Source organism: Cetorhinus maximus, chromosome 21 (genome assembly GCF_964194155.1).
Source record: "Cetorhinus maximus chromosome 21, sCetMax3.hap1.1, whole genome shotgun sequence".
Classification (NCBI taxonomy): domain Eukaryota; kingdom Metazoa; phylum Chordata; class Chondrichthyes; order Lamniformes; family Cetorhinidae; genus Cetorhinus; species Cetorhinus maximus.
In genome coordinates, this window is record NC_135899.1 from 19,856,460 (window position 1) to 19,928,548 (window position 72,089).

The 72,089-nt window shown below is 44.5% G+C and overlaps 1 pseudogene; it reads right to left on the reverse strand.

Annotated features, from left to right (window-relative positions):
- Positions 1-23,143: 23,143 nt before the first annotated feature.
- On the reverse strand, positions 23,144-45,647 carry LOC144695351 (zinc-binding protein A33-like; annotated as a pseudogene).
- Positions 45,648-72,089: the final 26,442 nt, after the last annotated feature.

Genomic DNA, 72,089 nt, shown 5'->3' on the forward strand with positions numbered 1-72,089 from the left:
TTTTACAAAGGATGGGAAGGCATTGGAGAGAGTGCAGAAGAGTTTTACGAGAATTATTTCAAGGATGAGAGACTTTAGTTATGAAGGTAGATTGGAGTTGTTGGGACTCTTTTCTCTTTTGGAGAAAAGGTGGCTGAGGGGAGATCTCATTTAAGTATTCTAAATCAAGAGGGGCCTGGACAGAGCAGATAGGGAGAAACTATTCCCAGTGGTGGAAAGATTGAGAATGAGGGGTCACAGATTTAAAGTAACTGGGAAAAGAAGAAAAGCTATATGAGAAAAAAAAATCACACAGTGAGTGGTTAGGGTCTGGAATGCACTGCCTGAGAGTGTGGTGGAGGCAGCTTCAATCAAGGCATTCAAGAGGGATTATTGATTATTTGAAGAAAAAAACAAATGTGCATGGTTACAGGGAGAAGGTAGGAGAATGGCACTAGGTGAAACGTTCATTCACAGAGCTGGTGCAGACACAGTAAGCCAAATGGCCTCCTTTTGTGCTGTAACAATTCTGTGATTTATCTCTTCTCCCTGATCTCCCTGGTATGGAACCCCCCTTAGACACTGACCTTCCAACGAGCATGTGGCCTTCTTATTCTTCCCACTAAAATGTACGCTTCACACTCATCTATTATCTGGCACTTACATGCGCATCTTGCAAGTTCATTAATGTCTTCCTGTGTTTTGTTGAGGTGCTGCACTGTATTAACTGCATCCCTTGCATCCCTTACAATTTCAAAATTTGCAGAATGCATTACTTTTAATTCCCAACCCAAAATGTAATGGTAACAACACCAATCCCATCTTTTGCCAGAGTAACTACCTTTAACTCCTACAATGTTTCCTGTTAGCCAGCTTGCTAATAATTCTATCACTCTCAAACACGTCAAGGAATACTTATTAACGGAAAGATATGAGATTGAGGCAGCATTTAACCTTCATATCTCGTGTCTTTCACCCCCATGAACTTCCTTTGGTTCCCTCTTACTACACCCAATCATGGGGTGAAGCTAAAGGAGGCTGAGGGACAACATGTCAACAGGCTCAGAAAAACTGAAAATAATCTATTCAGAAATGAAATGTGCACATGGTTTCAGCTTCTTCAAATCCGAGGATTTGTAAGTGGAAATCTAACAATAAGTATCCAACTGTTTTCTATTGAACCATGCTAAGCCCAGTGTTCTGACAAGTTGTATAATTGAGGCAGTAGAGAGGGCTCTACACTGTATAGTGGGTGGGGGGAGGGGTCATGTGAGAGGGCATGTGGTAAATTAAAGGGAAACGACAGGGTAATAGAGCAGGGTAGCAATTTGAGTAATGGTAACCAGGGTGGCAGGAAGGGACAAGGGTGTACCAGCAGATAAGGCCAGAGATTACAAAAATGGTAGAAAAGACAAATTAAAGGCTCTGCATCTGAATGTGCGCAAGATTCAGAACAAAATTGAGGAATTGTGAGCACAAACAGAAGTAAATCTGTATGACCTGATTGCCAGTAGTTGGTTGCAGGGTGCCCAAGGCCTGGACCTGATTATGAAAGGGGATTTGACCCTTCAGAAAAACAGGAAGCTGGGGACAGGTGGTGAGGTAGCTCTGTTAAATATGGATGATATTCCTACAATGGAGAGAGACACGACCTTAGCTCAATAAATATGATGCAAAATCAATTTGTGTAGAGATAAGAAATAGGAGAACAAAGAGGTCACTTGTGGGAGTGGTTTAAAAGGCCACTAACAGTTGTTACGCTATAGGACAGAGTACATGGTAAAAAAATAAATGGCGTGTGTAAGAAAAGGACTGCAATAATCGTGTAATCTACATGTAGGAAAGATGTCTTGCTGCAACTGTAGAGAGCCTTGGCAAGACTGCATCTGGAATATTGTGCACAGTTTTGGTCTCCTTATCGAAGGAAGGATATACTTGCCATAGATGGAGGCAACAGAGGTTCACCAGACTAATATAAAAACAAAAAACTTCACATGCTAGAAATCTGAAATCAAAACAGAAAATGCTGGAAATACACAGCAGGTCTGGCAACAACGAGAGGGTAACAGTTAACGTTTGAGTCCATGAGAATTCTACAGAGCTGGATAGGTAAAAAATGTGATGGGTTTTATGCTGTTGGAAAGATTTGGTGGAAGATGGTGTGCAGCAGGTGGAGCAAAGTAGGAGATGAGGAGAGATTAAATGACAAAGAGAGTAGTAATGATAGTATTAGAGACCAAAGCCGATGTTGGGAGCAGCAGAATGATCAGCCCTGTCTGAAGCAAGATGATGCATTAATAGCAGAACAACAGTCAGCACTTCCTGAAAGCAAAACATAACAAAAAGATACAGACTGGCATTTGGGGCTGGGTGGGTGGCGTCGCAAAACAAAATCCAAATGGAATACAGAGTTCGTGGTCTGAAGTTGTTGAACTCAATGTTCAGTCCAGAAGGCTGTGAAGTGCCTAAATCGGAAGATGAGGTGCTTTTCCTCCAGTTTGCTTGACCTTCACTGGAACATTGTGCAGACCGAGGACAGAGGATGACAGCAAGATGGCAAATTGATACGGCAAGCAACAGAAAGGTTGGGGATTATTTGTGGACTGAGAAAGGGTGTTCCTCACACCAGTCATCCATTCTGTTTTTGGTCTCCCCAATGTAAGCAGCGAATGCAATAGACTAAAGTGAATCAAATGCAAGAGAAATGCTGCTTCACCTGGAAGAGGTGATTGCGGATAGTGGTGGTGAAGGGGCAGATGTTACACCTCCTGCAATTTCATGTGAAGGTGCTGTGGGAAGGGGATGAGGTGTTGGGAGTGACAGAGTGGCCCAGGCTGTCAAATTGCAGATTGCTCTCCTGGCCTTTGGATTCCTCTCTACCCCACCCTTGATTTCCCCACTTGGTGGAAGCTCCTCCACAAACAGATGTTGACACTCAGCTAGAGACACAAAAAAAAACTACTGAACAATGAGAGAGGGGGGAGGGGGCAGAGAGTTAAAAAAGTGCTGACCAATGAGGGAGGGGGAAAAACCAATCCCAAGGTAAATACAGTAACATTTTCAAATGGCACACTATCAGACCTAAAAGCTGCAGAATCCTCTCCAGTTTGAACACGATTTGCTCTGTTGCCCTTTTGGGGATATAATAAACTCTGGGCCACCGCCCAGACTCTGGAGCAAAAAGGCAGCAAACAGAACAAGAGTAGAAACGAAAGTCGGAGCTTCAGCCCAGACAAAGCGCAATTTTATTTCAACAATATCTCCAACTCCTGCACAAAAAAAAATGTTCTGGTGAACATTTCAATCATGAAGCGGCAGAGCCGCGGTTACATTGCAGAAGGGCTGGAAAATCGGATTTGCAAAAAACATTGGCGAATGGGGCAAAAAATAACGTTTCTCAAGTTAAGCAAAGGCTTGATGTCTGATAATGGCGCAGTGTGTAAGGACAGGGAAACGTCAACAGAAACCGTAACACACACACACACACACAACCAAATAGGTCGAGTTAACTTTTCAGATCGAGGTGGGATTTCATCAGAAGTGTTGAAAGATAGAAATGGAGGAGCTATTAAGTCAGTGGAAAGGGCAGGAAGAACAAAAGGGAAGGTCTATGCAGGACAGGGGAGATTAAATACTACAAGATTTCATGATGCAACAGCCAAAGAGAGTGGTAAATGGGTCTAGTTAGGAGGAGCAAAACTGTCCAGACGAGGCTATGTAACAACCACCTGAATGCAGAGAAGGTATAAAGAGACAAGACTAATCCAGCAAAGCAAAAACTAGAACAAGATGGAGGCAGAGGTTATGATCTAAGATTGTTGAACCCAATAATATAAAACCAAATATTGCAGATGCTGAATCTAAGATTGTTGAACTCAATGTTGATCCCAGAAGGCTGTAACGTACAAGTTGAACGATGAGGTGCAGTTACTCGAGTTAATTGAGCAGGCTTACAACGTTCCACAAAACAGTTCACCATGAAGTTATTATCGATATTCCACCATGTGTTAAATAAGTGACCATTGCAAGAAGGAAAACACCAATACCAGCCTTTCCAATGTCTAACACAATCATATTTGTACAACATTTCAAATACCATAAAAGACTGTAATAAAACTAACCAACCCATTTCACAGGTATGTAAAAACATAGCTGTACATGGAAAAAGGGAAACAAGAATAGATGGTATGGTGCAAGCAAGCAGCATGGAAGTCTCACCACCTCTGGACAACATGCTACACAGTGTCATGAAATGCATTGATCTTTTGTCTCCCTGGGGGCTAAATTTGCAGTCTGTGTAGATTATAATATTTAAAAGGTGCAGGGTGTTCCAATGCCTGTTACAATGATTCCTGCCGAGTAACAAGGGTGGGACCCTATTGGGAGTGTTTTGATAGTTCCCCAGCTAAATTCAAGGGTCAGTGCACAGCTCTTCTTGAAGCAGTCAGTTTCAAGAAGTCAGCTTGCAAGTGTCACAGACACAGGGACAGGAACAGGTCTCAGTCAATTTAAAGAAAGCTGTGGGGAGCAGACCTTAAGTGGGCTGTAGGCAGTGGTACTCTGCTTGGCATGGCCATAGATCTGAAAGAATGCTTGTGAGCTAGTGTTTGACTGTACTGGGGAATCCAGGGAGAATGAATCTCAGAAGGTGAGATTGAAACCCTGTAAGGTGGGCTATTCTTAAAGTGCCCAAGTGGGAGTGACTTTTGGAGAGAATTCCAAGGAGAGTTCTTCAAAGGCGGAGCTGGGAATCCCTCATGGGGCAGAGTTTTAATGAGATTGTTTGACTGGTGTTTACTGATGTCTAGGTGGGTTCTTGAGAAATCCATGGGCTGTGTCTTGGTTGCCTCTGCCATTTACTCTGTAGTGTGGTGTGTTCGACCACAGTTCATCTGTTAATTCACATGTATCTCATACTTACCCTGAATGTTAGAGTGTAAGACAGATTTGAAAATGTTTTATCATTCTGAACATGTGTAGTAATGTTTGTTTTTATTTGTTCAAAATCCAAGGAATCTCGTGGCTTTATTCCAAAAGAAAGTGTCTTGAATCTCAACCTTTATCTACAAAACGTTATTAGTCCCTAACCGGATCTCCCCCCACATCCCGGGTCTGGCCAAGGATTGTCACAACAGCAATGCCCAAATCTTATTCTGAGAAATGGCTGTGAACAGAGTGTGGAAAGAGTCAGAATTATAAATGAAAAGAAGGGACATTAATGAAGATAGAGCAATGTTTGTTTTGAAACCAGGCCCACTCTTATATGTTGCAATGTATCCAACACAAACACACACACAGCCCTCCCTTCTAGCTGTTTTCTGGTTCGGACTCACTCTTTAATCTCCTCTCTGCTCTAAATCACAATAAGGTAATAGCAATTAGAGTCTCCACTTACACATTCAAATATATTTTACTTCCTCGTCCTCCTGAAGTTACATTGCTCTGAATCATTCAGTTTGCTTCCCTTTCCACAGATGCTGACCAAGTGTTTCCAAGAGCTTTCAGTTTTTTTTCAGATTCCCAGCATTTTGCTACATTGTTTGAGTGTATACGTGCGCGCACTTTAACATGGTGATCGTGTCATACAGGAGTAATGCAATTCCTTCTGGAGTCTGCAGTCAAATGAGAATGATGAGGGTTTTCTATTGATTTTATCTTGTCCATGATCAGTTGCAGGCCATCTGGAGCATGCAGGTTGACTCAGACTCGCCAGGGCAGGAGTTTTCCAAGATATTGTGTCAGCAGCTTCCCTTGTTTTTCCCGATAAATTGCTGGATTCCTGACATTCGACACAGGAGTGGGTACATTGGTCATATAGTACATTTCCAATTGCACTACAGCCATCTCCAATCGATGTGCTGCATGGCTATCATCTTACATGTTTAGAAGGATGCCCAACCATGACGATTGCTTTAGAGAAGGTGCAAAAAAGATTCACGACCATGGTTCCAGGGCTGAGGAACTTGAGGTGGATAGATTAGAGAAGCTGGGGCTGTTATACTAAGTGATGTGTGTCCCACACTTCTGTGCAATCGAACCATTCCTTAGCTGAAACGTTGATTCTTCATTTGGTTACACAACATTACAAATATCGCTAAACCCCATGTCTCAAACCTGCTGCAGTCTTTGACAGAACCTCTAGCTCGTACATCTGGGATTAACGTATGGTGTATGTTAAAGTCACTCACCCAACAGCTGGAATAGACCCAGGAACCAACCAGCTTCTTCCCAAAAAATATACTTTATTTATAAAAATTTGCAAAAAATTTGCAAAAAACAAAACAGTTCAAGTTTGACATCATATTTGAGATTGTTATCGTAAATTGGTCGTCAGTGTAGTCATTAGCACACTCAAGATTGTTCAGTAAGTGCTGCCCAATCACGGAATCACATCGGACAGTTTTGCAAGTGTGGGCTGGTTGTGTACTCTCCCTATTATGAGCAACCAAAGGAACAGGCTGTTTGATTCCATCAGCTAATCGCTGAGACATATATGGCAGTAAAACTGCTTTTTAAGTGAAACATTTTGCTGCCGGTGGGCAGTAGGCATTTTATTTTCAACTGTGTGGTATTTTGAAACATTCAGCTCTAGCGTAGCTAGAATTACATTCTGCAATATTCTACAGGTTGAGGATCTGTTATCCGAAATCCTCGCGGCCAATCGCATTTCGGATTTCAGATAATTTTGATTTTCGGGATACCACATATGGGACTGGGCCTACTTACATTACAATAGTCCAAGCCTAAATTGAATAAAATGGCCAGAAAAGTAAGATGTATCACTGAACAATAAATGCAGGGTACCTGTAATAGTACCCACCCATGGGAATTCTGCTTGTAGGAGAGGGTTCAGAGTGTCGATGTTCTCTCCTGGGAGGCATTCTTGAATAGTTCCCCCAGCTTCATTTGCGTCATCAACATTGGTTTTTCTTTCATAAGTTCGTCTTTTGATTGACGTTATTTCTTGCCCACTTATAATTGCACGTTCTTCGAGTGCATCTATCAACCTGTCACACATCTTAAGAATATCATCCATGGGCACTTTCTCTACTGGGTTCACTCATCAACACTGTATTTATCAAGTTGATCTTGATGTAACACCATTCCTGCAATCTCCCTGTCAGTCGAAGAATGCACATTGGGAGCATTGTTAACGGTGTTAAACACTTCCTCAATATCCTCAGCCTCCAGTGTATTCACACATTCCATTCATATGCATCTTGAATACTCAAGGAGCTAGTTTATCAGAATTTTTTTCCTTGTTCACGTGAAAATCTTCAAAGTTCTTTGTCAATATTATCGTTTCGATGAACACCGTTGCAGGCCAAAGGTTGTCCCACCGTTGGTCGGTGTCTTTATCAACAAGGCACCACACATTAGCAGATACATAGATGGTGTCAGGGGGAGCTGGTGGTATAGTGGTATTGTCAATGGAGTAATACTCTAGTGACCCAAGGCAATGCTCTGGGGACCCAGGTTGAAATCCCACCAAGACAGACGGTGAAATTTAAATTCAATCAAAATGTGGAATTTCAAGTCTGATAATAGCCATGGAACCATTGCTGATTGTTGTAAAAACCCATCTCGTTCACTAATGTCCTTTGGGGGAGCAAATCTGCTGTCCTTACCAGGCCTCCATGTGACTCTGAACAAGGACAATAAATGCTGGTCTAATCAGTGATGCCTACATCACATGAATGAATTTTTTAAAAACTGTAAACTCCTTTTGGAAGCCTTCCACCCCCAGGCCTCTGTCATAGCGCCAAATATACTATCCAAGAAGGAGTCTTTATATTTACATTTCATGATCCGAAAATTACCTTGGTCTATTGACTGAGTTAATGACGTTACTTTGGAGGAAAAGTAAACAGCGAAAACATTGTTCTTCACCAAGAGTTCAGCAGGAGAATGTGCTTAACCATTGTCCAGGAGAAACATGATTTCACAGCTACCCAACGTGCCTCTGGTACAAAGTGGTTGTGAAATCAATCAGAAAACATGTCCCTGGTTACCCTCATTGGCAGAATAGTGAACAGGTAATGTCCGAATCCTTTTGAAGCATCTGGGACGTTTGCTCTTCCCAATTACAGACAATTTACATTTGCGTGTGCCGGCTGCATTGGCACAACCAAGGACAGTCAGTCTGTCCTTAGCACCCTTAACACCTGTTGGTGCACTCTCCTCAGCTGCTTTTAGCATTTTCCTCGGGATGTATCACCAGACCAGTGTTGCATGTTGATCACTGAAACAATTGGTGAGGGTGCGGTTAAATGGGGCCAGAGATAGCAGTCACAGATGAGGCTTTGATGGAAGGAGCAGTGGATGGGTGCAGAGCCCGGGAGGGGGCAACATTCAGACACAGGCATTCAGCGTTTTGAGAGGCACTGGCGGAAATTTCCCCACAGTCAGTCTGCCTCTGAGGGACAGTCAGTAGCCCTGAACAAAACTACTCCGCGGGAACACGGGCCTAGCTTTTGACATCCTTTCCCTTTGCCCAGGAAGCTTCATTTTTGTCACATCATTGTCCCACTGTACATTCTGAAACTGAGACGCATGTCTTCCAATTAGCACACTCCGATTTTAAAGAAAGCCTGGCTGTGTAGATAATTCCACCTCCTCCACCATCATCACCCCACCCCCACCCAAGTAATTCAAACCCAAAACATTGAACACTGATCTTGTTGAATTAATGGGTAAAAATGGTCAAGTAATGACATGTAATATTTGATATTTGTTGAGCAAGGTGACAGGTGATCCTCAAAAAGTAAACATTGCAGAATCATTGGCGGCATTTTAAATTGCAGAGAAAATATAAGGAGCATTTGGTGAGCACCCTGGCCAGGAGCCTCTTAGACCTGAGTACCATTTCTACCCAGTCTCCTCTCTCTGAGGACCCATGTGAAGCTGGTTTGCCAGTCAAAACCCAGCTCCCAGCTTCACATCGCAGTGCTGCTTATAATCCAGTATCATTTTGGTAATTGTCCTGGGTTACTAGCTCAAAATGACCTGACGTGGTTCCTCTTAATGTGGACCTGTGCAGAGATTTAGGTGAGAAAGGCATTCAGTGTCAGTGTGAAAGTCTGTTGAGTCGGATGGGGTTCAGCGTCTGTGTGAACTGGTTCCAGAGGAGATAGGATACTTGGAGTAACTGGTGAGCTAATTTTAGATAAGCGGTATTTGTTGTGAGTAGAAATGTCACATTGTCTCTCCCATTTCTAACAAAATTTTAAATCCGATAATTCTGAAATATAAATGGAATTAAAATTGTGAATTCTTTTCTGCAGGACAGGCCCCAAGGAAATGCACATTTGAGTTTCCTATTCATGCTTTTGTTTATTTATATTTTCTTAGAACCTACATACGAATTAGAAGCAGGAGTAGGCCACTCAGACCCTCGAGCCTGTTCTGCCATTCAATAAGATCATGGCTGATCTGAATGTAACCTCAACCCCATATTCCTGCCTACCCCCGATAACCTTTCACCTCCTTGTTAATCAAGAATCTATCTACCTCTGCCTTAAAACTATTCAAAGACACTGCTTCCACCGCCTTTTGAGGCAGTGAGTTCCAAAGACTCACCACCCTCTGAGAGAAAAAAAATTCTCCTCACCTCTGTCTTAAATGAGAGACACCTTATTTTGAAACATTGACTCCTAGCTCTAGATTCTCCCACAAGACGAAACATCCTCTCCACATGCACTCTGTCAAGACCCCTCAGGATCTTAAAGGTTTCAATTAATTCACCTCTTACTCTTCTAAATTCCAGTGGATACAAGCCTAACCTGTCCAGCCTTTCCTCATAAGACAGCATTCTCATGCCTGACATTAGTCTAGTAAATCTTCTCTGAAATGCTTCTAACGCTTTTACGACATTCTTTAAATAAAGAGACCAGTACAGAGCAGAATACACCAGATATGGTCTCACAGTGTTCTGTACAACTGAGGCATAACCTCCCTACTTTTGTAATCAATTCCCCTCACAATATATGATAGCATTCTATTAGCTTTCCTAATTACCTGCTGTAACTGCATACTAACCTTTTGTGATTCATGCACAAGTGACGATCCCAGGCAGTGGAGGCACTCAGGTCAAAGACTCCCTGTACATGGACGATGTCACCGTCTTCTGCTCGGATCTGCTGTCGGTGCGCAGACTGATAAACATCTGCGACCAGTTTGAACTGGCCTGGGGAGCCAAGGTACATCATGGGAATAGTGAGGCCATGTTCTTTGGGAACTGGGCTGACTGATCCTTTGTCCCCTTCACCGTCAGGTCAGACGGCCTGAAGGTGCTAGGGATATGGTTCGGAGGGAACGGGGCATGTGTTAGAAACTGGAAGGAGCGAGTGTCTATGGTGGAAAGAAAACTGGGCATGTGGCAACAACTCTCCCTCTCCATTGCGGGTAAGAACCTGGTCATCAGGTGTGAGACACTCTTACTGTTGCTGTACGTGGCGCAGGCCTGGCCCATTCCAGACTCCTGAGCGATGGCGATCACCCGAGCCATCTTTCGCTTTATCTGGAGTTCGATAATGGATCGTGTCCACAGGGATGTGATGTACAAGCCTCTAGATAATGGGGAAAAAACGTGCCCAACATCACCCTCATCGTGATGGCCACCTTTGTGTGTGGATGCATCAAGCGGTGCGTAGACCCTCAGTACGCAAACACCAAGTGTCACTCCTTGCTGAGGTTCTACCTGTCCCCCGTGTTGCGAAGGATGGGTCTGGCTACGCTGCCGTGGAATGCTCTAAGTAGTTGGACCGTGCCGTACCACCTGTCCCTTGTGGAAAAATTTATGCAGAGAAACTCCTTTGACCACAAGTCCATCAGGCAGTGGTCGGCACGTAATGTTTTAGAGGCCCTGCAGGAAAAGGAGATGTTGGATCCTGTCCGATGGTTCCCCGAGCAGACTGTCAAAGTCATGTGGCAGAATGGTTCATCGCCAGAACTTTCCAACAGGCACCAAGGTGCCTCCCCGTCAGATCCTTCCTACAGGCCAAGAATCTCACCCTCTCTGCACCTTGGCCTCGAGGTGGATGTGTGGTGGTGGGGCGGGGGGGTGGGGGTGGCGGGCAAGAGGCTTTTGTTCACCTCCTTGTGGATTGTGCCTTTGCAAAGAAGGACTGGAGAGAGATGCCGTAGTTTTTGCCGAGGTCATCCCGAGCAGTGCTGTGACACAGGACTCTGTGCTCTCAGGGCTGTTCCCAGGGACACACACCGAGACAAACACCAACTGCAGCTGGAGGATCATCAACTCGGTGAAAGACACTCTTTGGTCTGCACGAAGCTTGTTGGTCTTCCAGTGCATAGTTGTCCCCGACCGTGTTTTGCAGACTGGCACATTCCAAGGTCCCAGGGCTATGTGCAGAGAGACGCACTAAAGCTTGGGGCAGCCGCTGCAAAGGCCCAATGGGGAAAGGTCGCTGACTAAGACCTTTCTGCCATAGTGCACCGAGACACTGGGAATTGTATAGATCCCTTGGGCTGTACGGCTCACATTAAACATATGCAGTGAATACTAAATGTATCATAATTGTATTGAAGCACCTCAGAGTGCAACAGGATGTGTGTTGATAACTCCAATATCATTGCACTGTCTGACTGTCTGTAATGACCATATTGAAATGACTGTAATATTCATTGATTGTAGTGAAGCACCTCGTGATCCATGTTGAATTTGATACACTTTTTGTGATGGCGATTTAGAAATGTTTTGTAATGTTCTTCCAGATATTTAATGAATAAAGTATATTTGTCCAAAAAAGAGATGGTTCTCCCAGGACGAGGTCAGCCCATTGCACATCGAGTGTGCTGACACCTGCGATGTCCCCAAATGCGGGATTCTCGACTGTAAAATTTGTGGGAGCGGGAGGACTGCATTTGCGCTCTCCTCTGATTAACTAATTAATGTCAGATTTACTGTAACATATTTGTTCACCAACAGAGACCGCTGTTGCATGTTCTACAAAGTACTCGAAAAATTAACACATAAAGGACACATGTATGTGGAGAAGCAAACAGTGTTAACGTTTCGAAGTCCAAGATCGTCAACATCCGCAGTGTTTTGCTTTTATTTTAACGTTGGCATTTGAGGTCGCTCTGCACTCACTGCATTTATCATGATTTCCTCTCTGCTTGTGTACTAACGTCCAACGGCCAGCAGAGGGTGGCATAAGCAAGAGAAACGGTTTTGAGGAAGAGACGCTTTTTAAATTCATTCACCCAGAAACAAACGAGTCCCCCATTGCAGCAGCGAGCTGCTTCTAAAATGTCTTTAGGCTTTTAAATCCCAATGCCAAATCGGCTCCTGAAATGATATTTTTCATTTTTCTTTTATTATTTATTCAATTCCCTTTTGAACAGCATCTGGTTCACAGAATGTGAGGGGGCAAGATAATGTTATTGTCGGTCTACACAGGCTGAACACGTCAGGATCAACAACAGAAGGGCTAAAGGATCCCCAAAAGATATTGGGTGACTGGTGCAGAATCAGATTAAACTTCCGTCTTCATCAATTAGAGTTCATGTCATTTCGACAACACCCTCCATGCCCAAATATCCGTCCTTGGCCTGCTGCAATGTTCCAGTGAAGCTCAAGGCAAACTGGAGGAACAGCACCTCATCTTCCGATTAGGCACTTTTCAACCTTCCGGGCTTAACATTGAGTTCAACAACTTCAGCGCATGACCTCTGTCCTCCATCCTCAGCCCCTTTCCGATCCCCCTTTTTTCTAATAATTTGTCATTTTTAAAATATATTTTTTTAAGTATATTTTCCTTTTCCCAACAATTTCTATTAATGTTAAATTTATTCCCATCCATTGTTTTATCTCCAGCTTTTAGCCTATTTCGATCCCTTCCCCTCACCCCACCCCCACTCGGGCCATTTGTCACTTCCTCGTCTTGCTTTCTACCCTTAATGTCACCATTAGCACATTCCTTAGATAATATCATTACCATAAAAATCCTTTGTCCCTTTGTCTATGACATGTTTGGCAATCTCTTCTTTGCCTCCACCTGTCACTGGCCCTCTATCCAGCTTCACCTGTCCCACCCCCATCAACCAGCTTATATTTCACCTCATTTCTATTTTTCTTTAGTTCTGATGAAGAGTCATATGGACTCGACACTACAACTGTAATCAACTTCGTCGATGCTGTCTGACCTGCTAAGTTTTTCCGGCTATTTTTGTTTTATTTACAGAATCCATAGACCACTTCATCAGCAGGTGCAGAGAAAAGGGTACGTTCTGTGATTTTTCAAATGCAGAGCTAGCAGGCAGAATTGTTGAGTTGGTGATCACATCCACTCCCATGGAAGGATTCCAGGAAGATCTGTTAGACAAGCTGAAAAGGTGTAGCATTCAAGAGCGGCTGAAGAGGATGGATGTAAGTACGAAGCGATCCTCACAGTTTGATGAAACTTACAGGTCCAAAGTACAACCCAGTTGTTGAAGCACTCACTAGGAAACCCAAACCTAGCAGGAAATGTGGAGGGTGTAGCCTTCTGCATGCCCCAAGGAAATGCTCAACTTTTCATCGATTCTGTAAGGCATGTGGCAGAAAGGGCCGTTGGCAGAGGCTGTACACTTGAGCAAAGGCTGATGCAGCTACAAAGAGCCGTGCGCTGATCCAAACAACCTGCATGCAACAGATACTTTTCAGCAATGAGGATGGCCAGCTGGTATCCCGCCAGAAACATATACACGAAGCGATTGACAAACAAGAAAATGACGATGTGCACAATGAGATGGAGAGGGAAGAGCACCTATTTCACACCGTCAATCTTGTGGAAAGCATTGATGCCATCTCTCCATCTGAAGTGTTTGTCAAGATTCGAATTAGCTGCCCTAAGAAAGTTGGTAAGGATTCATTATTGGTCAAGATTGACACAGGGGCAAGTGCCAACAAGCTACCCCTACTAATTCTAAAAGACACATATCTGTAGACATGGCAAAACCCACTGCTGTGAAACACTCAGCATACAACAACTCACGAATTCCATGTGCAGGATCATACTCCTGGACTGTAAGTACAGTCAATCCTCTTGGTGACACAGATGTTCTACATCATGGAGACTAAAGGCCCTGAGTCCCTAGGTGTATGAGCATGCCATGACCACACACTAGCAACAATCCATGGAATCAATCAGACCTCACAAGGCAGATCAAACTCAGAAACTACGCCTGTCACCTCAGTTCATGAACTAAAATCGAAATATCCAGGATGTTTAGACATAATTGTCAATTAAAAGTGAGCTGCAACTTTATGCTTGCAGGAGAATGCAAGTCTGTCAATTGATCCAGAACAAGTCTGCAAGTCTGTGAATTGATCCAGAACATTTTGTGCAAAACAAATGCTAGCAGCTACAAGAAGAAATGGTGAAAGGTGACACTACAGAAACTGTGGAAAACGGATGGCCTGATTCAATTCAGTATCTCCACGAGCACATAAGATCATTTTGGCCATATTGGGACAAGTCAGGCACCTCCCGGTAAGTCATTTCTAAAGGCAGGCAGCCGATCAAACTGGAATCTTTATGACCTGATATTAGCTTGATCTAATGGCCCAGATGAATGAATGATTTGCACAGTGAAATCCCTAATTCTCAAATGTAGACAGACCAAGCAAGATCTGCCCATTGCAATGTTACATCCAAGAGTGACACCTTTAAGTTGAATTATTCTGTAACTGGCACAGATCTTGTTTGGCCGTCCAGTGCATACCAATTTATGGACTCTTACCCATTCTACTGTCTAAAAGACTAGAGAGCAACTTTTAAAACTGTAAGAGAAGACGGCCAATGTCTTGATAAAAATGTGGGTACAGAGCTGCCAAGTTTACAGTTGGGACAAGTTCACATCCAGGGGCCCACAGAAGGGTACGTGGCAACCAGCCGACGCGTCAAAGATTGGTTCAGAACCAGGGTCCTATGAAGTCATGACACAAAAAGGCACAATGGTGAGACGTAACTGAGGAGAAATCATATCTATTCCAGCTCCTCTACCACCGTACATTCCTATTGCATTTAGGAAAAGATCCCTAATGAAACCAGAAACAAAATGCAAGTCTCACAATCGGGCAGGTCACTGTGAGCAATTAAATACACCTCCAGATAAAGTTACCATCATAGGATCTGGGCGTACCAGCAGATTGCCTTTACCCTTCAGGGACTCATAGATTCATCCGTTCGATATGCTCATGTTATACCATTAGGTAACTAAACATGAACAAGTATTGTAAGTAGTTACACTTCTTTGGAAGGGGTTAAAGTACCTTTAAAAAGGGGGAATGCTGTAATATGTCTTTAAGAGATAGCTGCCTATCATCACTAGAAGGGAAGTGTGTCATGCAATCTAGCTTTAGTTTCACTTTTGATAGTGAGCAGAGCACACAACAGACAGTTCTGCTGCTGATGCCTTCAATGTTTCTATCCATGTATATCTGTCCCAATGTTCCTCGCCTCAATAAATGAACCCACAGCATATTTACACAATCACTTATGTGCAATTGATGCGTTTATATCATTGTAAAATCACCGACATGGAGTACAAGATAATGTATGTATACAGGCGAGCAAAGCTTCCCATCAGCACAGGCTGTGTCTGCCCGGTGTCCCTATGTGGTTCACAAAGTGAATGAGGGGGAGAGAGCGCTGTGTCAGATGATGTACAGGTGAGTGATACTCAGTTTCTGGTTTTCCTCAATGTTTGTGCATTTTCCCCTCAATTATTTTCTGTTCTGTCATTTAATTTACTTTTCCCCAGACAACGTACCAGGGAATGTTTGATATGAAACGAGAATTGTAAATCTATTTGTAATCTGTTTGTGAGCGTGCTGAAGTATCTCAGAATGTCAAAGGCTGCATTAAACAAAATAGATCTGTGTTGCACTTTATGTGATGTCAAATTGGAACTGTCGTGTAATTTACCTTAACTTTATGAATAAAGTTTATATTTTGAAAACAATAGTATTACAGTTTCTAGTACCTGTCGAACAGGAATTGACGTTTATCTCGGTGTGCGTCCCTGGGAACAACCTGTAGAGCACAGGGTCCTGTGTCACAGAACTGCTCAGGAAGAAACTCAACAGAAACCACTGCATCTCATTCCAGACTTACTTCGTATAGACACTTTGCAGCATTTAATCTGTCCTGTTTTCTATTTTATCAGAGACCTTCCCTTCTGTTCATCTCCCCCACCCACCCCACCAACCAATGCATCAACTATCTCACTAGTCACTTCTTTTAAGACCCTAGGATGAAGTCCACAGGGTCCGGGGATTTGTCAGACCGCAGCTCCAACTGTTTGCTCAATACCACTTCCCTGGTGATTGTAATTTTCCTGAGTTCCTCACTCCCCTCCATTTCCTGAGATACAGTGATTTCTGGGAGGTTACTTATATCCTCAATAGTGAAGGTTAATGCAATATATCGGTTCCATTCATCTGCCATCTCATTATTTTCTATTATTAATTCCCCAGACTCACTTTCTGTAGGATTAACGTTCATTTTGGTTAATAAAAACAAAAATTGCTGGAAAAACTCAGCAAGTCTGCCAGCTTCTGTGGAGGGAAGGATAGAGTTAACGTTTCGAGTCCATGGTGACATTTCTTCAGAACTGAAGAGAAGTAGAAATGTGGTGAAATATATACTGTTTAAGGGGGTGAGACAGATGAAGCTGGATAGTAGGTCAGTGATAGGTGGAGGCAAAGGAGGTATTGCAATAGATGTCATAAACAAAATTTCAAATGGGGTGTTTATGGTCATAATACTGGCTAAAGGAAGTGCTAATGGTCGCATTAATGAAAGAAATCAGGATAAGCAAGTTACATTTGGCCCTAATGGGGGTGGGGTGGGGGGGTGGGGGGGTGGGGTGATGGTGTGGGCGAAAAGATCAAAATAGGCTAAAAGGTGGGGATAAAACAATGAATGGAAATACATTTTTAAAATAATAATAGTAATGGGTAGGAAAAATGAATGTATATAAATTAAAATTTAAAATTAGATATTTGGGAAAAAGGGGATTAAAATGGGTAAGGATGGAGGAGCGAGTTCATGATCTGAAGTGGTTGAACTCGTTGTTAAGTCCGGAAGGCTGTAAAGTGCCTAGTCGGAAGATGAGGCGCTGTTCCTCAATTTTGCGTTGAGCTTCACTGGAACATTGCAGCAGGCCCATGATGGACATGTGGGCATGAGAGTGGGATGGTGTGTTGCAATGGCTAGCGACAGAAAGTTCTGGGTCTTGTCTGCAGACAGACTGAAGGTGTTCCACAAAGCTGTCACCCAGTCGGCGTTTGGTATCTCCATTGTAGATGTGACATCATTGGGAGCAGCGAATGCAGTAGACCAAATTGAGGAAAATGCAAGTGAAGCACTGCTTCACTTGAAAGGAGTATTTGGGCCCTTGGACGGTGAGGAGTGGGGGGGACAAAAGGGACAGGCTTTGCACCTTCTGTGATTGTATGGGAAGGTGCCATGGGAGGAGGGTTAAGGTGTTGGGAGTCATGGAGGACTGGACCAAGGTGTCCCGGAGGGAACAGTCCCTACGGAATGTCATCAGGGTGGGTGGAGGGAGGATGTCTTTGGTGGTGGCATCATGCTGGAGTTGGTGGAAATGGCAGAAATTTTAAATCCTCTCTGCACTCTCCCCAGTTCCTCTCTCATTTTTAATAATAAATTGACCAGAGCCACGTGCAGTACTGTAAGTATGATCTAACCAAAGTTTGAAATAAATTTAGCTTAACTTCCCTAATTATCAATTTGATCCCTTCAAAAAGAAGCCCTCCTGGTTGGTTTGTTTCTCTTCAGCCTTTCCCTCCCCAGTATTGACTGACTGACTAATTGTTTCTCTCACAGACACACGGGCACAGACGTATGCACATATGCACATATAAAGACACGTCATCCATTTATAAATTGTGTTTCTGATTCTGAAGTTCAAAATATTAATGCAAATTATCAACTGCAGTGGGGCCAATACTGATCCTTGTCAAATACTATTTCCCACTTTCTGCCACTCTGAATAACTGCCCTCTGCTTACTACCTGCTAGCAATCCATTCTTCCCTTCTCCCCTGACCTCCATATTTTCTGACTTTATTCAGTAGCCTATTGTAAGAGGCATTGTCAAAGGCCTTTTATAAATCCAGGTAAATTGCATCTACTACATTACCATTGTCTACTGTCTCTGTTACCTCCTCCTAAAATTTCATTACTTTGGTCAAGAAAGATTTTCCCTTTTGAAATCCATGCTCATGATTCTTTTTTTTTGTTCGAAGCTCTTCCTGTCTCTAGTAGGGATTGCATTATTTCTTCTAGCACCAACATTAAGCTGACTGATCGACTATTCCCTTCTGTCCTGCCTTTTTAAGAACAGGAATTACATTCGCTATCCGCCAGTCCTCTAGCAATACACCTTTTCCTCAAAAAAATATTTTGAATCTGCAGTAATACCTCTGCTATCTATTCCCTAGATTTACTTTAAATGTCTGGGCGTGAAACTTCTGGGCCAGGGTTTTATCCTCTTTGAGTTTGATTCGATCCCTTTTTGCTTATTTTAATTGCACTTACTTGAAGACTTAGATTATTAATCAATATCATGTCTACCTGTTCTAGCTCCCTGTTAAATACTGAAATTAAATAATCATTTAATTTACTTAGAAAAATATACTTTATTCATAAAATATCTGAATGCACATTACAAACAATTCTAAATCGCCATCACAAAATGTGCAATCAGATTCAACTTTAACACATGGATCATGAGGTGTTTCAATACAATCCATGAATATTACAATCATTTCAACCTGGTCATGACAGTCAGACAGTGCAATGGTATTGGAGTTATCAACCTACATCATGTTGCAATCTGAGGTGCTTCAATACAATCATGATACATTTAGTATTCACTACATACATTCATTGTGAGCCATACAGCCTGAGGGGTCGAGTAATCATTTAATATTTATGCCCTGCCTCTATCCTTATCTGTGGCATTATCCTATCTATCCCTTAATGGTCCTATTTCCATCCCAGCCTTCCTATTTTTATTTATGTGCCTGAAAAATATTTTGTTTTTTACCTTCCTTTTCAGAGTTTAACGTTTCAGAGTAATATCAAACAGTTGAATTTACATATCAAAGGGAAAATTAAAGGAGAATGAAAGGCTATGTGAGGAGAGGGCCATGTAAGATCTAACAGGAGTGGAAAAACATAGAAAAATAGAAGCAGGAGTAGCTCATTCGCCCTTCGAGCCTCCTCCACCATTCAATATGATCATGGCTGATCCTCAATCTCAACGTCATAGTCCAGATCTCTCCCCAGCCCCTTTGACGACTTTAGTGTCCAGATGTCTATCTAATTCCTTCTTCAACATATTCAGTGAATTGGCCTTCACAGCCCTGGGTGGTAGAGAATTCACCACCCTCTGTGCAAAGAGGTTTCTCCTCATTTCAGTCCTAGATGGCATACCCTGTATCCTAAGATTGAGAACCATTGTTCTAGACCTCGCAGCCAGAGGAAACATCATCCCTGTATCCAGCCTGTACAGCCCAGTCAGAATTTTACATGTTTCGATGAGATCCCCTCTCATTCTTCTAAACTCGTGTGAATACAGGCCTAATCGACCCAATGTCTTTTCATACGACAATCCCAGGAATCAGCCTGGTGAACCTTCCTTGCACTGCCTGTATGGCAAGTTTTCTTTCTCCGCTCAGGAGATCAAAACTGCACACAATACTCCAGTTGTGGTCTCACCAAGGCCCTGTATAGCTGCAGGAATACATACTTACCCCTGTACTGAAGTCCTCTTGCAACTGCTTGTTGCACGTGCATGCTTGCTTTCAGTGATTGGTATGCAAGGACACCCAGGTCCTTTTGTACATCAACATTTCCCAATCTGACACCATTTAAAAAATATTCTGTCATTCTGTTTTTCCTAGGGAAGTGGTTAACTTCACACTTATCCACACTATACGACATCTGACATATATTTTCCCAATCACTCAATTCGTCTAAATTGCCTTGAAGCCTCTAAACATCCTACTCACCGCTCACATTCCTGCCTTCAAGAAGCCCCCAGCCATTTGTGCATAAATCTGCTACGTAAAGTAACTGAAGTTGGGGAGGCCATTTGGAATTCCAGTGTCTAGTGGGTACTGTGTTAACTTGCTGGTTTTTTTAAATTCTAAAATCTGTTTTGTTCTGTTGCCTTAAAGGGGGATGTGTAGCTGGGAATCAGGTTCATATTAGGAATGTTAGGAGTTGGTATAGGAGTAAGTAATTTGTAGTCTGATTTATGTGTTTAAAATCTTTTATTTTGTTAATAAATACTCTAATTTCATTTTTAAGATCTCTAAAGTCTTAGTGGACACATTATTTCTGAATTTAGTGCACACATCTTCTCGTAATAAATACAAATTGTAAAACCATTGTGATAGAGTGACCAAGTTTCCCGTGTGGATGTGGTCCGCCCGGCACACATCATCTGCCTTGTCATAACACCGACCTCTTGGGAACAACACTGTAAAACTACTCCAGTCTGAAAAATAACCATTCACCATACCTGTTTCTGCTGCTGAGGCAAATTCATATTCATACTGTCACTGCCCATTTTATCCCACGGGCTTCAAATTTTCGTGTTAGCATATTATGTGACTTTTTTCAAATGCCTTTTTGGAAGTCTAGAAATAGCACATTAGCCATGTTACCCTATCAATCCTGCCTGTTACCACATTAGAAAACTCAGTCAAGTTGGTCGGACACATTTCTTTTGAAAAATCCGGGCTGGCTTTCCTTAAGTACTCCACACAATTGTCTACGTGTTTTTTAACTGTGTCCAAGGTTATCACTTCTAAAAGCTTTCCCAGCACAGGGGTTAAACTGTCTTACCTGGAGAGGCTGGATTTATTCTTAGACCGTTTCTTAACAAGGATGAAACATTTACATGTCTCCAGTCCTCTGGCTCCTCTCCTGTACCTAAGGGGATTGGAAGATTATGACCAGTGTCTCTGCAGGGAACTTTAATGGAAAATTTAATAGAGAAGTTCAAAATCATGAAAGGTTTTGAGAAAATAGGGAGAAACTGTTTCCAGTAGCAGAGGGTTCAGCAACCAAAGGATACAGGTGTAAGGTATTGTTTAAAAAAAATCCAGAGTGAGATGAATACGGATTTTCCCGCAGCCCGTTATTATCTGGAATTTGCTGCCTGCCAGTGTGGTGGAAACAATATTCAAAACTAACTTTCAAAAAGGGATTGGCTGTGGGGGAAAAGGAACTGGACTGGGACCAGTTGAATAGCTCTATCAAGGTGCATCTCCAGACAGAGGGGGCTGATTGACCACAGTGTGTGCATTGTGATTTTATGATTTTGCATTGCTTCCCACCTGAAGCAGGCTGGCATTCCCACTGCCCATCTCAGGTCCCTATCCACAGTAGTGATGGCTGAAGTACCAGAGTAAACTTCCGAACAATTTACAGGCAACAGTCACTCCATTTAATCCAGCCAGAAGCTCTTCAAATCATCCAGGTAAATTTGGAATGGGGGCTGTAAGAATCCAGACTCTGGAGCAATTTGTAAATAAAACAAACAACATGTTTAGTTTCTGCTTCTCAGATTTAATGATGAACTGTGTCCTTTTTTTTTTAGAAAACTGCTTCTATTCCACTCGTTTTCAGGTTCTTTTGGTTGAAGAACAAATTTACAAATGTAATCATGGACTTCCAATGTAAATTATAATTCTATATAAAAATGATAATATGAACAGGTTACATGTACAGAGAGACTTAATAATGTTTTTAATAAAATATGTAACTACATACTAGTTATTTAAGGACTATTTCACTGACGGGGAAAGTGATGAGACAGAGCAGACAAACCACAGATAAATGATAACTGTGACTCCACTTCTTTTTGCAAAGTATACTTTATTCCTAAAATATCTGAAAGAACATTTCAAAATGACCATCACAGAAATTGCAATGATATTCAAATGATCATGTTGCACTCAAAGGTGCGTCAGTACAAGAGAAAGCCCATGACAAACATTATAATGCAGCAACTGAACTACTTTTCACGTGGTTAACACTGCCTGTTAATGGCATACATACCCGATCAGTTCACACATCACGTTCAATACAGACAGACTATCACATCAGTATTCACAACAGTGTCACATCATTTACATGCTCAAACAGTCTCAAAGCACGTTCACATTTTAGTGTAAAACAAACCGGAAACAACCCTCCAATTTTATTACAGAGTACCCACTTGAATTTGACAGTCTGGGCAATATTTACAGGCGTGTACCAACCCAGTCCAGTTTCTCAGTGTTATTGAAACATGGTGAGAGTTTGAAGAAAGTCAAGATGACAGTTTTATCGCGGTTACAAGAAACAAACCAATAAGAGATTAATATAAACAGAAAATGATGGAAATACTCAGCAGGCCAGACAGCATGATAACGGCACTTGCTCACTGTCTGAGCCCAAATTGAAGACGGACGAGTATCACAGCAGCAGCTGGACTTCCATCTCCCCTCCTACCGAAAGGAAATGACAGACTCACCGCTGAAAACCATGACAGCCGAAATGTCCATCACCGTGAAGAAGGGAGAGAATTCGGGAGGTTTGTGGTTGGAAATCTTGACAGCTGCTCATGCAGGAATAACACTCACTCCTGGGAATTTATACAAAGCGGGGAGCTTGTTATTTCCCCCACTTCACTTCCTCACCCTCTTGTGCTTTTCTCTCTCTCTCCCACCCTCTGGAGAAATTATTTCCTGGACCACCCCTGGAAAGACTCCCCGGACCACAGTTTGAGAATCACTGAACTGATTCATCTCAAACAAGCTGATGTCCCACCACCTTCCGCCTGTGGAGCAACATTACAGGCAGGAAGGTCACCGGGTTCCTGCAGTTCACAGCTCATTCTACCCAGTAAGTTCTTCTCTACAATTGAGCTTCTATTTGTTTCTTCTCTCCCCCTCCTTCTTTCCCCCAGCCCTACAGAGGTCCTCGCTGATCTTTCAGTTCCCAGTTCCCATACAGGGTTTATACCCGGAATGTTAACCTGGCTTCTCTCTCCACCTGTGACTGAGACCCACACCCATCAGTTTACAGCTAGCAGGAGGCAGGGAGCCGGTGTGAAATTATGGGATGGATCTGTTAGTGACCTTGAATCCCGCAGATTCTCAGCGGGGCCGAGTTTTTCCCGTCGTCATTCGGTCCCGGGTGGAAGATGGGAAAGATTCTCCCAGTGAAAGTGTGGGTGAAAGTGTGGAGATGGGACATGTTGTCCGCATTGTAAAATGACACCTGTCCACCCTCATAGTCCAGGAAAACCCCGATCTTCCGGGGATTCACACTCAGGGTGAGGGGGGTCAGTGAGGGGGAGGTGGCGGCAAAATAACCTCATCCGGGAAACAGCCCCACAACCCACAATCCGGACTCGGGGATCAGGGAGTTTCCCCCTTTCCTGTTCACAGACTCTCGGGCCACTCCGAGCCCCCACCGAGTCTTCTCCCCCACCCCCACCTCCCAGTAATGTCTCCCTGATGTGAATCCCTCTGATCCCAGGACACATTCCCAGGGATCAAACCTCTCCGGGGTGTCAGGGAGCGGCTGCCGTTTGTCTCCGAGTCTCACACTGGTCCGGTCCTCAGACAGGATGAGCCGGGGATTCGCTGTGTTCAGATCCAGAGTCAGAGAGGCTGGAGCTGGGGGAAAGTTAAAATAACACAGTCAGTGATTTAGAGAGAGGGGCTGGGGAGGGGGAGAGAGTGTGAGGAAGGGGGAGAGAGAGAGAGAGAGAGGGAGAGAGAGAGAGGGAGAGGGAGAGAGGGAGAGGGAGGGAGAGAGAGAGAGAGAGAGGGAGGGAGAGGGAGCTGGAAAGAGATGGAGGCGGGGGGGAGGTGAAGTTGAGGAGAGAAAATGGCAGCAGAGGAGGGAGCAGGAACGTGGAGAGGGAGAGTGTGGGTGGACTGATGGAGAGGAAGAGGTGGCAGAGAGTGAGAGCAGGAGGGTTTGAGAACATGGGAGCAGGAGAGAGAGAGACCAGCATGACAGAGATTGGGAGAGTGGGTAAGAAAGAGAGGGTGGAGTAAAGAGAGCAGGGGATGGTAGGAAGTGTGTGGGGATGTGAGAGTGAGATGAAGGGGTAGAGAGTGCAGGGGGGCAGGGAGAGTGCGAGGGTGAAAGTGAGATGGAGGGGTCTAGAGTGCAGGGTGGCTGGGAGAGAGGGTAGATGTGAGAGAGAGATGGAGGGGTAGAGAGTGCAGGGGGCAGGGAGAGTGAGATGGTGTGAGAGAGAGAACGAGATGGAGGGGTAGAGAGTGCAGGGGGGCAGGGAGAGTGTGATGGTGTGAGAGGCAGAACAAGATGGAGAGGTAGAGAGTGCAGGGGGCAGGGAGAGTTTAAAGGTGTGAGAGAGAGTGAGCAAGAACTGGAGGGTGAACGCAAATCGGGCAGAGTGAAAAAGAGAGAAGGGGAGGGCTTACAAGGGTGGGAGAGAGAATGTGAAGGTCTCAGAGAGAGTGGGAGACTGCTGAGAATGTGAACGAAAGCAGAACGGGGAGGGGCGAAAGTGCAGAAGAGGAAAGGGAGAGCGTGGGAGGAGGGGAGGGCTTGGGAGAGGTATAGCGGAATGATGAGGAAAGGGGGAAGGAGAGAGAGTGTCTGGATCGGTGGAAGAGAGGGCGAAATGGGCCTGACAGGGACAATGGGTGGGGAATGGAGGTAGAGGGCAGGAGGGACTGATATTAGATCGAGCAGGAGCATTGTTGAGAGGGTGAGTGCATGGCAGGAAGAGGGAGAGTGTGTGTGGAAGGGGAGAGAGAAAGATTGTGGGAAGGGCAGAGGTAATAATGAGAGCAGAAGTTACAGAGGCAAAGAGAAAGGGAGAGTGGGAGGTGAGTGAGAGAGTGTGGGGACAAGGGGAGTGAGAAAGTGTGGGTGGAGAGAAGGATGGGTGAGAAGAGGGAGAGCATAAGGACGGGAGAGCATGAGTGACAGGGTGTGGAAAGAGATAGTGACGCAGGGAGAGAGAGAGTATGAGAGAGGGAAGAGAGATTGTGAGAAGGAGAGCGGGAAGGGGAAAGATAAAGCTTGGGAGAAAGCGGGGAGGAAACAGCAGGCTGGAGAGAAAGAGAGCTGGAGAGAGTAGGTGGGGAGTGATACTTCTGCGAAACAGGTATGAAAGTGTCACCACACAGATTGTATACAATCTGATCCTGTAAGGTACCAAAGAAAATTAAATTACAAGAACGCTATGATTAGGAGCAGGGGTAGGCCATTCGGTCCCTCAAGCCTGCTCGACCATTCGACGAGATAATGGCTGATCTGATTGGATATATTCAATGACCCAGCCTCCACTGCTCACCGGGGAAGAGAATTCCAAACACTAACCACCCTCTGACAGAAAATAAATTCTCCTCATCTCAGTCTTAAATGGGAGACTCCTAATTTTAAAACTGCCCCCTAGTTCCAGATGTCTCTCCAAGGTAAATGTCCTCTTGGCACCCACCTTGTCAAATCCCCTCAGCGTCTTACACGTTTCAGTAAGATCACCTCTTATCCTTCTAAACTCCAATGAGTAAAGGCCAAACCTGTTCAACCTTTTATCATAAGATAATCCATTCATCCCAAGAATCAGTCGAGCAAATCTTCTCTGAACTGCGTCTTATGTAAGTATCTCATTTCTTAAGTAAGGAGAGCAAAATGGTACACAGACTTCAGATGCAGTCTCACTAAGATCCTGTACAGCTGTAGCAACAATTGCATAGTTTAATACTCGATTCCACTTGCAATAAACATGAACATTCCAGTTACCTTCCTAATCACTTGCTGTACCTGCAATTAATTTTTGTGATTCATGTACCAGATTGTCCAGATCCCTCTCTACTGTAGAGTTCTGCTGTCTCCCTTGGTACATTGCGAGGCCAGACCCCAAAATGTGTTACAGTCCCAGGCAAGACCCTCAAATTTGGTTATCATCTGCTTAGTGACCATTAACTTTTTTATGTTAGTCGACCAAATTTGAAATCCCAGTTGCTTACTAACAGGATAAATCCATAAGATTCCATGTTTTGAAACAAACAGAAGAATTTTACTAAACAAGAGTCAACAATGCAAACAGATAATATTATCTCTTATATTCTATCATAAAGAATTAACATGAGGTAAACATTAATTAACAGGAAAACTGCGGTCGAACACACCACAAACCACATGTTTAATGACAGACACGTGCAAGGCAAATCACATGAACCTGCTCATAATCTGCCCAAATGTCAATTATCACCATTAAAAACCCCCCAGAATAATGGAGGATCAAAGGACAAATATCAACAAGGAACTGCAACACAATATTTTTAGTTAAAAAAAAAGTACAAGAGAAATTAATGGGACTTAAAGGAGATAAATCCCCTGGACCTGATGATCTACATCCCAGAATGTTGAATGAGGTGGCTGTAGAGAAAGTCGGTGCATTGGTGGTCAACTTTCAAAATATGAGACACTCTGGAATTGTTCCTGCAGATTGGAAGGTGGCAAATGTAACCCCACTATTTAAGAAATGAGGAAGAGAGAAAACAGGGAATTACAGACCTGTTAGCCTAACATCAGTCATAGGGGCAATGCTAGAGCCTAAAATAAAGGATGTGATAACAGGACACTTAGAAATAATGGGAAGCTTGGGCAGAATCAACATGGACTTGATGAAAGGGAAATCACGTTTAACAAACCCCTGTTGGAGTTTTTGGAGGATGTAACTACGAGAATAGGGAAGGGGTAACTGGAGGATGTCATTTATTCAGGTTTTCAGAAAGCTTTAGATACGGTCCCACACCAGAGGTTTGCAAACAAAATCAGAGCAAATGCAATTTGGTGGAATTTACTGGCATGGATTGAGAACTGGTTTATGAACAGAAAACACAGAGTAGAAATAAATTGGTCATTTCCAGGTGGACAGGCTGTGACTAGTGGGGTATCGCAAGGGTCAGTGCTTGGGCCCCAGATATTCACAATCCATATCAATGATTTGGATGTTGGGGTTAAATGTAATATTTCCAAGTTTGCAGATGGAAGTGTCAGTTGTGAGCAGGATGCAGAGATGATTGAAGGAGATTTGGAGAGGCTCAGTGAGTGGGTGAAACTGTGGCAGATGGAATTCAAGGTGGAGAAATGTGAGGATATCCACTTTTGTGGGAAAAACCGAAATGTAGGGTATTTCTTAAATGGAGAGAGGCTGGGAAATGTTAAGCATAAAAGGGACTTATGTGTCCATGTTCATGAGTGGACAAAAATGTGGCAGATGGAATTCAAGGTGGAGAAATGTGAGGATATCCACTTTTGTGGGAAAAACCAAAATGTAGGGTATTTCTTAAATGGAGAGAGGCTGGGAAATGTCAAGCATAAAAGGGACTTTTGTGTCCATGTTCATGAGTCACTGAAAGCCGGTACAGCAAGGAATTTAGAAGGCAAATGCTATGTTGGCCTTTATTGCAAGATGATTTGGTTACAGGAGTAAAGGTGTCTTACTACAATTATATATAGCCTTGGTGAGACTGCATCTGGACTAATATGTGCAGCTTTGGTCTCCGAACATGAGGAAAGGTATATTTGCCATAGACTGAGTGAAATGAAGGTTCACAAATAAATTCCTGGAATGGAGGGATTGTCCTGAAGATGCAGAAAATTTGGATTTATTTTAAAGTGCCAGCTAGGACCAGCATCTAGGTTGCCAAAGCATACACAGACAATCACAGCCTTACATGAAAGCTAAAAACTTGTACAAAGGGTTCAGCTGTAAATTTGCAATTAGGAAATGGGAGACACACATGGGCAGGGACTCAGGATGACTCGATCAAGACATGGGGAAGGCCATTTAACACCGTCTGATAGCCTTGAACCACACCCAGTCAGCCCCCGTAAACCTTTTGTCTAGAACAAACGCACATTCTTTGTTCTCTCCCAAAAGGACAATGCCCAGTATCTGCACTGCAATTACTGTACAAGAACACAATGATCAGATTATTGTGCTGTGGCATTTGTCTAACTAGCACCATTAAGTTGTAACTGGTAGTAAAAAATATATTAACTGTGCTCAGTTGAATCTCGGTGGAGAAGCGCCTGGATTGCCCAGCGTTAGCTGCCCACATGTGTAATAAAGGAACCACTTGAATATTGCATCTGGACTCCGAGTGTTGAAATTTTGTACCAGTGTATTCCTCGGACCTTTCAGTCCTGTGAGCAAAGATTAAATAGACGGTTCCTTTGCTCTCTGGAGTTTAGAAAAATGAAAGGTGATCTCAGTCAAACATACAAAATTCTAACAGGACTTGACAGGATAAATGCAGAAAGGATGTTTCGCTGGTTGCGGTGGTGGGGCGGTCGAGAACCAGGAGACACAGTTTCAGATTAAGGGGCAGGTCATTTAAGGCCAAGATGAGGAGGAATTTCTTCACTCAGAGGGTGATGAATCTTTGTAAGTTTCTGTCCCAGACGGTTGTGGAGGCTCAGACATTGGGTAAGCGCAAGACTGAGATGGATAGTTTTCTACATATTAAAAACATCAATGGATAAGGGGATAGAGCAGGAAAATGGTGTTGAAGTAGAGAATCAGCCATGATTTCATTGAATGCCAGAGGGAGGGCTGGACGATCTACTCCTGCCAAGAGCAGTTCTACTCCAGTATCTTGAAAGGGTTAAACAATTTTAGTTAGAATTGCCTGTTAGTAACAATAAAATATAAGCAGAACAGCAGAACGGGAGAATAGCAGATGTGTTTCAGACAGAAGAAGAAAGGAGATGGGCAAGGCAGGAGAACAAAGAACAAGTTCAGGGAGTGAGTGGGCATTGAAGTCAGGAGGCACAGACTCCTGGACAATCAGCAAGAGATGGTGGTCTTGCGAGGATGAGAACAATGTCGAGTGTCTGTACACACGGGAAATAAGTGACAAAAGCCGAAGGCCTCTTTAAGCATGTGATTGTGAATTGACAAGATTAGATTACGAGTCTGTGACAAATTGTGTATAAAAACAAGATTTCGCTGTAATCTGCACAGCTCGGTCTTGGACTGCCCAACGCTGTCTCTCCCTGCATACACTTGAATCACTAATGAAAGATCTTGGCCTGTACCTGCATCTCCTGGTAGTTTGTAAGGCAAATTATAACATGCCGACAGCAGTTCCACTCCAGCATCTCAACACAGGCACGGTCCCAGCTCCTCAGCTGAGCTGCTGCACCAACTGCTGCTCCCAACTCTTTAAACTCAATACAAATGAACACAAATGGTTGTTAACTGACCTTTGAATTCTCCTGTTAACCTGTGATCTCCCAGCAGGGTTCAGCCCCCTTGCCCTGAGACAGGAACTGAATGTATCAACCCTTGGGACATTCTGAACCTTAAATGTTACAATCTCCAGACAACACAAAGGTTATTCCCACAGGTGTGAACTTACAATCGCTCCACACCGAAAATACACAGTCAGAACTCCAACAATATAGTTTTAATCATCCTCTCTATTAAAATAATACATTGCCTTGATATTCTTCCTGCCAAGTGGACAAGTTGATGAATTTGGACATTATAATCCACCCGCTAAATTAACTATCAATTAATCTATCTAAATCCTTTTGTAGACTCTTCATGTGCTCTTAACAAGTTAAATTCTTAATATCTTTGTGTCATGAACAAATTTAACTACCATACATTCGGTCCCTTCATCCAAGTCATTGATATAGATTGTAAATAGTTGAGTTCCCAGCGCTCATCCCTGTGTCACTCCACTAGTTACAGCTCAGCAACCCAAACACAAGAGCGGGATTGGGAGAGAGAGAGAGAAAAAACGTGTGAATATAGAGAGGGGAGAGGGAGGGGGAGGGGAGGGAGAAAGGGTGATGAAGGAGTGAAAGATTGGGAGGGGTAGGGGCGTGGTCAGTGAGTGGACAGAGTGGAGCCAGAGTTAGCTGGAGGGGACAGTGACAATGGTGGAAGGGGAGGGCTGAGATGGTGGAAGGGGGAGGGGAGAGAGGTTGGGAGGTGGAGCGGAGAGAGAGCATGGGATGGGGAGGGGAGAAAGAAAGCTGACGGGAAAGGAGGAGGGATTGCGAGGGACAGTGTGCGGGACAGGGAGGACAGGGAGAGTATCGGACCGAGATGAGGGAAGAAGTGCGGAATGGGGAGGGAAGACTGACTGGAGGTAAGTGAGTGAGAGAGGGGAAGGATGGGGAGTGGAGTATGTGTAGGAATGGGCGGAGGGAGAGAACAAAGTCAACGGGAAGGGAGGTGGCGGGGAGCAGGGGACCAGGAAAGTGAGATGAGAGAGAAAGCAGGAAGGAGGTTGTGAGGAAAATGTACAGGGTGGGGGTGGGGGGAGGCAGAGGGAGCATGGGAGCAAGAAATCGAGGAAGGGAGGACTGGGGGGGTGGGTAGAGGGAGTGGGTGGCGAGTATAGAGAGTGGAGGAGGGGAGAGAGCAGAGATGCGGGAGGAGCAAGTGCAGATTTGGGTGGGTGATATTGGGGAGACAGTGGGTGGTGAGCATAGAGTGTGAAGGAGCCAGGCAGCAGTGGGAGGGGGGGTGGGCATTGTGTCATCCAGCGTGGACAGGAACATTGAGGAGCTGAGAAAAAGACTGCTGCCTCCCCCATCTCCATATTGTAATCAGGAAAATAAATGTGCTCAGCTTTTCACTGTCGCCCACATCCATGTCCAGGAAACCCAAGGCTCAGGGCTTGAGTCTCAGGACATCCCAATTATTGGAAAGACTCCAAAACAGCACCAACATTAGCAGATGGATGGCGCCTAACGCCTGTTTTCGTAACTGTCCTAGTCCCTTAAAAACATCCGAGCCCAATTATGAGTTGGACTAGATAACGGAATCTTCTCGCGCAGAAGGAGGCCATTCAGTCCATCGTACTTGTTCAGGCTGTCCAATTTAATCGTCTAGTCCAGCTTTTTGCCCGGAACCCTGCATATTAGTCCATTTGAGAATATGTTCAATTCATTTTTGAAAGTTCCTATGAAATCCACATTTTCAGACAATGAATTGCAGATCATGAACATAGTCTGTGAGATTTCATTTTTGCTCATTACCCCTCTAATTCTTTTGGTGATTATTTTAAATCTTAACCTTTAGTTACAGACACACTTACCAGAGTAAACAGATTCTCCTGATCTGCTCAATTAAGCCCTCATAATTGAAATTCCTGCATTAAATCTCCCTTTAAACTTCTCTGTTCTAGAGAAGCTTATCCAACTTATCCAACGTTACCAGCTTATCCAACTACCCTGTAAACTGAAGTCCCTCATCAGTGCTATTGTGCTGGTAAGTACCCCCTGCACCCTCTCCAAGGACTTGACATCCTTCCCAAAGTGTGGTGCCCAGAAATGCAGAAATTACTCCTCCAGAGGCCTATTTGAAGTGCTCATCGGTGCAAACACTGCACCTGAAACTGCTCCTTTCTATACCCGTGCACTTGCACATGAGGGACAAGTTCACTATCCTGATTTTCTAATCCAGAAGGTGATCAAGAGTCACCAACAGATGCTCCAAGGTGACATTGAGACACATGGGGTGAAATTTGTCATGGACGGTTGTGTGACTTGGACAACACTGAAGTAGCAGCTCGGAACACATTCCTCTCAATATCTGTATCCATTAACTCTGATGGAGATTGATATTGAGCACGATGTAAGCTGGGTTACTGATTTACTGTCTGATTTTCACATATTGCGTTACCATCCAAACAAGGTTTACTCTTTCTGAAACTCTTTTTGAACTGTTTAAAAATAAAGACAGTTTTAACTAAACACACAGACATTTCAGGACATGTCATTGAGGTGATGGCTCACCAACAGGCACTCCGTCTACAGCAACTTTCATAGACAATGGCCTCTCTGGATATGTGTGAATAGCTTTCTTACTGCCTTTTCAAGATACAGATATTACATCCATAGCTGGCATACACCTGGAGATATCCACTGCTGAGAGCAGAAAATGACCACATGCAGGTGGAGGGATTGATAAGGCATGAAACACAATTGGATGACCCGAATCAAGTTATTAACTTATATATCAAGGGACCAGGGTCAGAAAGGGATATAAAGCCACAGCCACAAGGACAGCCAGGAAAGCGTGATGTGGTCAGTCAAAGGAAGTCGTGCAGGAGAAGTCATTCAGCAGAGTGACCACGTGGGAATGGGCTCCGACATGCGGATCTCACTGAACAACTGGTGTTGGAAGTGTATATTATTGCATGTTTGGTTAATAAATGTTTTGAGGGGTTGTTTAGGTTGGGCCTGTACTCATTAGATCTCAGGGTCGGGAGAGCATGTGGCGGTGGATCAGAATAATGCCCAGTGGAATGAAGGGAGGTTCAAGGGTGACAGAGGGGAGTGGAAAGCTGATATTGGGTGGGTTAATGTGATGGGGGGAAGTTGGTGGGTGGCAGGGGGAAGGGTAGAAGTTGGTGGATGAAGTTTGGAAGGTGACACTCACCATTCTTCAAATCTGACGTTGACCACGCAGTTAGTCAGTAAGTAAGATGCCTCGAAGTGGGAGCAAGGTCTTTTTGGTGGGTGGTGATCAAGGTCGGCAGAAATGGCCGACGAAAGGAACACCCTAATAATTATGAGGTAACTGGATGTCATCCATGTTCAGTCGTGTTCTCCCCTCTATGGTGAAGCCTACACGTCAGCAGGTTTATGCCCATCTCATCACATCGAGATCCCAGCAAGGTATGGAGCTTCCTTTCATTCTGTCCATTCGCCATCAGCTGCAGTCAGAGGCAGGGATGAATGGAGAGCGAGGGGTGGAAGCCTCCAAGGAGCACGGGTGGTGGCCAACTCATGACTCCAAAAATCCATCCCCCCAGCTGAATGGTCATGCCTGACAAGGGCTCATGTGTTTAGTCTTTCTATGTTACCAAGGCAATGGTCTCTCTGTAGGGACTCGAGGGTAGTGGAGGGTATTAAAGGAACTATCTCGGTGATTGCCGGGCAGGATCCTCAGGGACAAGGGATACCCCCAGCAAAAATGACTGATGATGCCAGTTCACCACCCGCAGAGTACTGCTGAGGAGATACAATGATGGCTATACCCCCACCAGGTCCCTGGCTGAGCAGGTGATTGAGCTCCTAAAGATGAGGTTCAGATGTTTGGATGGCTCAGGCAGTGCTTTCCCATACTGAGAATGTCTCAGATCATCATTGTCTGCTGCACCCTGCACAGCCTCGTGATACAAAAGGGGGATGTGTTGCCTGAGCGAGACATGGGGAAACAAAATGTCTGCTCCGATGAGAAGGACAATGAAGGGGATGGGAGGGCCAGGATGTGGCCAAACCACATGCAGAGGCTATAGCTGGAATATGATGTGGTAGACAGGCCCATACCAATCTGATAGTTACCAGATTCCAGGCAGAGTAAGCTTCCGGGACATTTGTTGAACTTTTTGGTTTTCTATCCTTTGGAGGCTGGAAGGCCCCAGCACCTTCTTGTTTACTGACCATAGATTTCTCAAATGTACCTTTATTTATGAGAGCAGAATTAAATTGCAGTAGTGACATCTTCCCTGCAGTTGGTTTGAGCCTTGCATGTGCTCAACTATAATAAAATGCTGAACCCTGGCGCCAAATGCGCTTATTAGGATCTGCACCATCTCCTGCAACCTCAGGCACCTGTAAGTAGAATTGTGATTTCAGCAATGCACTGACAACGTCCTGAACACGACAGATTGGAAGGAATGTCAAATCTAAACTTTCCAGAGATGCACTATCCTGATTGGGCATTCTGAATACACTTGTGTGTCACTGACTGAAAGCTGACGCATTGGTCCCAAGTGAAGCCCTAGATGGGTCCATTATTAAAGAAGTTCAAGGCGGGGGTGACCTTCAACGCCACCAGCATTGGATTCCCTCCAAGCCCTTGTGGCCGCAGCTCATTGTGGAGAAGCTGGCAGATAGATCCCGGGATCTACGAAGCCACCTCCAGCATTGCCTTTCACCCATTTGTGGATAAGAGCACCGCCTGTGATACACCTGTGGTCAGGCCAATGGCCGCCATCTTGACTTCCCTGAGGCCGGTTCTTGCTAACCCTGACACCTGCTCTCAAAGGGGAGCCGACCTAGCAGAGAGCTCTTTCAACTATAACCAGACAGGGAGGAGCAACATGAGAACGTTTGACCCCTATAAATCGCTGCTCCATGCATATTGATGAGAGATTATCATGTTCATGCCCCCCCCCCCGGTCACCACTCACACATCATAATCGCATATCCCTTGACATGTTTATCATGCCAACAAGTTTAGGGGTTACTTTGTAGTCCACTCACTGAGTGCCTCACCTGCACTATGCATTGCTGAGGTGGAAGGCCCCTGACCCTCCAGTCACAGAGACCCCTACAAGTCTGAGTCTCAGATGGACTTTCGCTTAAGTGGAAGACCGTGATCTGTCATTGTTGCACCCACAGTCAAGGAAAACTTCTTTCCTGCATGGACCCTGCACAGGACAGTTAAAGCTGCTGATCATTCACATGGATCTCCTCACAGTCCTCAGCACAGGTCCAATCGACACTCCCTCTCCTCGTGCTCTAAACAAGCAACGATCCTTCAATGATATCCAATGCACTTTGGTTAGACACATGGCAGCATGATATCATCGCAATAACAGAAACCTGGCATACGGAGGGGCGAAAATTGCAGATTACCATCCCTGGATATAGAGTTTTCAGGCAGGGTAGAGAGGGGGATAAAAAAGGTGGGGGTATAGCATTATCGGTTAAAGAATCAATGACAGCTGAAAGGAGGGATGACATCCAAAATGAAGCATCAAATAAGGCCCTATGGGTGGAGCTCAGAAAGAAAAAAGGGGCAGGCTCACTACTAGGAGTGTACTCAGGCCCCCAAATGGTGGAATGGGACAAATATGTAGGCAAATTTCTAAGTGCAAAAACAATAGGATGGCAATATGTGGAGGCTTTAGCTACCCTAATATGAATTGGGATGCAAACAGTGTGAAGGGCACGGAGGGCACAAAATTCTTGAACTGCATTCAAGAGAACTTTCTTAGCCAGCACATAACAAGCCCAACGTGAGGGGGCGCAATTCTAGATTTAGTCTTAGCAAATGAACCTGGGCAAGTGGATGAAGTAGCAGTGGGTGACCATTTTGAAGATACTGACCATAAGACAGTTAGATTTAACACCATTATGGAAAAGGGCAAATAGAAAGCAGGGATAAAAGTTCTAAATTGGGGGGAGACAAATTTTACAAAGCTGAGAGGTTAATTGGCGAAAGTGGATTGGGTAGAGTTATTAGATGGGAAAATGTTGTCAAATCAGTGGGGGTTATTCAAAAGCAAGATTCTATGGGCACAGTGGAGACATGTCCCCATAAAACGAATGGTAATACTGACAAATCTAGAGCCCCCAGGTTACACAGAAGCAGACAGGTCAAGATGAAGCAAAAAAAGAAGTCTCATGGCAGTCACAAAAAGCAAGTCTAGAGGAGTATAGAAAGTACATGGGTGAAGTAAATATGTAAATTAGGAAAGCAAAGCGAGGATTTGCAAAAATGTTGGCAGGTAAAATCATATAAAACCCTAAGGAGATTTGCCAGTACATTAAGAGCAAAAGAATAACTAGAGGAAGGGTAGGGCCTATCAGAGATGTACATGGTAACCTGTGCGTTGATGCTGAGGACGTGGGCAGGGTTCTCAATGCGTACTTTGTCTCAGTCTTCACTAAAGAGAGGGATGATGCAAACATTCTAGTTCAAGAGGAGTAGTGTGAAATATTAGATAAAATAAGTATAGTGAGAGAGGAAGTAATGGAGGAACTGACATCCTTGAACGTGGATGTATAACCAGGACCACATGGATTGTATCCCGGGTTGTTAAAAGAAGCCAGGGAGGAAATAATGGATGCCCTGAGGATTATGTTCCAATCCTCACTAGAGACAGGTGAGGTACCAGATGGTTGGAGGTCTTTGAACATTGTACCATTATTTAAAAAGGTTGTGAGGGATTGGCAAGAAAATGATAGGCTGGTCAGCCTGACTTCAGTTGTGGGCAAATTATTGGAATCAATTCTGAGAGGCAGGATAAAGTGTCACTTAGAAAGGCATTGATTGATCTGGGATAGCCAGCATGGTTTTGTAGGGAAAGATCATGTCTTACTAACTTAATCGAAATTTTTGAGGAACCAACAAGGAGGATTGATGAGGGTAGTGGAGCAGACATTGTCCACGTGGATTTTAGTGATGCATTTGACAAGGTCCCACATGGCAGACTGGTCAGGAAAGTGAGATCATATGGGTCACAGGGAAGGAGGCGAGTTGGATCCAAAATTGGCTCAGCAACAGGAAACAAAAGGTCATGGTCGATAGATATTTTTGCAAATGGAAAATGGTTTCCAGTGGTGATTGACAGGGCTCAGTGTTGGAGTCCTTGCTGCTTGTTGCATATATTCATGGTTTGGGCGTAAATGTGGGAGGTATGATTGGGAAATTTGCTGATGACACAAACATTTTCCCTGTAGTTGGAAGTGAAGAGGGTAGCTGTTATCTCCAGAATTATATCAATGGTTTTGTTGAGTGGAAAAATTGAATTCAATCCGGATAAGTGTGAGTGATGCATTTGAGGTGGGGCTGAGGAAGTGAGAGACGTTGGCGTGCATGCCGTATATCCTGGAAGGTGGCAGTACAAGTGGGTACAGTGGTCTAGAAAGCATATGGAATGCTTTTCTTTATTGGATGAGGTATTTAAGTCCAAGGCAAGAACGTTGTGATGGAACTGTATCAGATGCTGGTTACCACAGGGCACAGATTTACAGTGAATGGTAAAAGGATTAGAGGGGAAATGAGGAAAATATTTTGCGCCCAGAGGGTGATGGGCATCTGGAAGTCTTGGCCTGGTTGGTGATTTAGGCTGAAATACTCAACTCATTTGAAAGGTACCTGGATCTGCACCTGAAGTGTTGTAAACTGCACAGCTATGTACCAGGAGCTGGAAATTGGGATTAAAATGAGCGGCTAGTTTCTTTTTTCTTTGGCTGGTGCAGGCACAATGGCCTGAATGGCCTCTTACTGTGCCGTAACTTTTCTATCATTCTATGGTTGCAAACCTTTTATGTGAGGCCTACTGCCACCTTTGATAATGGAGATAAAGTAGACGGGCACACCACCAAAATCTCCATGTGCGGTCGACAAAGGATTTAGGCAAATGCACAAACATCTCTTTAATATTACACCCAAATCCCTCTTGCAGTCAAGAATAATGTGCAGCCTCTGATTTTCTACTGTTAAGAAGACAGCGTAGAGCTTCAGTCTCTTAGCCTTAAAACTGCATCCGTGCCACTCACATAGCAGATTTAACACTGATTGAGTACTCGTGGCAACCACCACATCTCACATCAGGGCAACAGCTGCAGGAGAAACAAAAACCTTGATGATCCATCTTGGTCTCCTTCCAACGTTACCAATGTCATAGATGCCAGTCTTCAGCTGAGGCAACTGACTGCACATGATCACAAGTAAGGGATGAACTCACTGGATACAGCAAAGGCAATGGACACTAACAACATCCCAGCTGTAGTACTGAAGATTTTAACTCTGAAATTAGTGACACAAATTGTTCCAGTCGACTTACAACACAGCCATCTGCTCGACAATGTGGGAAATTGCCCAAGTATATCCTGCCGACAAAAAGCAGGACAAATACAATGCAGACAATCAATGGTCCAACAGCCTACTCTCAATCTTCAGGCAAGTTGTAGAATGTGATGTTGACAATGCCATCAAGTGGCACTTACACAGCAATAAAATGCTTATAATCCTCTGTTTGCGTTCCACCAGAGCCACTTGAAATCGAATCAGTTAGATAAAAATGAAATAAAGATGGACAGGTGATGTGTTGCAGTTGCAGCAGGTGGGGACCAGAGGCTACCCGTCTGATTCACGGCAAACACATCTGCAGTAAGTGTCTGCAGCTTGAGGAACCTCAGCTCCGAGCTGATCCACTGGAATCCGTGATTTGGACAGTGCAATGCACTGGAGAGGGGTAAAGTTACCAGCACATTTTGTTCCAGGAGGCAGTGACACCCTTAGGCATTCCGATTTGTTCAGTGGTCAGGGAAAGGGAAGAAAGTCAGGTTAGAAAGTCCAGCCTTTGCAATTGCCCAACAGATTCAAAGCCCTTGCACCTCATGTGGACGAGAGCATGAATGCAGGGAGGATGAGCAAACTGACTATGGCACAGTGGTGCAGGAAGCTATCCAAATGCAAAAAGGAATGTCATTGTAGTAGGGGACAGGTTAGTTAGGGGGATAGAAACTCTTCACTTCAGTCAAGTGCATGCATTCCAAAGGCTGTGTTGCATGTCCTGTGCCAGAGTCAAAGTAATCCTCTCAGGACTGGCGAGGAACTTGGAGTGGGAGGAAAAGCATCCAGTTCTTATAGTCCCCGTGGATACTTATATTGATAGGACTAAGAAAGAGGTTCTACTGAGAGAGTATGTGCAGTTAGGCACTAAATTCAAAGGTAATAATCTCTGCCTGAGGCATCAGCTGATTGGCATGGAGTGAATACGATCAGAGAATTGGATGTGTGGCTCAAAGATTGGTGTTGGAAAAATGTGTTTCAATTCATGGGGCACTGGCACCAACGCTGGGGAAAAAGTGAGTGAAACTATTAGAATGGCCTTCACTTGAACCACGCTGGAACCAGTGTCCTGGCAAATTGTACAACTAGGTCTGTGGAGAGGACTTTAACCTAAAGAGTGGGGGAGGGGGAGGAATTGTTCATGTGTGGAGAGGTTTTGAACATCCATGAAGGCCCTGCCTTTTCAACTTCACCCCACAACTGAGGTGTGGTGACCCTCAGGTTAAACTCAGCACCAGTCATCTATCTCTAATGAGAGCGCAGCCAATGGTCCTCTGGGACAATGTTGACTTTCACTTCACAGTTTTCATTTCCTTACTTAAGGGAGTTATATTTATGTCTTCGAAGCAGTACAGGGAAGGTTCGCTAGGCTGATTCCTGGATGAAGGAGTTGTCTGATGAAGAAAGTTTGAGACATTTAACCCTATACTCTTGAAGTTTAGAAAAATTAGAGGTGATCTTAGTGAAACATATGTGATTCTGAGGGAGCTTAATAGTGTTGATAGTGGGAGGATGATTCCTCTTGTGGGGGTATCTAGAAGCAGTGGACATGGTTTATAAATCAGGGGTCTGTCTCCCTTTTGAGATAGAGATGAGAAGGAATTTCTTCTCTTTGAGGGATGTTAGCCTTTGGAATTCTGTTCCACATACAGCAATGGAGAAGAGACTGTTGTATAGACTCAGGGCTGAATTAGACATAATTTTGAACGACATTGGAGTTAAGGGCTATAGGGAAAAGGGAAAAAGGGCAGTTAAAGCCACAGTTAGATGAGCCATGATCTTATCAAATGGCGGGACAGGTTTAATGGGCCAAAAGGCCTCCTGCTGCTCCTATTTCTTATAATCTTATGATGATCATACGACCACAACCCCTCACTGGAGGAACGTTGGATTTCCTGTTTCCCTCACACCCCTGGAACTTTGGAGCTCATTTATTTCCTTCACAACTGGAATTATAGTTAGGAAAATTAATATAAAAGTTTTACCAGGGTCAATGGAATTGATCATTTCCCTCCAAGCTCTGTACTGTAAAGGTCCTATGAACTTTCCGATAGACAGGTCTGCAACATCTGCTACTGAGAGTTTCGGAGTGTCATCACTAATCCTGTAAATATCAAAGAATTAATGCTATAAATTGATCCCATTTGAGCATTTTAGACATGATTTAAATGGTGAAGCTACCCCAAAATGCATATCTTTCAGCATTTTTAATATTAGAACAAATGTGATAGGAAGTGAAATTTCTCTCTATAACTGAGCAAAAGATAACTTGGAAACGCAAGGGCAGAGGATGGAAACACTCATGTCCTGCAAAAGGCCCACAGCCTGATAACAAATTAGTTGCTTGTATATCACAGATCACAGGAGAAGATAAACATTTAGCCTGTCCACTTGCTCTATTACAAACAAAGCTTGTAGAATAAAAGCAAAGGTTGAAAACATCAACCCAACTCTCCGAGACACCTGCGCTCCTCTACTTCTGGCCAATTGAATATCCCTGATTTTAATCACTTCACCATTGGCAGCTGGACCTTCATCTGCCGAGGCCCTGAGCTCTGAAATTCCTTCTCTAAACCTTTCTGCCTCTCTATTTCTCTTTCTTCCTTTAAGACATTTTAAAATGTACCTCATCTTTGGTATTAATATCTCCTTTTGTTTTGGTGCAAATATTGCTGTATATCTTAAAGCACGTTTCTGCTATTGCGTTGATCTTTTTCATCATTCACAGGGTGTGGGCTTCGCTGGATAGCCCAGCATTTATTGCCAATCACTAACTGTCCCTTTAGAAGGTGGTTGTGAGCTGCCTTCTTGAACCCCTGCAGTCCAAGTGGTCTAGGTACACCCACAGTGCTGTAAGAGAGGGCGTTCCAGGAATTTGATCCAGTGGCAGTGAAGGAATAATGATATAGTTCTAAGTCAGGATGGTGAGTGGCTTGGAGGGGAGCTTCCAATTAGTGGTGCTCCCACACATCTTCTGCACGTGTCTTTCTAGATGGTAGCAGTCATGGATTTGGAAGGTGTTGTCTAAGGAGGCATGGTGAGTTCCTGCAGTGCATCTATTAGATGGTACACACTGCTGCCACTGTTTGTTGGTGGTGGAGAGAGTTAATGATTGTGGATGGGGTGTCAGTCAAGTGGGCTGCATTGTCCTGGATGATGTCAAACTTTTTGAATGTTAGCGGAGCCGCACTCATCCAGGCAAATGGAAAATTCTTCATGCTCCTGAAATGTGGCTCGTAGGTGATGGGCAGGCTGAGTTACTCATCGCAGGATTCCTAGCCTCTGACCTGTGCTTATAGCCATTGTCTTTATATGGTTAGTCCAGTTCAGTTTGTGCTCAATGGTATCCCTCAGGATGTTGATAGTGGGGGATTCTGTAATGGTAATAGCAAGCGACGGAATATCAAGTGGCGATGGTTAGATTCTCTCATGTTGGCGATAGCCATTGCCTGGCACTTGTGTGGGGAAAATGTTACTTGCCAGTTGTCAGCCCAAGCCTGGATATTGTTTAGGTCTTGCTGCATTTGGACATGGAGTGCTTCAGTATCTGAGGAGTAACAAATGGTGCTGAACATAATGCAATCATCAGCGAAAGTCCCCACTTCTGACCACTTATGATGGACGGAAGGTCAATGATGAAGCAGTTGAAGATGGTTGGGCATAAGACAGTGCCCTGAAGAACTCCTACAGTGATTTCCTGGAAATGAGATAATTGACCTCCAACAACCACTAGCATCTTCTTTTGAGATAGTTATGACTCGAACCAGTGGAGAGTTTTCCTCCGATTACTATTGACTCCAGTTTTGCTAGGGTTCCTTGATGCCACACTCGGTCAAATTATGTAATGTTCAGTCACTCTCACCTCAGCTCTGGAGTTCAGCTCTGCTGTCCATGCTTGAACCAAGATTAAAATGAGGTCAGGAGCTGAGCAACCCTGGCAGAACCCAAACTGAGCGTCAGTGAGAAGGTTATTGCTTAGTAAGTGCCACTTGATAGCAATGTTGAAGACCCCTTCCGTCACTTCACTGATGATCGAGAGTAGACCTACGAGGCAGTACTTGGCCAGGTTAGATTTGTCCTGCTTTTTGTGTACATGATATACCTGAGCAATTTTCCACATTGCCGGGTACATGCCAGTTGTACTGGAACAGCTTCGCTAGGGGTGCGATAAGTCCTGGAGCACAAGCCTTTAGTACTATGGCCAGAATATTGTCAAGCCCCATGGCCTTTGCAGTATCCAGTGCCTTCAGCCATTTCTTAATATTACGTGGAGTGAATCAAATTGGCTGAAGACAGGCATCGGTGATGCTGCGGACTTCTGGAGAAGGGCGAGATGGGTCATCCACTGGGCACATCTTGCTGAAGATGGTTGCAAATACTTCAGCCTTAATCATTTGCACTGATGCGCTGGGCTCCCCATCATTGAGGGTGGGGTATTTGTGGACTCTTCTCCTTACGTTAGTCGATTAATTGTCCACCGCCATGCAACGCTGGATGTAGCAGGACTGCAAAGCTTTGATCTGATCCATTGGTTGTGAGATCACTTATCTCTGTCTATCCATTGCTGCTTCCGCTGTTTGACATGCAAGGAGCCCTGGGTTGTAGCTTCACCATGTTGACACCTCATTTTTAGGCATGCATAGTCCTGCTTCCGGCATACCCTCTTGCACTCTTATTCAACCAGGGTTAATTCCCTGCCTTGGAGATAATAGTCGAGTGCAGGATATGCTGAGCCATAAGGTCGCAGAGTGTGGTTTAGTACAAATCTGCTGCTGCTGATGGCCAACAGCGCCTCATGGATGCCCAGTTTTGAATGAGGGTATCATCAGTCTGAAGGCAGGAGTTCATCTCCACAAGGACTGTGCGGTGGTCACTCCTACTGCTGCAGTCATAAACAGATGCATGTGCGGTAGGCAGATTGGTGAGGATGAGATCAAGTACGTTTTTATCCTCTTGTTGGTTACCTCATCACCTGCCACATACCCAGTCTAGCAGCTATGTCCTTTGGGACATAGCCAGCTCGGCCAGTAGTGGCGCTTTATGAAAAAATCATTCATGAGATGTGGGCATCGCTGGCTAGGCCAGCATTTACTGCCCATCACTAATTGCCCTTGAAAAGTTGGTGGTGAGCTGACTTCTTGAACTGCTGCATGCCATGTGGTGTAGGTACAGCCACAGTGCTGTTAGGGAGGGAGTTGCATTAACGAGTCACTCTTGGTGATGGTCATTGAAGTGCCCGATCCAGTGTGTATCCTGCACCCTTGCCACTCTTGGTGCTTCTTCCAAGTGGCGTTCAACATGGAAGAGTACTGATTCATCAGCCAAAGAGTATGTGAGGGAGGGGTGGGGGGAGGGTGTTGGCAAACGGGTTGCTACGTGGTCATCATCAGTATGTTTCCTTGCCCATATTTCACCCGATGCCATGAAACTTCATCGGGTTCTGAGTCGATGTTAAGTACTCCCAGGGCAACTCCCTCCAAATTTTATACCACAGTGCCGCCACCTCTGCTGGGTCTGTCTTGTCGGTGTTAAGGATACAGGTCAAAGTTCTACACTGGAATCAAAACAAAACCTGTTCCCACTTAACATGTGACTGTCTCGGTTTGGTCAGGAGCCTTGCAGGGACGTGGATGGTCGACACCATGGAAACATGGACGGTGTGGCTCTCTCGGGGTCAGTCGGAAGGCCACAGCCGCACTAACAGCAGTCTGCAGCCTGCAAGTGAGCACTTCAGGACTGCATGGCATCTTACAATTTAATACAATCATGCGGACCAGTTATAAGAAATCTAATTTAACATCTGCAATAAAACATGTCAACACAATAAAAGACTAGTGCTTAAACCATAAGCAGAGTTATTGTCGCCCGATGAACGGCACTTTAATGTTGCGATTGTAAGTAGAAAAGAAATTCATAACAAAACCTTTCTGAGTTATTTTACCAAATTGTGCAGAGTTTCAGCAGAAAACATGTCCTACCTTCTCTTCCGACAAGCTTCCTCCTGAAATAAATGAATCACGAACAGTGAGGAGAACAGTGACAGATTTAGAATCATAGAAAGTTTACGGCACAGAAAGAGGCCAGTCGGCCCATCCTGTCTGCGCCAGATGAAAAACAAGCCACCCAGCCTCATCGCACTTTGCATCATTTGATCCCCAGTCCTGCAGTTTACAGCACTTGATGTCAATATCCAGACAGCTTTTAAATGAGCTGAGGGTTTATGCCTCTACTACTCTTACAGGCAGTGAGTTCCAGATCCCATAACCGTCTGGGTGTAAAGGTTTTTCATCATCTTCCCTCTCATCTTTCTATGCACTTTAAATCTGTGCCCCCTGGTCACTGACCTCTCTGCTAAGTAAATAGGCCCTTCCCCACCCACTCTATCAGGCCCCTCACAATTCGGTATATCTCAAATCTCCTCTCAGTCTCCTCTGTCCCAGGGAGAACAACCCCAGCCTTTCCAATCTTTCCTCATAGCTGCAATTTTCTAGTCCTAGTAACATCCTTGTAAATCTCCTCTGTACCCTCTCTAATTCAATTACTTTTCTGTTAAGAGGTACCCAGAACCGCACACATTTCAGGAGGACATAAACAGGGCGGCTGGTGAAATGAGCAGACTCAGAGCATGTTAGATTCAACACGGAAGTGTAAAGTGGTGCATTTTGGCAGGAAGGTTGTGGAGAGTCAAATATACTGGAACTCAACATCAGTCCCGCTCACAGACACAGTGACTCTCACACACCGTACCAGACACACCCACACACTCACAACATGAACTGGAACTGGATTACAATGGGCGGTCCAGGTGAAAATTAAACTTGGCAACGCGGAAATAATCACAAAGCAAGTGTGAAGATCAAGAAAACTGATTCTCTGGAGGTTACAGGTATTCTCGGGAATCTGCAGACAATGTGGAAGCCGATTATTTCGGGGAGACCGCAGAAATGTGCTTAACTCAGTTTTTATTTATTCAGTAAATTCGATATTTATTCCACAGTTATCAGTTATTTTGTGACTGTGTGAAGTTTCATTGAACTGACCCGCAATATATTCCCTCACCTTTAAAAATATCAACTCGACCTTTTGCTCCGTCTGTTTCTGCAACTTTGAGAGCTTCTCCTCAATAGAATTTAAATTCTCCTCAATCTCTCGAAGGTTTTTCTCCATTCTTTCTAGAATCCTCTCCTCTTCTTCCCTGAGATCTCTGAGTAGTCGCTGCTCTTTCTCAGTGAGAATCTGATGCATTTTAGTGAACTCGGATGTGATGTGGGTCTGCAGACTGCTCGACCGTTCCTACCAAATGAAATGTGAAACATAATTAATGTCCCGCGATAAAGGGAGCAAAACTGACCGAGATCCCAGAAAACCAGCACAGGGAGACCTTACCCTGACTTCGGAAATCTTCCGCTTCTGTTTCTGTTCCGTTTCTAGAACCGCCGATTTCTTCTGTGTGAGAGAATCTAAGGAAGATTTCAGCTGACCCTGGGATTGGGAGAGAAAATCACAGAATTGAAGTGTTAGACCATGAAAATATGATAAAACTATCAACTTAGAAAATATATCCCCTTTTACCCTGTAGATTTCAACAGCTTCTTTAATTGGTAGGAAGCGGTGCTCTCTGTGTTCCCGCGAATCTCTACAAATCACACAGATCAATTTCTTGTCAGTTTCACAAAACAGCTTCAGTTCTTCCTGATGTTCCTCACAGTGAAGTTTGCTTTCCTTCTCTTTCCGATCCAGCTTTAATTTTCGAACTTTCTCGGCCAGATTCGCTAAGGCCCGATTCGCCCTGAGGTTTCTTTCCGGAAACTCCTCTCTACATTCCGGGCAGGAGTTTTTCTCCTTCTTTTCCCAACACTGGGTGATACAGGAGCGGCAGAAGTTGTGTCCACACTGCAGTGTAACCGGATCAGTGAAGAAATCAAGGCCAATGGAACAAATTGCCTCCTCGGTCAAACTCTGGACCTGTTCTCTGAAAGCCATGTTCACACTCAGCACTTCCTGATTCAAACCGCTTTCAGTTTCGATGTTGCTGCCGCACACCCTCAGTACAGCTTATTTCTTATAACGTTCACTTCGATCCTCAGGCAATTATTATTCCTTCGTAGTCTAAGTCCTCGCGACTTTCACACAGGACAGTAAACATAACACGCCCAGTCTAAAGGGGGAAAAGCAGAGTTGAAGAACTGAGGGGAATAATTGAAACCTGTCGAGGGCGGGTTGGGCTCCAGGGAATGTTGACAGTGGAGAGAAAGAGAGAGAGAGGGAGGGAGAGAGGAGGGGGGAAATCGGTGGAATCGAGATTCCATTGCACTTCTCTCCAGTCTGAACTCGCTGCCGATTACAAACCCTCTGGTGAAACAAGGTGTGAGATCCAGATCCTTAAAATGCGTTCCTGATTGCAGTCGCTCACACTAAGGCAAAAAGTACCATAACTTCAAGAAAGCATATCGAGAGATAGATACAGAGAATTTAGAGGGTTCGACCTGTCAAGTTACTTTATATTTAATAAAAGAAAATCTTATGTTTTAATAGCGCCTTTCTCAGCCGCTGGACGCCCCAACGCGCTTTGAAGCAGAGGAAGTACTTTAGAAGGGGAGTCACTGGTGTCACGTTGGAAAATACATCAGTCAACATGAGAACAAGTCTGAGTTCTGTACCGAAGCATCTGGAATGAGACGCGATCCCACCACTTTCTGATTCAGAGGTAAATAAGCTACCAACGAGCCACAGCTGACAGATGGCACTAAAATTAGATATTTTTCACTTGTTTCCGGAATGTTTCTTTGCAGCAGTGTGGAGAGATGAAGCAGCGGATTTACTGGCGAGGGGGTCTCCTCCCAGGTAACTCTGTAGCACAGGCCTCTGTACTTCATGGATCCTTCCCAGGGACACCTCAACTGATGCAGGAAAGCTTTGGGGTGACTTATTTCCCCCATACATTTGACAGTATTGAACATTGGATTTTAATGTCACTGTCTGGGTGTTAAACAGCTCCTGTGTGGGGCACAGAAATGACAATCTGGCCTGGGGGACATGAACACCCCTTACACAGCCCACCGGAATTTACTGACATTCATTTCAACGGAGGGAAAACCTGGGAAGTTCCTGTCATTGGAGACATTCCTCTCCACCGGTCGGAATTCTACTCGATTTTGGAAAATACTGTCACCCATCATCAACATGAGGAGAGTTCTGTCATCATCAATAAAATTTCACCGAGGCCATTGAGGAGTGAAATCTCGAAGCAACTTTTCACCTCCAAGTGTCGGAGAAATGTGGAATTGTCTCTCCTCTAAGGGGGAATACTAGGAATAATGTAATTTTCCAGGGTATCAAAACATACGGAGCTGAGGCGGATAAATGGAGTTGAGGGACATGTCAGTCATATCTAATCGAAAGGTGGAAGGCATTCAGGCGGCTGAACGTTCCAATCCTTTTCCTGTCCCCGTCCGACAGCCTGAGACCTTCCAATGAGATATTCAACCAAGGCCTCAAGTGGGAGTTTCAGATCCCACGGTAAAGTGGAGCAGGGGAATTCTCCCGGTGTCCTGGACAACATTCCTCCCTCAACCAACGCCACCAAGGACAGATTAACCTGTAATTCATCTAATTTCCTTTCTGTAGGGTCGTACTAGGTGTAATATGACTCATTCATTTCCCTGAAAAACGGCGGTTACTGCACTTGCGCGTAATGAATTTCGGGTGCAGTTTCTGGGATGGGTTCAGACTCTATGTGAACGTCTCTTTTATTCATACAAAGTGCAGCACTGCCACCTGCTGACAGAATATCAGTTCCGAAGAAGGGCCTTGGAAACATCGAAACATAGAAAATAGGAGCAGGAGTTGGCCATTCGACCCTTCGAGCCTGCTCCGCCATTCATTATGATCATGGCTGATCATCCAACTCAATAGCCTGCTCCCGCTTTCTCCCAATATCCTTGGATCCCTTTCGGGTATTGAGATATATCTTACTCCTTCTTGAAAACATACAATGTTTTGGCCTCAACTGCTTTCTGTGGTAGCGAATTCCACAGGCTGACCACTCCCTGAGTGAAGCAATTCATCCTCATCTCAGTCCTAAATGGTCTACCAGGTATCCTCAGACTGTGACCCCTGGTCCTGGACTCCCCCACCATCGGGAACATCCTTCCTGCATCTAGTCTGTCTCGTCCTCCATTATTTTTAAATGTATTTCCATCCATTATTTTACCTCTAACTTTTAGCCTATTTCGATCCCTTACTTCCGCCCCACCCCCACTCGGTTTTTCTGTCACTTGATCGCCCTGCTTTCTACCCTTACTTTAACCATTTTCACATTCCTTAGCTAATATCACCACCGTCAACACCCCTTTGTTCTTTTGTCTATGACATCTTTTGGTTATCTCCACCTGTCACTGGCCCTCTATCCAGCTCTACCTGTCCCACCCCTCTTCCCCCACCCCCAAACCAGCTTATATTTCACCTCTTTTCTATTTTTCCTTAGTTCTGATGAAGAGCCATGTGGACTTGAAGCGGTAACTGTGTTCCTCTCCACAGATGCTGTCAGACCTGCTGAGTTTTTGCAGGTATTTTTGTTTTTGTTTAGGAATAAAAAAATTCTTGCAGTTCACCCATGCGCTCTTTGAATGTTTGCCATTACCTATCCACCATCATCCCTTTAAGTAAGTTTTCTCAATCCATCAGAGCCAACTTGCATCTCATACCAACGTAGTTTCCTTTATTGAGGTCAGGACCCTAGTCTCAGACTCAACTACATCACTCTCCACCTTGATGAGGAATTCTATCATATTATGGTCACGCATCCCCAAGGGGCATCGCACAACTAGATCGCCAATAATTCCTTTCTCATTACAGAATACCCTGCCTAGGATGGCCTGTTCTCTAGTTCGTTCCTCAACGTATTGATCTAGAAACCATCCAATATAAACGCCAGGAATTCCTCCTCTACGGAATTGTTACTAATTTGGTTTGCCCAATCTAAATGCCAATTAAAGTCATCCATAATTACAGACGTTCCTTTATTGCATGCCTCTCTAATTTCCTGTTTAATGCTATTCCCAACATCACCGCTACAATTTGGGGATCTATATAAAAACCCTACCAATGTTATTTGCCGCTTAGTGTTTCTCAGCTCTATCCATACAGGTTCCACATCGTTGAAGCAAATATCTTCCCTCACTATTGCGTTAATTTCCTCTTTAACCAGCAATGCAACTCCGCCATCTTTTTCTTTTTGTCTGTCTTTCCTAAACACTGAATACCCCTGGATGTTCAGCTCCCGTCCCTGTCCACCCTGCAGCCATGTCTCCGAAATCACGACTATATCATACCTGTTTACATCTATTAATTAATTCATCCACTTTATTGCGAATGCTTCTTGTGTTAAGGCACAAAACCTTAAGGCTTATCTTTTTAACATTACTTGTCCCGTTCCCATTATTTTTCACTGAGGCCCTGCTTGATTCTTGCCATTGATTTCTCTGCCTATCTCTTTTCTTATTCCCCTTTCTGTCTTTTGTTCTTGTCCATAATCCCCCCTCCTCTGACTCCTTGCATAGGTTCCCATCCCCTTGATATTTTAGTTTAAACACTACCCAACCACTCTTGCTAATATTCCCCCCAGGACATCAGTCCCGATCCTGCCCAGGTGCTACCTGTCCAGTTTGTACAGGTCCCACCTGCCCCAGAACCGGACCCAATGTCCCAAGAATGTGAAACACTCCTCCTCACACCATCACCTCAGCCACGTATTCATTCGAAATATCCTGCTATTTCTACTCTGACTAGCACGTGGCACTGGTAGTAATCCTAAGATCACAACCTTTGAGATCCAACTTTTCAACTTGCTTCCGAACTCCCTATATACTACTTTTAGGACCTCAACCTTTTTTTTTTACCTATGTCGTTTGTACCAATGTGTATCATGACCACTGGCTGGTCACCCTCCCCCTTCAGAATGTCCCTTAGCCATTCTGAGACATCCTTCACCCTAGGACTAGAGAGGCAACAAACCCTCCTGGAGTCTCATTTGTGGCCACAGAAACGCCTGTCCATTCCCCTTACTATTGAATCGTCTAAAATTATTGCACTCCCACACTTTTTCCTCCTCCCCTGTGCAGCAGAGCCAAGTGTGGTGCAATGAATTTGGCTGTTGCTGCTTTCCCTTGAGAGGCCATTCCCCCAACATTATCCAAATATATGTTTTGCAGAGGAATAGCCACAGGACATTCTTGCACTGCCTGCCTAATCCTCTTGGTCCGCCTGGTGGTCAACCAGTCCCTTCCTGCCTGTGGACTCTTAGCCTGCGGTGTGACCACCTCTCTATATATGCTATCCACAATACTCTCCACCTTGCGGATGCTCCAAAGTGTCCCCAGCCGCCGCTTGAGCTCCGAAACCTGGGCTTCCAGTAGCTGCAGCTGGAGACACTTCCCGCACACATGCTGGCCCCGGGCACAGGAAATGTTCCCAGCTTCCCACATGGAGAAGGAGGAGCAACCACGGCTTTGAACTCTCCTGCCATGACTTACCACTTTAAATTAAATTGTACCTTATACTTAATACCAGATATGTCAATTACTCTCGGTTACTTATTCTCTGCTCCTCGTTGTTACAGAATATAGCCCTTACAAACACTGAACCACAAAATAAGACCTTGAAAACTAAGTGTTAAATGTAGTAAATACTTACCTGAATGTACACACGGTCCTCAAAGGATCACCTCGTTCCCTTGCTCACCGCTCTCCCTCAGTCACCAAACTCCAACTTAAGCACTCTACTGCAGCCCAAAGCAGCACCCAAGTGCAATTTCGAAATGTTAACTCTCCTTCTCTCTCCACAAAGGCTGCCAAACCTGCTGAGTTTTTCCAGAAACTTTCTGTTTTTATTTTCTGACAGAATTTCAGTGCTGAATGAAAGAATTGAGCATTCAAAGTGGCCCAAGAATTGCTGAGTAAGGTTTTTGAAGGTTCATGGGTTCGAAAGGCTGAGTGGTCTCCTTCTGTGTTGTATGAGGCTGCAATTTTCAAGTATTCTTAGACTTGGATCCGATCAAATTCAGATTCACAAAGTCGATTCAATCAATCCCGTTGTTTCGTGATTTGTTCCCAGGGGTGTTAGTGGGAAAGATTAGCTGGAGAATGTCACATTAATATCCACAATTATCCGGGAAATATTTACGATTAAGATTCTGCATTAATGTGATATATGCTGCAGTATTTAGCTGGTTTTGAAATCCGCTATATAAACCAACATGATTGTCATCCTGGCATTGCTATGCTAACAGAGGGATTTAAAAACAGTAATGGTGGGAAACAAGTGATTGGAGATCTCCGGAACTGAACAACATCGGAGTCAGTCTTGATATCAAGACTCTGGTTTGTGCAGATCAACCCCAATCTACTGAACTCCTGGTTTGTCGGTTCATCTGGTGAATATCGCAATGGGATCCATTCTGCGGGATGAAATGTTGGACATTAAACTCTCTCTACGGGACTTGTTAGACTCCACAGAGGACCATTGGGTCGCTTAACCCAGTAAAATCGTCTATGAACCTCGTATTTTCCATCTAAAGTGAGTTCTTATGTAATTATTACTCCTCTTTTACTGACTCCACTGTTAACTGTTGTCTTTGTTTCTGAAATGACACCTACACGTCTCCCTTTCAAACAGCCGCAGGGAATGTAGTGTTAGTTGTTCCTGACAGGAATTAGGAATGTTGCCATCCTGCCCTTTACAGCCTTTCAGCCTCAGCATTGAATTCAGGAACTTCAGATTATAACCACCGTTCACATTCTGCTGTAACCATTAACACCTGCTCTGGAACCAGTTTATGAGCCTAAGAACACAGGAACAGGAGGAGGGCATTTGGCTCGTCGAGCCTGCTCTGCCATTCAATTAGATCATGGCTGCTCATCTATTTCAATGCCACTCCCCCGCAATAACTCCATATTCTTTGGTGACATTGGTCTCAAGAAATCTGTCGATCTCTGTCTTGCACATGCTTGATGATTGAGTTTCCACAGCCCTCTGGGGTAGAGAATTCCAAAGATTTACCACCCTCTGAATGAAGAAATTCCTCCTCATCTCAGCCTTAAATGGTCTACGCCTTATTTTCAGATTATGTCCCCTGGGTCTAGACACACCAGTTAGGGGGGGGGGGGGGGGGGGTGCATTTGATCTACATCCACCCTATCACACCTTGTAAGAATTTTGTAAGTTTCAATGAGGTCACCCCTTATTCTTTGAATCTCTAGAGAATACAGACCGTCTCCTCAATCTCTCCTCATAAAACAATCCCTCCAGGATTAATCTAGTGAAGCTCCGCTGCACTACTACTGTAGCGAGTATATTCCTCTTTAGATGAGAGGACCAAAACTGTGCACATTACTACAGGTGAAGTCTCAGCAAGGCTCTGCATGACTGCAGCAAGACATCCTTACTCCTGTATTCCTCGCGATGAAGGCCAGCATGCATTTACCTTCCCAATTTCTTGCTGCATCTGCATGCTAGATTTTTGTCAAGAGTGTGAAGGAATACTCTCCACTTGCCTGGTAAAGCGCAGCTCAAACAACACTCCCGAAACTCGGCATCATCCAGAACAACGCAGCCCGCCTTATCGGCTGCCCATCCACTATCTTAAACATTCACCCCCCTTCACCACCAGTGTTCGGTGGCAGCAGTATTTGCCATATGCACTTTGCATCTTGCTACGAGCCATTTAAGTGCTTGTTGTGAATTTATGGTGTCTGATTTTTTTATTTGCAGGATTACTGAAGATTATCATTGAGTATCGTTATCAGAGGGCATTTTGTGGGATTTTACTGTGACGGGTGAATGTGCGCTTGTGAGTAATTCACTGTGGACCGCATTAGTTTCTGGGATGGGTTGAGACCCTGAATGTTCGCAAGTTTTTCATTGATACAAAGTGCACCGCTGGCACCTGCTGACTGAAGCTCGGTGCTGCAGGAAAGAAAAAGGACCCGAGAAGTGGGGGCTGTCTTTGAAGGTTCACAGGCACCACGGATCATAGAAACATAGAAAATGGGAGCAGGAGTAGGCCATTCGGCCCTTCGAGCCTTCTTCGCCATTCATTATGATCATGGCTGATCATCCAAATATAAAGAACAGGAGTGCATTGTAATTTTGCTTTCTTCTTTTGTAGAAAGTCTGATAATGTGACTTTGCAAAGGAAGGCTACAAGTGGAGTAAAGTAAGCAAAAGCTTCAATAAAATAAAATATCCAAATTACAAGGTTAAAATACAGAAGTTAGGTCTCAGAAGGTGTAGCAGCTTTATTACTTCTAGCATCTAGACTGTTGCTGGTATGTAATTGCAGTACAGCAGGGTTAATCCGGCCACAGTATTTTAAATTATAACAGCTCCAATTAATACAAATTGAAACTCTCTCCCAGCCAAATCGCACATATTTTTTCAGTATTATACATCAAAGTATCAGTAGAAAACTATACAAAAATTCCCTGGACAAGAAAGATGCTTCATAGGCATTTAGAATTATTTAAGGATGGGGACCTTGGTCAGAAGGCCTCAAGCTTACAAGTTTACAAAGTTGGCAAATGGAAGTGCTCGAAATTTTAATGGCAACATAGCAATAGCATAAAATTATATTAGTACCAATTTATTGGTTTGTGTGTGCGTGGAAATTATGTGCCATATCGATCGATTGGGCTCCTTCTGTGCTGGATCATACAATGATTAACATGTATTCTGCTACTCAAATCTAATCGATACCACCTTCTCAAATTGAATTCATCCAGTCCCCTTGTTTGGTTGTATGTTCCATGAACATCATTGGGAAAGTTTAACTGGGCAGCCCCACACTAAAATCCACAATTATGTGGGATAGATATAATCAGCATGATTTTCCATTAATGTCAAACCTTTGATATATACTGTAGTATTTAACTGGCTTTAAATTCAGCCTCAAGAACATGGTGGACGTCAAGACGGTGTTGTTCTAACAGAACGATTTAAGTTCAGTAATGGTGGGGCCAAGTGATTGGAGAACTCAGGAAAGAGACACAATCACTGTCAGTATGGTGTCAAACCTCTGGTTTAGACGTCAGGTTCTTTAATTCAATCATGCGATGTGCGGTTCGCTGGCAAGGCCAGCATTTATTGCCCACCCCTAATTACCCTTGAGAAGATGGTGGTGGTGAACTCCCAATCTTCTACACTTCTGGTTTCTCTGGTACTCAAGTGAATATCGCAATGGGGTTCACTCTACGGAGCAAATTATGTGACGGTCAGCTCTCTGTACAGACATCCTTAGACTCGACAGACAAGCACAGGAACACGTGTGCCAATAAAAGTCATTATGAGCCTCGTGTTTTCCACCTAAAGCTTTTCCTTATATTTTTTTAATCCCCCAATCAGGTCACTGTTAACTCCTGCCTTTCACTCTATTCCAAAGGGATTAGAGTATAAGGGTAAAGCAGTTTTACAGTAATTATACAGGGGCTTGGCGAGTCGTCAACTGGTACTGTGTACAGTCTTGGTCTCCTTAACTATCGTAGGATATGCTTATTATAGAGGGAGTGGAAAAAAGTTTCATGAAACTAATTGATGGGGGATTTCTATGCGGAGAGTTTGTGTAAATCTAGCATGTAATCCGTAGAGATGAGGAGAATGAAAGGTTGTCTCATTGCAGCATTTAAAATTGTTAAGAGCTTTGTCATGGTAGATGCTGGAAGGATGTTTCATCTGATTTAAGAGTTTAGAACTGGGCACCATGGTGATTCAGCTGAAAACATCTGGAAAATTCAATCTGGACGCGACAAGGAAATTAAACATGAGGATCATCGGGAAGAAGTGAAGCTGTTTTGTGAAACTGACAAGACATGTCCTGCTGGGAGAGACCAACAGAATCACGAGTCGCACCATCTCCTGCTGATCAATGAAGCTGTTGAGATCTACAAGGTACAATCAACAAGAGATTCACTCACATGTTTTCAGAAACACTTTCATTCTGTGATTGTCTTTCTCAATCTGAGGATCGGTTGAAGTCTCCATTAGAATCTCACACAAAAAAATACATCGGCCGTTCTGTAAACTGCAACAAAACAGAAAGTGAAGATTTCCGAAGTTAAATTGAGATCTCCTTGTAATAAAAACAGAAAGTGCTGGAAAAACCCAGCAGCTCTCGCAGCAGTGAAAGTGAGTAGGAGGTAACTAAAAGTGTGAGTGTAGGGTGGGAGTGGGGTTGGTTGGGAAGGTGGTGAATGCAGTGTGTCGGGGTTGTGGAAAGGTGAGGAGCAGCCAGCAGCAGGCAGGACAATTCATGCAGCCTCCCGGGCACAAATTGTCAATAAAGAGAACAAAAAGAAATAACTTTACATTTCTATAGCGCCTTTCGCGACCACATGACATCCCAGAGCACTTTACAGCCAGTGAGTTGTTTACAAAGTCTATTAACTGTTGCAATATAGGAAAAACAACAGGCAATCTATAATCTACAGATGTGATAATGACCAGATAATCTGTTTCTGTGATGTTGTTTGAGAGATAAATATTGATTGAACAGGACACTCAGCGTCATTCACTTCAACCTAGACTGTCACCCACTTTCACTGATCTGGTTTCAGTTATTTACAGTTCTTAGTTCACCAATTAAATACACATCTATCCCTGTTCTGACATTTTAAACCAATGTCCCTATTGGAAAAAAGCGGCATAATTCGGATCAATCTTTTGATATTTATATTTTATTCTCACTCCACTCTTCTCTTTGCAAAGCATATTGTCACAAGTTGATATCCAATCAGAATCCGGGCTGCACAATGGAGCCCCAGTCTCCTCTCCTGCACTGTTTAAGGTTCATGCCCCTAATGGTTGTTAAAGTTTAGCTCCGGCTACAAAGCCTAAGCTACAAGGTAAATCTAGGTACAGAACACATTGTCCATCCTCTCCTCTGTCTGTTCTGCGTTTGAACCTCTGCTCTTTTCAATGGCTGGAACGCTGCTCCCATTAGATTTCCTGAACTCCGGAATCCCTGAGACATTTGGACTGTGCCGCCCTGCTGAGAAATGGTCCAGCCAGATAAATGGACTTAGGTTGGTAGTCAATACAGACTGTACCCAATTGGTTAGCTGTTCTGCTCTCCGCCCCATATTCACTTTCATTGACTTGAACAAAACATAATATCCACCCTGTCAGTGGAAGGAGGAGGGGAGGAGAGTGGAGAAGGCAGATAGGAAGGGGGTGAAAGGTGGCATCGTGGTACTGTAACTGGACTAGTATTCCAGAGACCCAGGGTTATGCTCTGGGGAGTCAGTTTCGAATCCCACCATGTCAGCTGGTGAAATTTAAATTCAATAAAAATCTGGAATTAAAAGTCTGAAGATGACTATTACATTGCCCCATTGCCGATTGTTTTAAAAACTCATCTGATTCACTAATGCCCCTTTAGGGAAGGAAATCTGCCGTCCTTACCTGGTCTGGCCTACATGTGACTCCAGACCCACATCCCATGAACAATTGAAAAAATGTGATTCTACTGTTTTGCGTCCTCACCAATTTCCAATATCACCCCCAGTGTTGACTGGCTACCGTGACTCTGCTCTTCCACTCAATCGCTTCAAGTTTAACGTCATTTGTTATAAATTCCTGGTCAGAACAATACTTCAATGCACAGCTGGTCTCTGAGCTTCACTCTGCTACTTTGCTGGGTTCTGGTCAGGAATTGGCTTTCGTCTGAGCTGAATTCCAGTTGTACTGTGATCTCTGTATTTGCTGCAGCTTTTTACTGAGATTGTATCCTCTTCTGGACCCTCCTCCGAGCTCCATTAAGCACATTCCCATTGAACTGCTGCTATCCAACTTCCCGTCCTATTCCCATGTTAGCTCACATTGTAAATGAGGGCATCTCCTCACTTCCTGTCCAGCTAATTTTCAAATTCCCCCACTTTCATAAGGCCCATTTCAAAAATACCGACCATCAATCGCTGTTCTTGCACTTGATCTCCAACCTTACCTTAACAAAGTCCTTGAATGTGTGCTCACTTCTGAAATCCATGTCCATTTTCCAGCAGTTACATGTTTAAACCAACAACAGGATTTTCATCCATCAGAGCGTCAGTGGGTCTAATAATTGTCACAAATAACATGTACTATGACAGCGACTATAGCGCATTAACCCTCATCATCCTTTTGGACCATCCTATAACCATTGACATGGCCATCATCACCATTCTCCTCAGATGTCTCTCCTCAATTGTCAGTGTGACTGTATTGATTTGGTTCCACATTTGCCAATTTGATCAACAGAAGAGTTTCTGCAGCAATCGTTTCTATTCCCCCCCTCAGCACTGTATCTGGAATCTCCCCAGGATTTATTCTTTTCTTCTCTCTATTACTGATCCAGATGTTGCACAGGTCAACCTCATCCACAGAAACAGGTCAGTTTTCAGATATACACCAATGACAACCAACTCTACCTCTCCACGACCTCCCTTGGACCTTCCACCACCAGTTTGTTTTCAAGCAGCTTATTTGGAATCCAGTTATGTAGGAACCGGAATTTCTTTCAAATAAGTATTGAGAAGATTTAAGTTATTACCTTACAAAATTGTTACCGATTCCCCATGCACTCCTTGTCCACGGTGTCTGACTCTGACTCTGTCTCTGACTGAACCAGACCCTTGCTGTCCGATTCAATCTGGAATCGCGCTGCTGGTTGTGATCAACTAAGAGTGTCTGGGACATTCTCTGGAGTAAATGGTGTATCCCGTGTTTCCAATCTCCTCTGCTGAGTGTTTTTTTTAAATTTAGTTTCCTCGGTTGATTGTTGGATCTCTTCATTTCTGCATTCGTTCACCACCTCCCTTTTTCCTTTTTTTCTTCCCTTCGCTCTGATGTTGTGAATTTCTACCTCTCCTCACCTCAAAATCATTAATGAGTGACACGCTAGTCAAGCCTCCAGAGATTACAGGTTAAATTCGCCGAAGTGGTAAAGCAACATGTGCGATAGCAAATCAGTAGCTCATTTCACATTGCACACTCCCGGGCTCATACTTTCTTTCACCCTTCTCTATCTCAGCTGTTCCCTCTCCTCTCCACCGTTGCACTCTCCCACTCCCTGTGCACTGCCAAACATCGACCCCCGCACTCAACCATTCTCAACTCTGCTCCCCCTGCAAACTCTCCACCACCACTTTGCACCAATTCCAGCTGTGCAATCTCTCCCACCTCCCGCGCCCTGGGCACTCTACACCCCCACCTTACATATTCTACCCTGCCCCCAATGGACTTATCCCTGCACCATCCACCTTACCCCTGCTCACTCTCCCCTTGCCGCAATGTACTTTCCCCTTACCACACCATCATTCAGTTTGCCTTCCCCACTGAGCACTCTCGCTCTCCAACCACGCTCTCCAACCACACTCTCCCACACTCCGCAGCCCGCCCCTCCACCCAATGTTTCCAGTGAATTTCGTGTCTTTATCTCCAGGCACTCAGGGTGTAAACTCTCAGGTAACAGCAAATTCCAAGAATTTAGACGACAACCTGAGTGAGATCTTTAAAAGGAAAGCATTCAAATAAAACAGAGCAGAAAATTAAATCACTGACTGTGTTATTTTAACTTTCCCCCAGATCCAGCCTCTCTGACTCTGGATGTGAACACAGCGAATCCCCGGCTCATCCTGTCTGAGAACCGGACCAGTGTGAGGCTTGGCGACAAACGGCAGCCCGGAGAGGTTTGACATCTGGGGCTGCATCCTGCGATTAGGGCAATTTACATAAGGGAGACATTGCTGGGAGGTGAAGGTGGGAAACAAGACTTGTTGGGTCTGGGAATGTTCCAAGGGTATGGCAGCAGTAAAAAGATGATCAACCAGAGACCTGAAACTGGATACTGGATAGTGTGGCTCGAACCAGGAACAGGTTATTCTGGCAGATCCACCCCCTCATCGACCCCCCCGAGTGTGAATCCCCGGAAGATCGGGTTTTTCCTGGGCTATGTGGGTGGACAGGTGTCGTTTTACAATGCGGGCAACATGTCCCATCTCCACACTTCCACCCACACTTTCACTAAGAGAATCTTTCCCTTCTACAATCCGGGATGGAATAACAACAGGAAAATTCTGCACCGCTGGCATTCCGTGGTATTTAAGGTCACTAACAGATCCATCCCATAATTTCACACTGTCTCCCTGCCTCCTGCCTGCAGTAAACTGATGTCGGTCTCAGTCACAGGTGGAGAGAGAAGCCAGGTTAACATTCCGGGTGTAAACCCTGTATGGGAACTGGGAACTGAAAGATCAGCGAGGACCTCTGTAGGGCTGGGGGAAAGAAGGAGGGGGAGAGAAGAAACAAATAGAATCTCAATTGTAGAGAAGAACTTACTGGGTAGAATGAGCTGTGAACTGCAGGAACCCGGTGACCTTCCTGCCTGTAATGTTGCTCCACAGGCGGAAGGTGGTGGGACATCAGCGTGTTTGAGATGAATCAGTGCAAAACCTTTGCTGCCAAGCACTGTTATTAAAATATACAGTAGAAGCAGCACTTGATCTAAAAAGAGGACTTGATGTTTAATTACATTCCAGAAGCCTCTCCAAGGCCTCACACTGATAAAGGACAGGCGTTGGGAAACTCCACCATTGAGCACTTGACCGTAATCCCTCCTTTCGTGAAAATGTATGTCAACCTCTTACGTCACATTGATGGGAAAATTATAGTTTAACATCTCTGATCTCTCTTTCCTATAGGTTTTAAAAACACATTCCACACATGAACCATTACTTTCTGATTTTCCTCATTTCGTTGTCAAATGTTTTCAACTTTCCTCACATTCCACACCCTTCATATCCGTTTCTTACTCTTTAATAACATAAGTGCAAATATTTCATGTTATACGTTTTTTTCTCTATTATCACTCAAACGTTATTTGACAAATCAGTTGTGAACATCCGTCTCTTTTAATTTTCCAGTCTTAAGCCATTTAAGAACCCACTGTGACAAGCTTAATGATTGAGATCAGTGTTTCTTATTAATGAATTGATTTGATTAGACCAGAAATACACAAGAACCATGAGCAGGGGTAGACGATCGGGCCCAGACACTGCTCCATCATTCAATATGATCATCGCTGATATTCTGCATCATCTCCACTTTCCTGCCCATTCCCCATATGCTGTGATTCCTGGAGAGATCAAAAATCTGTCCTTAGTATTAAATACATTCACTGATTCCACAACCTTCTGGTGTAGAGAATTGCAAATCATCACAATCCTATGAGCGAAGAAATTTCTCATGGTGTCGGGCGTAACATATTAGCATGGGTAGAAGATTAGATAGCTAACAGGAAGCAGAGAGCAGGCATAGTGGGTCATTTTTGAGTTGGCAAGATGTGGCGAGTGGAGTGTCATAGGGATCAGTGCTGGGGCATCAACTGTTTACAATTTATATCAATGGCTTGGATGAAACGACTGAAAGTGTGATTGCTAAATTTGCTGATAACACAAAGATGGGAAAGTGAGTTGTGAAGATGACATAATAAGCCAGCAAGGACACATAGAAGGGCTAAGTGTGTGAGCTGTTTTCTTGAACCGCTGCTGTCCATGTGGTGCAAGTACAGCCACAGTGCTTTTAGGGAGGGTGCTCTAGGATTTTGACCCACTGAGAGTTAAGGAATGGCAATATATTTCCAAGACATGATGGTGAGTGAATTGGAGGGGAACTTCCAGGTGGTGGTGTTCCAAACTATCTGCTGCCCTTGCCCTTCTAGATGGTAGTGTTCATGGGTTTGGATGGTGCAGTCTACGGAGCCTTGGTGAATTCCTGCAGAACATCTTGTAGTTGGTACTCACTGCTGCTGATGTGCATCGGTGATGGAAAGAGTGAATGTTTATGGATGCGTGGCCAATCAAGCGGGCCACTTTGTCCTGGATGGTGTCAAGCTTCTTGAGTGTTGTGAGAGCTGCACTAATCCAGGCAAGTGGGTCACACTCCATCAAACTCCTGACTTGTGCCGTGAAGATGGTGGAAAGGCTTTGGGGAGTCAGGAGGTGAGTTACTCATCGCAGGATTCCTAGTCTCTTAACTGCTCTTCTAGCCACAGTATTTATATGGCTGGTCCAATTAAGTTTCTGGTTAATGGTAAACCCCAAGGGGTTGATAGTGGGGAATTCAGTGATGGTAATGCCATTGAACGTCAAGGGGTGATGGTTCGATTCTCTCTAGTTAGAGATGGTCATTGCCTGACATTTGTGTGGTGCAAATGTTACTAGCCAGTTGTCAGCCCAAGCCTGGATATTATCCACGCCTTGCTGCATTTGGACATGGGCTTCTCCAGTGTCTGAGAAGTCACGAATGGTGCTGAACATTGTGCAATCATCAGCAAACAACCCCACTTCTGACCTTATGATGGAAGGAAATAGATTGATGAAGCTGAAGATGGTTTGGCCTAGGACACTATCCTAAGGAACTCCTGCAATGATGCCCTGGAGCTGAGATGTCAAGGGCAGTCACCCTCACCTCACCTATACCTGCTATTTGGTAGATGTGCACACTTGAGGAGTTTGTGGGTTAAATAAGTAAACAGCAAAATATCTCCACACCAGTTTTGAGAAGGTCTATTACATCACTCCATTCTCCATCCTGGGTGCATCCATTAAATGCTCCCAGTGACAGACGGTTTTCTGCTTTGATTGGCTGATAAACATTTTAACTAATTATGCAAATGTGATATATTTAATAGCAGAAACTGAAACAAACACTTCATAATGTTACTCAGTAATTTTTCGAGAACATGTCATCAGATGTACTGTCTTGGAATATACAAAATTCAAATGTTAACACATTGTAGACTGATGAAAGTCCAAAAATAGACTCAAAAAACTTTGATTTTCCAGCATGAAAGAGCACAAAAGTCAATAGTAAAATGATGAGCAAATTGCTGATCTCAGCTGCAAAGAACTTGAAGGGAGAGCCTTTGGGTCTTGGACAGGAGTGGACGTGAACGAATGGAAGGAAGCGATTGAAAAGCTAATTAGAAAAGCAGAGTGAATAATACAGGACTAATTGGATAAACGGTCAGTGGACGGGCTGGTATTCAATATTGAGGGGGGAATCACTGGAGAACTGTGTCAGGGATTTTTACCAACAGACAGAGTCAGCAGGAAACAGAAATAAGTGCAGGAGGAAACCAAACACATAAAATAATAGAGGATGCACTGACAACAGGGAGAACACTTGTAAAGACACTGATAAAGCCACGACAATGGGAAGCTACAGGAACAGGAGTAGGCCTTTAAGCCTCTTGAACCTCCCCACCATTTCATTCAATCAAACACTAATGCCTAATACAGAAGATCCAGTAGATCAGAAGCCAGAGAATGTGGTTAGGACAAACATGCTGTTGGGAAGGTGCAGGGAGATTCTGGCTGTGAGTAGTGATGAGTGTGGGAATGATGATGAGTTGAGTATCTAGAGAAAGATATGTGTACGTTGAGGATGAATAAGAAAAGGTACTAGAGGAGCGGGAAGGACTAAATAACAAAGTAAGAAATGATGGAAGTTATTCCGGAAAATAGAGCCAGACCTTACAGGAGTGAAACGAGGAAATACTTCAAGATGAAAAGACTGGTAGAAGTCTGCAACTCTCTTCCCCAAATGGCAATCGATGCTAGATCAATTTTGAATTTCAAGTCAGAGATAGATTGATATTTGTCAGCCAAGGGATAAGGGAAAAGGCAGGTATATGGAGTTAGATCGAAGCTCAGCTATGATCTCACTGAATGACAGAACAGCTTCAAGAGGCTAAGTACCCCCTCTGCTGTTCCTATGTTCCTTTAGGAAAATTCTGGCCTGGACAAATGTATATTTTGATTCCCTTTGAGTTGTATGTAGTGGTATTTAGTGAAAGTTTCAGAAAGAAAACTGCAATCTTGGAAGTTTTTCTTCGCTTGTCTATTATTTAAGTTATAAGAATAACATTGCATTTAAGTGGCAAATAATCTACACATTAAACACTGAACTAATAAATAATAATGCCGATTTTAAAAAAACCTTATTCACCAAGATATTTTGAATCACATCATTTTCGATAGACAGGGTCACAAGTGAAGATAGTCTGTCCTCTCCCATATTCGATCACTAATGTCATTTTCTAAGCTACAACTGTTGACTGCTCACCACTGATGTGAGGTAACAGGGTGTTGAGTGTTATCCATGTGTTCAGAAACCAGAAATTTGTTCTATTTAACTAGCACTAGTGTTAGTTAGAAACAGATTTTGGAGTTAGCCAAATTCTTTGCAGAGGTTGATTTCAGTATTATCAGGCTCTCCCCAGGCAGTCAACCAACATTAAGACTGGCCCTGTCTAAATAAGTCCATTTAGGTTATGATGTCTCTACATCTTTCCATTATGGAAGTGCATCACTTCACACTTATCCACATTAAATCTCATTTGCCTTGAGCCTGTCCAATTCACCAGTCCATATGCTCCTGAAGTCAGCTACTCTTCTCTTCACTATTCAGCTCGCTGCCAAGTTTAGTAGCATCTGCAAACTTTAAAAGTGTAATTTTTATAACCAAGTCTAACTTATTATATACAAAATAGTTTCTTGTCAATTGCCTTGTATTTCTTAAAACAAAAACAGAATTACCTGGAAAAACTCAGCTGGTCTGGCAGCATCGGCGGAGAAGAAAAGAATTGATGTTTCGAGTCCTCATGACCCTTTTTTGTTTTTATCTTTGTTTTTGCCTTGTATTTCTCGCTGATTTTCCTGAATTTGTCTCCTCAACACCCCAACTCACCTCCTCCTCAGCCCCATACCCCTCCTCCTAAGCCACCATTCGCCCCTCCTCCTTTCCCCATCCCCCTCCTCACGCCATCCTCCCTCCACCTCAACCCATCCCACTTTTAGCCATCCCCCTCCTCCCTCCTCCTCACCACATCCCACTTTTCCCCATCTCCCCCTCCTCAGCCTCCAGATTCCCCCTCCCCCTCAGCTCCCCATCGCACCCTCCTCCTTACCCTCACCATGCCCCTTCCCCTTCATCTCTCATTCCCTTCCTTCTTACCCCATATGTCTCCTTCTCACCCACCCATCCCCATCCTCCTCACCTGCCCATTCCCCCTCCTCCTCACCCACCCATTCCCCTACCCCTCATTCACCCTCATCCTTAACCCCATCTCCCACCTTCTCAAACTCATCCCACTCTTCCTCACCACCACTCCCCCCTCTCCCCACTTTCATACCTCCTCTTCCTCACCCCATCCCCTTCCTAACACAGATACCCTTTGAAAAATCCAGGTAAATTGCATCTACTACATTACCATTGTCTACTGTCTCTGTTACCTACTCCAAAAAATTCATGACTTTGGTCAAGAAAGATTTTCCCTTTTGAAATCCATGCTAATGATTCATTTTTTTTGTTAGAAGTTCTTCCTCTCTCTAGTAGGGATTTCATTATTTCTTCTAGCACCAACATTAAGTTGACTGATCTACTATTTCCTGGGTACATTCTGTCCTGCCTTTTTAAGCATAGGAATTACATTTGCTATCCACCAGCCCTCTAGCACTACACCTTTTCCTAAACAAGATATTTTAAATCTGCAGTAATACCTCTGCTATCTATTCCCTAGCTTTATTTTAAATGTGTGGGTGTGAATCTACTGGGACAAGGTTTTATCCTCTTTGCGTTTGATTAGATCCCTTTTCTCTTATTTTAATTGCATTTACCTGAAGACTTAGATCATCAATCAATATCATATCTACCTGTTCTAGCTCCCTGTTAAACACTGAAATTAAGTAATCATTTAATTTTTTCAGAAAAATATACTTTATTCATAAAATATCTGAAAGGACATTATAAAACATTTCTAAATCGCCATCAGAAAAAGTGCAATTAGATTCAAATTTTACACATGGATCATGAGGTGTTTCAAAACAATCAATGAATATTACAGTCATTTCAATATGGTCATTAGAGACAGTCACACAGTGCAATGGTATTGGAGTTATCGACATACATCCTGTTGCACTCTGAGGTGTTTCAATACAATTATGATACATTTAGTATTCTCTACATGCATTCATTATGAGCTATAAAGCCCGGGGTGTCGAGTAATCATTTAATATTTCTGCCCTGTCTCTATCCTTATCTGTGGCATTATCCTATCTATACCTTAACTATACCTATCTATTTCCATCCCAGCCTTCATATTTTTATTTATGTGCCTGTAAAATATTTTATTTTTTACCTTCCTTGATAATTTACTTTTATAGGGCTCCTCTTTGCTTTTCTAATTTTTTTTTGATTTCTCTCCTAATCACTTTATATTTCCTTCTGTCATGCACCCTCTGCTGCCCATGGACTTAACATATGCCTCTTTCCTAATGCACATTTGCCCCCTTATGTCTTCATGGATCCATGGAGTCTCTCTAGTGCTGATTTAGTACTTTCGTGTCTAGCAGAATGTATCTTTCCTGTATTCTGTTGAACACTGTTCGAAATGTTTTCCATTGTTGTTTGTCAATTCTGTTGCCCATTTTATTATCCCCAAGTTCAATTCTCAGCCCCTCAAAATCAGCCTTTTTCAAATTGATTAATCTGGCTTTCATCATAATTGTGATACAAAATTGGCTGAGAAATAGGAAACAGAGAGTAATGGTCCATGGATGTAGCAGATAAAGTTCAGTGTTGAGAAGTATGAGGTGATGCACTTTGTTAGGAAGGACATGGACAGACAATATAAAATAAGGGGTGAAGCTTTGAAGGGCAGGCAGGAGCAGAAAGACCTGGGTGTATATGTGCAGAGATCATTGAAGGAGGCAGGATAGGTGGAGAGAGTTAATAAAGTATATAGTATGCTGGGTTTTATTAATAGGGGCATATTGTAAACGAGAAAGGAGTTTGTGCTGAATTTATATGAGACACTCATTAAACCTCATCTGGGATATTGTGCACAGTTCTGGGTACCACACTTTAGGAACGATGTGATCGCATTGGAGAGAGTGCAGAAGAGGTTCACAGGAATGTTTCCAGTGATGAGAAACTTCAGCTCTGAGGATAGATTTGAGATGTTGGCACTATTCTCCTTGGAGAAAAGAAGGCTGAGAGGAGATTTGATGGAGATGTTCAAAATCATGAGGGGGCTGGACAGAGTAGATAGGGAAAAGCTGTTCTCACTCGTAAAAGGATCAAGAATGAAGAGGCACAGATTAAAAGTGATTTGCAAAAGAAGCAAATGTGACTTGAGAAAAGCTTTTTCACACAGCAAGTGGTTTGGGTTTGGAATGCACTGCCTGGAAGTGTGGTGGATGCAGGTTCAATTGAAGCATTGGAGAGGGCGGTCGATGATTGTTTCTATTCAAATAATGTGCAAGGGTACAGGGAAAAGGCAGGGCAATGGCACTAGGTCATAATGCTCATTTGGAGAGCCAGTGCAGACATGATGGGGGCCTCCTTCTGTGCCGTTAAAATTCTGAGTCTGTGATTATGTCCTTCTCTATCATCATCTTATGGTCACTATTGCCTTGGTGTGTTCCCTTTCTTTTCCTTCTCTTATCTGCACTGGTTCATTCCCATTACTCGGTCCAATAGAGAATCTTCCCTGTCCCAGATCTGGTGCCAATATGCCATGAAAAGGAACCCCTCTTTCTCTTTCTAGCCCTTTAATTGTGGAGGGTGATGGAATATGGTGGAGCCACTACATAAATATTTGGAACCTTTTTCATACAGGTGGTGTGGAAATAAATGTTTAGGCATGATCGAGAAGAATATGGAAAAAGAAATAATGGTGACAACTGTGGAAAAATACAGATTTTATAAGAAAATCATAGCAGAGCTCAAGGTGACTAAGTCACCAGATCCGATGTCATGTAACCTGGACTATGAAAGGAAGTCAGAGAGGAGCTAACAGAGGCTCTGCCTCCAATTTTCCAAATGTCCTTATATATGAAAATTGTTCCAGGGCTCTTTGGGAATGAGAGAAGAATTACTTGGGTGATTATGGACCACCCGGACGAATGAGGTGTGAGCGAATTCATAATTTTAGATAATACTTGTAAATGTCTGGAATTGCACAAGTTGACGAAGAAACACAGATTTAATGGGCGTTATTAAATCAACTCTCTGTTCTACGTCAGTCTGATATTCCATTTCATTCTCTTCACTGGAGGCTGAATTTTCTGTTTGTCGAGCGGGCGGGCCCGACCCAATCGGCAGCGGGCACGGAGACGATCGCCGCCGGGGAAACGGGCAGCACTGCCATTTTGCACGGGCGGGCCAATTAAGGCCCACCCAACACGTTTCAGACTCCCGTGTCCAGCTGGAAATTCTAATCTGCAGCGGCATGTTCAGACCACCGGTTCCAATGGGGAATCGACACTCTGTATAAAGAAAGGCCAGGCAGCCTCCTTTAGGCTGTTCACCATGGCCAGCGACCGGGCACCAGAAGGGGTGAGGGCAGGGGAGCAGGGGGGCACGCTGCAGGGTAGGCCAGCAGGGGTCAAATGTGCCACTCGGTTCTCCGATGCCTGCCTTGCTGCACTCCTGGAAGAGGTGTCAAACCGTTGGGAGGTGTTGTTTCCAGAGGATGGGAGGAAGAGAGACCCCACGTGACCAGGCAGGCATGGCAGGAGGTGGCAGAGGCTGTTAGCTCTCAAGATGCTGTGTGGCACACAGGAACACAGTGCCGCAAGTGCTTCAATGATTTGTTGTGCTCTGGAAGGGTGAGTATGGTTGAGAAATGGCCGTGGCCATTTTACCCAGCAGGTAGCCTTAGCCCTTTGAGGCCCTCCCAACCCTTGTGGTTCCCAGGCTTATCTGTCTGTTGGCCTCGGCGCCACACCTAGTTGCGCCTCCTTGCCATGGGCGCTAAGACCCGTGTGTTATTCAAAATGATGGACGCCAAATGTGTCAAAGGTGGCCGTTCGGGGAGGGGGTTGGGAGCAGCCATACTATCTACTGGTGACTGATCACCAGTAGTACGAACAGGAGCCGCTGGAGACCTCAGATGGGCCACTGTGTTTGGGGTGCATGGTGCGCGTGCAGAGTACATGAGGAATCAGCCCCAATAAATGCTCTTCTCTGCACTGCAGGCAAAAACCGAGAACAATAGCCGGGAGCGTCTGCGGACTGGTGGTGGGCACGCCGTGCTGCAGCACATCACCACTTATGAGGAGCAGGCAATGGAGCTGGGGAGGAGGCAGATGGCCAAGTCAGCAGGTGTCAGCGACGCTGGGGTTCAGCGGCCAGGTATTTGAGGGCCACAGTCCCATCCACTCTGTCTCCCCACCATCCAAAGCACTGATGGTTGCTGCAATCGTTAATGCAGCAACACTGCTCATTCACAGACTGATACAGTCAGACATGTGGGTCATACACAAAGGTCCCTCGGCCCCTTCAGGATGCGCGTCTCTAGCACCTTCCAATGTCGCCTTATCCCACTTGTGACCACTATCGCATCGCTGCTGCACATCCAAAGACTTATTGCATCTTAGGAGCGTTTGTACCTCCACCACCCTTTCAGCCAGTGCGTCCCACATTACTCTGTCCAAAAGGTCCTCAGCACCTCACCTGTCAACCTCATGGCACTCAACTTAAATAAATGCCACCGCATTAGTCGTCCCTGCGCCAAAGTGAAATGTTGCCTTCTGTCCACCTGGTCTATGCCCCTCATAACAGTACGAAGGTCAATAATGTGACCTGTCAATCTCCTGTGCTCCACAGCAAATGTCGCAAGTGTATGAAATGTTTCCGCCTCACTCCAACACTCCAGGCCAGCATGCATCCAGGTCAGGAACCTCTGCACTCTCCCCACTCAACTACCATCACCTCCCATGAAGCGCAGATCACAAGTGAATGCAGAAGTGTAGATGTGGCCTCGACAGCGTTTTCTGCACCTGCAACATGACCTCTAATTTCCTATATTCTATTCCTCGGCTAATAAAGGCAAGTTTGGCTTTGACCTTGTTAAACGCCTTAGGTTCCTCTTCTGCTACCTGAACGGTTCTGCCCAACAAGGTCCCTGTAATTGTCGTGACTTCCCACGGTCCTACCATTACTCATGTATTCCTGTACCTTGTTTGTCTTGCCCAAGTGCTTTACTGCACACTTATCCACATAACATTACATGTGGCATTCCTTAGGCCATCTGACCAGCCTGTCTGTATGTGCGTGTAATGTTTGGGCCTCCTCTTGACTATTTACCACCCCACCAATGTTCATCTCCATAGGTTCTTGAAGGTTGAGCGCATTATGAGGCTGGAGGAGAAAGGGATGAAAGGTGTTACAGTCTGAACGCTAATTGATGCACTGTCCTTGTTGTTAATTTCAGCATCATCAACAACAAATCCAGAGCCCCCCACCCCCTCCACACCTGAGGGCCAAGACTTGCAACTTGTGTCATATCATTTCCGCGAGCCAGGCACCAGCGCAGCGACAAACGCATCGGTAGGGATTATGTCATCGGCTAGTGTCCCAGGGCACAGTGGAGAGGGCACTTCACAATCGCTGGAGGAGATGGCATGGACAGAGAGTGCCTATGGCGCCAGCAGCTGGGGGACTGCAGGGGACCAGGCATATGCTGAGTCAGGCAGTGATGATTTGCCTCTGGAGATGTCAGCCATGCAGCAGCTGCAGGGGAAGCGGCAGGGTGCGTGGGACCATCTGGCAGGGTTGCACAGGGGTTTGCTTCACTTGGTCTGTGCGGTGGAGGAGTCCAGGCAGAGTGTCAGCGATGGCATGAACCTCAGGACAGAGCTGCAGGCTTCCTCCATTGAGAGATTGGTGACTATCATGGAGAGGGGCTTCCAGCAGATTGAGAATCTTCTGATTGGGTTACGCTCTGACCTACAAGCCCTCACATCGCTAATGGCCACAGGTGGTCATTGGCAATGTGGGAGATGTTCTGGGCACCAAGTGTCGCAGCTTAGTGCCCGTTCCTTTGCGCTGAGCAGGGAGGTCCAATGTGACCTCACGTCAGTGCAGCAGCTGCCTGTCATCGCTGCGAGCTCCTCTCAGGGCGCTCCAGATGAGGGCAGCAGCTCCTCCGCCCCTCTGCCAGTGACCGTTCCATCCGTTAAGACTGAGACAACTGGGGAGTTCTGGAACTGGCCACTCCCTCCCAGGCGGGGCCAGCACAAGCTCCACGGGCCAGAGGATGCCCGCCAAGGTCATCGAGGCCAACAGGACAGCAGAGTCAGCAGGCTGTCTCACAAGCCACTCGGAGTAATGGGGCAGCACCAAGACGTAGCAACCCGCAAATGTAAGCATAAGGAACGTTAGGCACTCCACAGGTTTGTCACTGGTGATTTTGTGTTGGCCCTAGATTAGGGAATATATCATTATCTGCGTCAGAGCGACGTTTGTAATTCATTTTGGTGGCAATAAAGTCCACTTTTCTGAGCATGGCTGAGGGTGTTTCCTTTGTGCTGCATTTGTATGTTTCACAGACACAGACAGACATATCATGAGTGTTTGAGTGGACACTGATGTTTCTGTACTAAGCCCTTAGTTGCAGCTGATGAGGTAGAAGATGTAGCACCTAAGTGCTACGTGTGGAAGCGCCAGGCAATGCTGGTCCTGCAGACCCACGTGTGTGGCGCTAGCTGAAGGTTCGTTGGATTAAAGCGTCCCGGTTGTCCCTGCCTCCTTGGTGTAGTAGCGTGTTGGAGTCCTGCCCCTCATTGTCCCGTGCTTCCTCATCCTCTGAGCCACTGCTGGATTCAGCATGTGCAGCCTCATCCACTGCGTCAAGGTCTTCATCGTCAATTGCATCCCCCCCTTTCCAGCGCAAGATTGTGCAGAGCGCAGCATGCTACCACATTCACAGAGACCCGATCTGGGGGGTACTGGAATGCACCCCCTGAGCGTTCCAGGCAACGGAAGCGCCTCTTGGGAAAACTGATGGCTCTCTCCACCAAGCAGAGATAAACATCAGCTTGTTATTCCTCATGAGGTAGTTGCTGAAGAAATATTGTAACCATATTTAAGGGCAAGTTGTCAGGTACAGCATGCATCACAAATTAACTCTTACGCTTTGAAATATCATATTGTGTGATGATTAAAACTGCAATTCCACTACATTTATACATTAAAACAGAACAAACAAAAACTGTATTTCTTGCAGAGCAGGTGTAATTGTAACTTTGGCTCAGTGTAAACGAGCGATATTGAATTAGCTGCCGGTTGATCGCCGCACCCGATTTTCCTTTGTCTCAAAGTCAAGAGTTCGAATTACTTTCCCACCGCCCAACCTGCCCCGAATAAACCTCCATCTCGGTCACCCAGAGTCACGGTGATGAAGTACCGAAAAAAAATTTAAGGACACCTTGGCACAGGGATATGGAGCTTTACGGTAAGAGGGGGAGGGGTGGGATGAGGACACGAAAGAGAAGGGGGAATGCGGACCGAAAAGAGGAGAGGGGGGAAAATGCGGACCGAAAAGAGAGGGGAGAAATGCGGACCGAAAAGAGGAGAGGGGGGACTGCGGACCGAAAAGAGGAGAGGGAGGGAATGCGGACCCGAAAGAGAGGGGGGGAAATGCGGAGCCGAAAGAGGAGAGGGGGGGGGGTGCGGACCCGAAAGAGGAGAGGGGGGGGGGGGGTGCGGACCCGAAAGAGGAGAGGGGGGGTGCGGACCCGAAAGAGGAGAGGGGGTGCGGACCCGAAAGAGGAGAGGGGGTGCGGACCCGAAAGAGGAGACGGGGTGCGGACCCGAAAGAGGAGACGGGGTGCGGACCCGAAAGAGTGGGGAGTGAGGGATTATCGCTTCCAGTTCGTCAATTCAGCCGGAATGCGTTCCAGGATCAAAACTATTTACATGCAGGGCAGACACACGGAAACGAAGGAAGTTCATGCCGGGAACAGCAAAAGAAGAAATCGGGGGCAAAACAAGTGCAGACAAGGCAGCGCTGAGGAAGGCCTCTTTTTATGCTCCCTGATTACTGATTCAAGCTTCTGATAACCAGTTTAGGCCAGCTATCTAATTAACTAGCTGCAACTGCTCTCAGAGAGCTTCTATATCACAGTTTTAAGGATGGAATAAAGCTTAACTTCTCTTAACTTAAAGAGTAATTTTTAGTTCATTGCTAAATTAAAGAAATAACTAGACTTTAGTTAGAAATTAACCCTTAAAACTCTCTCACCCACCAACTCTCAGTGCAGACAACTCTTTCAGGACAGCCCTGGAAAAGGTGGCATGGTTGGTCACCTTGCCCAGAGTGCACCAGGATAATCCATCCAATAAATCTGAAACTAGATCATTTAAAAAAATCCTTCAAAGCAAAAGTATAAAAGTGACCATACCTGAAAAAACAGGCCCTGTGGAAACTGGGGTTGCTTGCGAATGTGGAGATCATGGGCAGAATTAAGCTCAAGGGCCACAGAATCCACCACCACAGGTTGGAGAACCAATGGGAGCCTCACACCACATCAAAAGTTTACCATACAAGAGGTCATAGTGTACAGGGTAATGCATTAG